Below are 72,089 nucleotides of genomic sequence, written 5' to 3' on the forward strand. Positions count from 1 at the left end.
TTTAATTTCTTGGCTGCAGTCCCCATCTGCGGTGATCTTGGAATCCAGGAAAATAAAACCTGTCACTATCTTCATTTCTTCCCAATCTATTTGCCAGGAATTGAGAGGGCTGGATGCCATGATCTTAATTTTCTTAATTTTGAGTTTCAAGCCAACTTTTGCACTCTCCTTCTTCACCTGCATCAAGAGGCTCTTTAGTTCCTTTTCACTTTCTGCCATTAGAGTGGTATCATCTGCATAGCTGAGGTTGTTGATATTTCTCCCGGCAATCTTAATTCCAATTTTTGATTCATCTAGCCCCGCCTTTCTCATGATGTGCTCTGCATATAAGTTAAATAGGTAGGGCGACAGCATACAGCCTTCCCAGACTCTTTTCCCAATTTTGAACCAATCAGTGGTCCAGTTCTCACTGTTGCTTCTTGACCCGCATATAGGTTTCTCAAGAGACAAATAAGATGATCTCTTTAAGAATTTGCCACAATTTGTTGTGATCCATACAATCAAAGGCTTTAGCATAGTCAATGAAGCAAAAGTAAAAGTTTTTCTGGAACTTCCTAGCTTTTTCCATGATCCAGCATATGTTGGCAATTTGATCTCTAGTTCCTCTACCTCTTCAAAATACTGCCTGTACTTCTGGTAGTTCTCAATCGACATACTGCTGGAGCCTAGCTTGTAGGATTTTAAGCATAACCTTACTAGCATGTGAAATGAGTGCAATGGTGCAATAGTTTGAACATTCTTTGGCATTGCCTTTCTTTGGAATTGGAATGTAAACTGACCTTTTCCAATCCAGTGGCCACTGTTGAGTTTTCCAAATTTGCTGGAAAATTGAGTGTAGCACTTTTACTGCATTGTCTTTTAAGATTTTGAATAGCTCAGTTGGAATACTGTCTCCTCCACTAGCTTTGTTGTTGCTCAGACTTCCTTTGAATGAAATGTTCCCTTCATATCTCCAATTTTCTTGAAGAGGTCTCTGGTCCTCCCTATTTTGTTGTTTTCTTCTATTTCTTTGCACTGTTCATTTAAGAATGCATTTTTAATACATTCATTGGGCATACTGTTTAGCTATGATGGAAATTGTCCAGGGACATCAAAGAACCAAATCTGAGCTGAGATGGAGATTGGTTCAATACCAGGGGTGGGTTCTACTTACCTTTACTACCGGTTCGCAACAGGATTGCACACAGATTGCTTATGACGACATCCAAGGCAGTGGGCAGGGCCTCCCACCAGTTTTACTACCTGTTCTTGCGAACTGTCTGAACCGGGGCAATCCACCACTGTTCAATACCCTCAATGAGTGTCTCAGCTGGTTGGAATTAATACCTGGGGCTCCTCAGGGTCTAACTGCTATGCCATATTGTCTTTTTCTTACTGGCCAGCATTCTTTTCTTCCTCATTTGGAAACTCAGAAAGGCTACTGACTTATTAGACCAACCTCATTAACAATGGGCTTTGTGATTCTAGAGATGTTTGCTCTAAGGACAGCAATGCTGAGACTTGCCATGGATACAATTCCTATTTGCAAGCTATTAAAACAAAGTCTGGCATTTTCTAGACCAAGAAGTAAGGAGCAATTAAACATAATGTCACAAGAAAATAAGTTATGTTGGTTCCAAAAGTGTGGAATCTGAGCTGAGTACCTTGTCTCCTCCTGGCACTAATGTAATGGATTGTGTTAGTAAAGTGAGCTTATTATAGTCCACAGTTGTAACATGCCTTTCTGGTGACTAGAACGAAGAGAAATATCTTCAGGGCAATTAAGGCAATCCAGGTACAGTGTTCTTATTCTTACCAGAGCTAAACCACGTAATCCCGTAAGAGGTCATATCCAGTTGAATCAAAGGAGCATAAAGCGCTGTGGATAAATCTTACACACACACTCTTCTGACTGCCACCTTTTATACCAGTGTTTTTCAAACTTGGCAAGTTTTAAATGGGTGGACTTCAATTCCCTGAATCCCCCAGGCAGCAGGCTAGATTGGGATTCTGAAAGTTGAAATTCCAACATCTTAAAGTTATCAAGTTTGAAAAAACATTACTTTATGCAGTTCGGTCTGCTTCTCTCCCATTGTGTCTGTAAGCAGTGCTATTGTTCAGAAGTGCAGCCATAACAGTGACAAAACACCGTCACCTATTACACATCACTCTATACATGCCATGTTTTCATAAATATATATTTTATTGGATTATAAGTACTAAATTCCAACTACCACCAATGATAACTAATTCACTGAGGATGCTACCTAGTCTGGGTAATGAAACTTCTGCCCGAAAACAACCAAGTTTAGAGAGCATCAAGGACCCCTCATTTCAACCCTGAGCTATAAATATTCTCCTTTATTGGTCAATTCAAACTTCCTGCAAAAGGAAAGTAAATACAACAGAAAAGTTACTCAGGGGCTTTTAACCCCCAAAGGCTAATTATTGAAATGCAAAGAGTAATTGACTGGGAATAGAGAAAGTTTTAAACATTCCCTCACTGCACTTTTTTTCTCCCAGTATACATCTGAGCTACAGATATAGCTCCACAGGTGCAGGGAAAACCAGCCACTAAAGTTGCATCAGGAACTACTGTATATGGGGCCAACCCTAGGATGCCAGTTCAGGACTCTGTTAGTGGGTAGCACTGCTCCAAGTGGACACCAGTCTCTCACTTTAGAATTCCCTGGTTGATCAATAGACTCATTAAAGGTAATAGGCCTACCTGAGGCTTTCAAAGAAGATGCTTTGTTTTCTACCAGTTGGTAGGGACTGAAATCTCCCAAACGAAATATAAATGTCAACGTACAAATTGCACATTCAGTGGTAGTGAGTGCCACTCCCCCATTAAATCCTAATGTGTGATTATGTCCCCAATGCCATGGGAGTGTCAATGCCAGGACTGGAGTGTGTCACAGCTCATGAAAGGAATTATTTACTCCTGTGAGTCAGAGCGTTTCAGGACAACCTCCTGGGTTCAATCACATCAAACAATTTCTTGATGGTCTTGAAAGCTGATCCATCCATAGCAATGAAGGATAGCCTTCCCAAATGTAATTCCTTCCAGTTTCTCCAAGGGGAATATATTTTTAAATGTTGTTTTATTTATCCAAAACTTTAAAGCAATGCCTTGCAGGGTATTAAAGCAGAGAGGCTGGGATTTCTACAGTGTACGGCAATTGTCAGGAGAGCAATCAGGTTTTTCCCGACACCTCCCAGTATATATTTCTTGGTCAAAGGCTACCTGAAATCTGGTTTGGAAATTCAAGCCTGTGGTAATGTCCTTTGAATGGTTAGAATCAGGGCTGGACTTCAAAATAGATGTATCACAATCAGAAAAATTATAAGAGAGTGCAAGAAAGAAACGGCTGACTTTTCTATCTATTTTTCCTTTTAAAATTTAATCCGTTTCTTTTTCTCATTGGTCCTGAACTGGATTTGCATTTTTCATGTTGTTTCTTGAGCACTGGTGGCTTGTCTAGCTTCATCTCTACTCTTGACTAACCTCTAGTTTGGATATGGCACTAGAGTACCCTCTAAAGCAGTGTTTCTCAACCTTGGAAGCTTGAAGATGGGTGGACTTCAACTCCCAGAATCCCCCAGCCAGCAGCGCTGGCTGGGGGATTCTGGGAGTTGAAGTCCACCCATCTTCAAGCTTCCAAGGTTGAGAAACACTGCTCTAAAGCATCTGATAAATTGAATCCCACATGAAGATCTGAATTGATGGAATTCAGCTTTTATTTCCCCAGAGTCTTCCCCATGCGATCCCATTTGTACAAATGCAGAACTGGTGAAAATCACACAACATCTTTCTAATTTCACCAAGGGTCATAAGGAGAGTAGGCTTAGCTCTTTGACTAGTTCTGCTTCACTGCCTAGGTTCAGTATTTAATAGCTGGAATATTGATTGGGCTAAGCAACAGTTCATTTTTCCAAATTGGGTACCTCCCACTTTCCACTTATTTCCACCCATCCCAACCCTGTAACATTCAGAACATGTGCTGAAAAAAGTGGAACAGAGACTAAGGAGGGCCTGCCTATGAATTATGGAACAGACCAGGGGTGGGTTCCACTTACATTTACTACCAGTTCGCAATGGGGCTGCACATATGTGTGTGCGCTCTTCTGCGCATGCGCAGAAGCATTTTGATGATGTCAGGGTCAGTGGGCGGGGCCTGCCGCCCATTTTACTACCGGTTCTATAGAACTAGTGCGAACCGGGGGCAATCCACCACTGGAAGAGACTGCTTCTGAATGTAAACTATGGTGTTATGGAAATGCTTCTAACTGCAGGATTCCCAGTTACCAAACTGCCTAAGCTAACTATGGTGGCTCAGGATCCTAAGGAGAGGTAGTCTCCTGTTGGTATCAAACTACTGAGCCTGACTAGGTGGCTCAGTGGCTAAGACACTGAGCTTGTTGATCAGAAAGGCCGGCAGTTTGGAGGTTCAAATCCCTAGTACATGTCTTCTGCGTGAGCAGGGGTTTGGACTAGATTACCTCCAAGGTCCCTTCCAACTCTGTTACTGTTACTTACCAACCTCTCCCACCTTCAAACCAGGCAATCCTCAGAGTTGATTTTGACACAGTTCTAAGGCAACTCATGTAGAAAGGAAGGCATCATAATTAAGTGGAAAGAGAAGGGGACCTGGCAAACCTGTTTCCAGAGTCTCCTCAAGAACTTCCAACTCATCTTTCTCATCTGACTCCCCTAGATCCTTCATATGTTTCTTTGTTTAAGCTACCCTTTCATTTAGGAGGTGAAGACGTCATAACACTCTCTCCTATTTTTCCTTAGAACACCACTGTAGGGTAGATTGGGTTAAGAAACCAAAGGCACCCATTGAACTTCTGTGTCTGAGAGTTTCCCGTTTAATTTTTGCAACTTAATCCCTGCACCACAATGATACTCATGTGAGAGAATAAGGAAGAGGAAAAAGAGTGGTTACAGCATGGAAGAAGGAAATGTAGACAGTTACTTCATTGGTGTCAGAGACAAAAGACCTATGGAAGCTTATTTTAGAACCTCCAGGATAATACAGGTAGTCCTGTATTTTCCCCCATTTTTCAACCTTTCTTGCCACAGGTGTTAAGTGAATCACTGCAGCTGTTAAGTTAGCAACACAGGTGTTAAGTGAATCTGGCTTCCTCGTTCACTTTGCTTGTAAGGTCACAAAAGGTAATCATAAGATCTTGGGACACTGCAACCGTCATAAATATGAACCAGTTGCCAAATGTCCAGATTTTGTTCATGTGACCATGGGGAAGCTGCAATGGTTGTAAATGTGAAAAACAGTCATAAGTCACTTTTTTCAGTGCCGTTGTAACTTTGAACAGTTCACTAAATGAACTGTTGTAAGTCGAGGATTACCTGTAAGTGGGAAAGCAAAATCCCTGGAACCAATGAGTAAACAAAGGAGAGAAGCATGAAAAAGATTGGAGAGTCATCCTTATGGGATTGGACTGAAAAGAGGACTAACTTTCCAATGAGAACTTTGATCAACAGAGGCTGTTTAAAGCTGATGCAAGGCTTAGGAAAGTAGCTAAAATTTAAATTCCCCCTGTGTTTCAGATACTAATGATAAGGAAATACAGAGCAAAGCTGAGGCCTTTCCCACTACTTTACTACACCCTGAGTGAGAATGATATTTCCAGAGATTTTTGCTGAAATAATCAAGAAGAGTTGGTGGAACCACTCTAGCCAACAACATGGATTTCTCTTTCCAAGGCATCCTGAAATGATTAGCCCTGCCTTACCTTGATTTTCTGGTTGTAGTCTTCATTTCCAAGAAAGTCATCCCAAAAGCCACAGAATTGCCCAGGTCTTATGGAATATAACACAGTGAAAATTTTATGAAGCTATAGATTGGGTATGTGTTCTTATATATATATCTTATATATGTATGCTTATCATGCATATATCTCCTGTCTGTCTGATTTTATGGTCATCTGATTTTATGCTTTTCGCTGTTTATGATTTTTCTAGTTTTGTATGCCTCCCAGAGTCTCAGAGTTGTGTGACTAATACATTTAAACAACAATAATACCAATGTCTGTGTTGCTATTATACATACAGACACACAAGACACACACAGAGAGAGAGAGAGAGCAAAAGATATAGGTTTTTACAGATGTTTCAATGAAGTATGGCAAATTACATCTGATAATAACTAGTTCATAAATTGCAAGTAATATCCATTATATGTAAACATTACATATATGAAGTAATGACATAACCAGGCATATTTCAGAGCAGTATTGAAAAAGCCTTTTATAATAGCCGGAGTCTGTTTCTATCAGAGGTGGGTTTCAGCAGGTTCTGGAGAACTGGTAGCGGAAATTTTGAGTAGTTCGGACAACCGGTAGTAAAAATTCTGACTGGCTACATCCCATCTATTCTCTGCCTCCCGAGTCCTAGCTGATTGGGAGGAAATGGGGATTTTGCAGTAACCTTCCCCTGCCACACCCACCAAGCCATACCCACCAAGCCATGCCATGCCCACCAAGCCACACCCACAGAACCGGTAGTAAAAAATTTTGAAACCCACCACTGGTTTCTATACTTGCAGGATAACAGTATTTATGAATACATATATCCTTATTTAATTCTTTGTGTTAACAACAGAAGTTTTAAAAATGTGGCATGGAATATCAGCAGCCTTCCTGTGCCATACAAATCACCTCTGTCTGGTGTAGGGATTCTTCAAAAATTCCTATCTCAGAGTCATGATGTAGCATTGATGTCATATAAATGATTTGCGCTGGCTTAAAGGATATGAAATATCATGGACTAGTGCCACCGAAGATAATCATGACTGCAAATCATAAAAATATTACTTTAATTCTGTTAAATAGGAGGCTTCAACTTCCTACCCCCCCCCCCAAATATGTAGATCATCAGAAGCAAATTTGTATTGTCTCCAGTTGACAATAGAAGGCGACTCCCCCCCCGCCATTTTCTCAGCTCCCCTTCTGCTGCAATAATTTTTTGTCCTGAGGATAATAAAAAAATTTTCACCACCCTGTGGCCTAACCTGATACTTAATAGAATATTATTTTGCAGAAAGGAGAGAACATGTGCAAAGTCATTTTGTTATGATGGCACTCTTCTTTTATTGTGTTTAAAAGAGAGAGAGCCAGTTTGGTGGTCATGGTTAAGGCATCAGGCTAGAAAGCAGGAGACTTGAGTCAGTCCCTCTCTCTCAACTCAACCTGCCTGACAAGGTTGTTGTTATGGGAAGAAAATAGGAGGAAGAAAGTGTGTTGGATATGTCTTGAGTTATTTATAAAAATGGGATAGAAATAAATAAATAAGTTTCTGAAGGGAAATGACAGGCTACATCCAAAACTCTGCTCAATAGCTCCAAACCATTGTTTTTTCAAACCAATTGTTTTAAGATGTGTGAACTTCTGACTGGGGAATTCTGGGAGTTAAAGTGCACACAGTTGCCAGATTTAAAAAACACTGCCCTAAACCATGCTGCCAACAGCTGAAGGCTGGGAAAGAGAGAGAGAAATGCATACTTCAGTCTCTAGACATGGAACCCATATGAGGAGTAACAAAAGAAATAAGGGGCATTTGAGCCTTTGAGCTGAGAAGTGGAACAAGGCAGAAGTCCCACTGATGAAAATTCCACAAACTCAGTCAAATAAAACTCTAATGAGGGTCCTGAAGGATACGTAGCCCATCTCTCATGCTGTTCAAAGACTTTAAAAATCAAAACTGTGGTTATGTAGCTGGTAAAAGATACATAAACATATCACTCTGATGGGAAGGATATAAGAAAGACAGAAACTAGATCAGATCAAAGGCCCATCTCTTCTCGTTTCCTGTTTCTGAGAGCTGCTCATCTGGGTGGTACCTTGGACCATACTTTTGTAAGTGGTTGAGTACACTCAGTGTAAAACCTGCATTTTAGATGGAAATCTGATAGTTTCTCAACAACAGTACTTCTTTGCAGACCCTTTTTCAGTTTAAGACCTTTTTTTTTTTTTTTAAAGACTCTGAACTTTCTTGTTTTGGAGGAACCTTTTTGCTTGTTTTATTCATATACAATTCCAGAGCGTTTCGTTTCTGTGGGTGTTACCCAATGACCTGTGCATGGAATCAGTGGAAGAGACAGCCTGCATTACTTTGTTTATAAGAGCATATTTCCGGTGATTGATGTTGGAGCTACGGAAGTATGTTTGCAAGTGAGACTTTAAAACATGAATCAAACAATGTTTGGAATATGTACACTTCTCTGTCAAACATTTCTTTCAGGCTGGAGTCTGCCGTTAGCCTGCTTCTCCATAGGTATAAAGGATTGCATGTTGGAACCGGGTGGATTCGGGCAAAACCTACTATTTTATTCAATGATAATTTCTTCTAATTGATGATCTTCATGGAATCCTGGGATAGCTTATACGGAAGTATGCCCTGTGTAAAATGTATGCAGATGTATACTTTCTTCCTTCTACACTGAAGACTGGTACTTCTTTGACACTGACTTTGACAAAAGTGACACCTGGCTCCAAGATGCATCCTTAAGTTTTTGGAAGTAACAATTATACTCTATATGACTTTAGCAGAGGGTCAGTGTCCATTTTTAAACATTACTTTTTAAGGATGAGGTTCTATGCAAAACCAACTTAACAGTAAATGCCATTCATTTCTGTAGGCTAACCAAATAAGTACAGTATATATAAGATTGGCCTACAAAGCATATAACTTTGAAAAAAAAAAACCACTTCTTACTCGTTTACAATATAACAACTATAAATGAAATGTTTAGATGAGGTGGACAAATCTAACTAACATACCTCTTTGTGTGAATATCCATTACCATGAGAGGCTATGTGAGATCAGAACTGCAAAAGATTTTGTTCACAAAAAGTAGAACAGAATATTATGAAGCTAATGATAGCAATTACAAATTCCATCACTGTTGTCATGTATAACTAATAGGGGGAATCTCCATCAGATTAAGATAGTTGCAGTCCATGTTGCTCTAAGTATTTTGGCTGATCAAACCATGAGAAATAGTGCATACATTTCTAGAAAAGTGTTCCCTTTGAATTAACAAATAAAAGTCTCAGATGAAATTTAATATTTTGTCAAGACTTTGATTAATAGAACTCCAAACTAGCTTCAGAATCCAATTTAAAATTGCCCTTTGATGCCTTAGTTTGGATAAGAACAAATTCACCATTGGCATTGACAAAATCACCAACTGTCAATTGCAAAAGGCAGTTTTACTTGGAACAGCTTGCATCCTTCAATCATATCTTTAACACCATCAAACAACATACTGTATGTCTATCCCAGCTCCTTAGAAAGACTCACTAGGTGGATAAAAATGTCAAATCTAGTCTAAACATCTGGCTGACTTTGTGACCAACCATAACAAGAATAACTCTTCTTCTTTTGAGAAACACCTCTCCTGTTTTAGCTTACAGGAACAGTAAGGGAGTCTTGTACTTGGATTACAAATGGTAGACCAAGCTTAACATCATATAGCCTTGTATGATTCTAGATGTTCTCCAGAGGAGGAAATATAAACAGAAATGAAGGCTTGTTAATCCCATTAAATCTGTTAGTCAGCTTGCCAGTGCAAGAATGTCTGTGTACTACCCAACATCTGTTTTGGTAATTGGTCACTGTCGAGAAGATAGCTATCACTGTCTGTATCATCTGCATTTCATTTCTTTCCGACTTTACTATTTACCATTTGTTCAACCTGCCCACACAATTATAGAAGTATATTTATCCCTAATTTAGGATAATGGTTCATGCATCTGAGAAAATCATCTGTATTCTATGAAACGTCTGTCAGTGTCCACCAGTAACAACATCCAGTGCAGTATATATAATCACAATATTGAAAAATGTACATAAGATAAACACAGGCATGTTTAGAATCTATATGCCAAAAGACAGTTCTATCTTTGTGATAATATGTATAGCCATATATGGCAATTCATGACGCAATAAGATATACATGTACTGCTCACATACACACATTTGCTATATATGTTATCTAAAGTTATTTTTATCCAATACATTATATTTTTAAATATATCTGGAATTGAGTCACTCACTCAGAAGAGCAGAAAAATTATTCTAGATAGCTGAAATTTGGTATGCACAAAATCCACAGCACTCAATCCCAACAAGATTATTTATAACATTGCTGTATTTTTTCCTTCTCCCTCTCTCAAAAGGAATTAAATGTATCCTCAAAACATGTCTAAATCAAGATTGGGTTGGACAACTTGGTTCTTTAGACTGAATCAATATTGGACTTAGAAGACCTCCAAGGTTCCTTCCAACTCTGTTATTCTGTGGTTTTGAGGAAGAAAAAATTTCCAGCAACAGCGTGGAATTATTTCTGTTATTGCAGAAAAAGTATATTGATATTTATTGTAATGCAGGGCTAATACGAAGCATGTGTTTCCATTAACTTAGATAAGACATCTTAGAATATGATTGAACTGAGTAGAACAATATCTGATATTAGTTTATCACAGGAGTAGACAACCTACTGGCCCTCTGATGCTTTGAACCATAACTTCCATAAATTCAATCAAAACTTTGGGAATTGTGATCTGAAATCTGGAGATTATCAGTTTGCCTACTATGAACCATCCAATCAGCAGTGTGAGGACCAAGGATTTCCTGCAACTATATTAAGTGAGGGGTTAAAATTCCACATAAGCCATACATTTGCCAAAAAACCTCTGAAAACTATTATCTCTGAATTCTGCTATTCATTCATTCATTCATTCATTCATTCATTCACTCACTCATTCATTCATCCACATTTGTTATAGCTGCCCAACTTAATGGACTCAGACTCAATGGACTCTGAGAATCTTTACCCAGTTGAAGAAATATTTATTAAAAGGTATGCTTATGTGAGGAGTCCAAGAAATGCTAGAGTCAGCTGCCTAATAATTCTTTCCTTATCTATGACTCAGTTTCCTGTTGAGGAGAAAGAGAGAAAATGGGATTGCTATCTACCCTTTGCTGAAGGGCATCCTTATAAAAATACATTGGGTGTGGCCACTGGTGCAGCTGATTTGGAGATAACTGGGTCTACTCTAGTGGAATTAAGTACCATAGCCTGAGGCCTTTCTTCATATCTCTTTATGGTAAGCATGAGTGAGGACAGGTGATCTACCTTCCTCATAAGGTTGCAGTTTTAAATCAATATGACATGGAAAGCTCCTTATATTAAGCAAAACTATTTATCCAGTAAACCCAGGATTGTCTGATTCTGATTTCCCTAAATTAATATCCTCCAGTTGGATTGGACTGCAGCCCTATCCTGCATAAGAGCAGATCTCCAAAGTCTGAAGCATGAATCTTTCTCATCATTTATTATTTGAGTCTTTAACTCTAGAGATCAGGCTATATATCTGAAACATATGCTCTGTCTGAAAACTATACAAAGCATTTTTGCGTAAAACTGGATTGTGTAAATTTAGCATACAGCCAATATTTCTTAATATTGATGTCTTAATATCAAGACATCAATGGGATGCTGCCAAATTTTACCATGACTTGGTTCATCATCCATTTTCTTTAGTTGGTCATTCCTGAATGTATCAGGAATGTATGAACGTATCCTCACCAGCTCAAAGTTAACTCAGCATTCCATCCTTCTGAGATCAGTAAAATGAGGGCCCAGATTGTTGGGGGCAATATGCTGGCTCTGTAAACTGATTAGAGAGGATAAAGCACTATGAAGCAGAATATAAGTTTAAGGGCTGTTGCTATTATGAGCCATGAATTTGTTCCTATGGACTTTGCTCTTTTTATCATTCTTTACAGACTTATACACTATATGAACAAAGCATCCAGAGGCTGTACATTTATGAGTGTTCCAAAATAGCTTGCCTGTTGTAGCACTTTCAAAGGTGGTATTAATGCCCCCTTCATAATGCACATATATTTGGAATGGTTCTATCTGAACCTTTCGTTAATTAATTCATTTCTGCATTTGTATCCTGTATTTTCTCAAAGAGGTCAAGATAGCTTTCATGGTAACTGTCTTTTTTTTAAAATGCCTGTGATAACAGTACTGCAGTATGGTGTAGTTTAGGCTGAGAGGGGAGCCATTCTCCATTGCTAAGTTGAAGTACTATTTACCCATCCTTGACTTGGCAGAAACCAGCACCAGTATGCAATGTGCTGTCCCAATGAAATGAAAACAGAGTTAGGAGACATGAACAACAATGATTCCTTCCTAGCATTTTTCCTGCAAGTGAAGGTTTTGCTTTTTACACATCAACCAAGTATCAGTCTATTGGCTTTGAGTCCAGTGGTGGGATTACTACTGGTTCTGTGGGCGTGGCATGGCTTGGTGGGCATGGCTTGGTGGACATGGCAGGGGAAGGATACTGTAAAATCTCCATTCCCTCCCCACTCCAGGAGAAAGTTACTGCAAAATCCCCATTTCCTCCCAATCAGCTGGGACTTGGGAGGCAGAGAATAGATGGGGGCAGGGCCAGTCAGAGGTGGTATTTACCAGTTCTCTGAACTACTCAAAATTTCCGCTACTGGTTCTCCAGTACTGGTCAGAACCTGCTGAAACCCCCCCTCTGGCTGTAACAGGTAATGACCATCTAATCAGTTAGTCAGTAGGCTGAGAGAGTGAATGGCCCAGTCATTCAGTCAGCTTTCATACTAGAAAGGGGAATAGAATTCACAGTCTCCTGGTTTCTAGCCTAGTGCCTGAATGTTTCTACCATTTAGATGCAGGTATAGAAAAATGCAGAACTCAGCTGACCCAAAATTTAGAAAGCTTCACCATTGAGTGGGAATTTGAACTTGACTATCCCTAATTCAAATTCAACACCCGAACTATTGCCTATTTGGTATAGGCATAAACAAACAAGGTTTTTGGATGTTGATTTTGTTGCAGTACAAATTCCACCTCTTTCATATGTATGTCAATATGTCAATATGTCACACACATATGTGATCTGAAAAAAGAAATGGGTTTTGCATAATGGTACCACAACGATTCATCGTTCTGCTCTGCCCACCTCCTCTTTTCGCCCCCACTCAGACACAACTGCAAACAATTTAGAATTTGGGAACCGACATCATAGAGTGATGAGCAACTTACGTTTGAACTCCATAGAGTTGTAAGTGAACGTTTCAAAACTGTGGCATTGAAATCTGACAGCAAACTATAGAATAATAGGGAAAATCCTACATTTGATGGGGACAAATAAAATAAATCAATTAAGCTTTCACTAAGCTTTATTTTAGTAAACTCTCCCCCCCAAAAAAACCTCCATGAGAAGCCCTATTTAAAGTAATAGCCTTTCTCAAATTTGTTATAATAGCATCATTAACAGCATCACAAGATAACTGGCATATAAATTTGATAAATAAATCTTCTGTGGCACTGGTATCTTTTTACTGTTTTCCAGTAGTTCCATGTTCCTGGAATATAGTTAACATATCTAACATATTTGTAAAAGCACCAATAAGAAAAAAAGAATACACAGTAATAGCTAATGTCATCATGTAGAAATTAGGCAGAAGTTGGGCAGGAGGGTGTTATGATTGACTCTTCTCCCCGATATACACTTTGGGGGAGATATGAATATATGACTCTAGAGATATACATTAAAAAATTAATTAACAAAGATAATCTGTCTGAATTGATAGCATCTAAACCAGAGGTCTTCAAACTTGGCAGCTTTAAGACTTGTGGACTTCAACTCCCAGAATACTGGGAGTTGAAGTCCACAAGTCTTAAAGCTGTCAAGTTTGAAGACCTCTGATCTAAACTACCCTGTTTCCCCCAAAATAAGACATCCCCTGATAATAAGTCCAATTGGGCTTTTGAGTGCATGGCAATAAGGCGAAGCGCTTATTTCAGGGTTCAAAAAAAATATAACACAGGGTCTTATTTTCAGGGAAACACGGTATTATATTGTGAATTCTTACCATTCTTGGGGTAATGAGGCAACATTGATTTCTTCATATAGAAAAAAAAATTATGAATCTGAGGGGTAAAGAAAAATAATAATCATTTCTTCTTATTAAATATGTTACAAGTAGACATGCTTTTGAGCTAGGATTGGCCAATCACCATCTACCACTAATATGGGAAGTAGCTTTTAGTTCAGAGTTTCCTAACTTTAAGCATTGCTGGGGAATTCTGGGAATTGAAATCCATGCACTTTAAAATTGCCAAGGTTGGGAAACCATGTTTTAGCTTTAACAAGGAGAGCTCTTTTAAACACAGTAGAAGCATTTTAAGCAAGGCCAAGTGGATTTGTGATTCTGACAGTGTACAGGACAGTTATGTGGGCTACCATTGACCATATAATTCTACTCCCCAAGAAGAATCTTAAGTTTCATACAAAAAAGGCACTCATTTCTGGTTTGTAATTATTGCAAACATATAGTTGAACCTATCTGGACCATGCCTGATGACTCTTCAAAATTGCTAAACAAGATTTCCAGAGGTAGAGGTTTGGGTCTGTATGTTGTGCATAGGTTTCCTTGACTCTTCCTAAAAGACTGACATAATTCTAAGCAACCTGTCTGGATGTTACATCCATCATCAGAAAAACTGTTCCCAGTGGAAGAATTTAGGCAGGGCACAGTGATTGGGGGAAAACTGTTGCAGAAGTGGAAGCATCTGTTTGGGATCTCTTCCCCAAGAACCTGACCAGAAGCCAAATCTGATTTTTTTTTTCTGGCACCAGAAAAAAAATTGTTTTATTTATTTATTCACTAAGACCTTCCAGAATGGCATACAGTCATTTTAAGCATGCAGGCAATCTTCATACATTTCTTTTTCTTTATATATTTATTTTTATTTGATGGGGGGGTTCTTTTAATTATCTCTTGGTCATTAGAGAGTTACACAAATATTTTAACTAAACAAATAAACAGAAGCAGACTATATTTTGGGCAAGAAAGAAAGCATGTACATTTGCTTTCCATATAATTTCTGGAGATTACAAAACACATCTTTTATCCCGAGTAAATGGCAACACACAACTAATTTGGTTCATGTTAACACAGTATGTTTCTAATACTGATATATACACTTGTATAAAATCTACAGTGTTTCTTGGGCCACTAACTGTCCTTTATATTTATTTCTTCTGCTCCCTTAATTATTTCCCAGGAATTGGGTTTAAAAGATTTCAAACCAGTGGTGAAATCCTTCAAGGTCTGCCACTGGTTCGCTGTGCAGGCATGCGCAGTGTGCCCCAAACGTGCACTTCACACGCATGTGCACCACAGGTGCTACTGCGCAGCACTGAAAAAGGAGGCTTAAGAAGGTAAGTAGAACAATGAAGGGGGGAACAGCTGTGCCGCGTGATTTAGATTTACTAGAAAGCAGGATTTCCTGCTTTCTAGCGAACATAAATCATGCAGCACAACTGATTGTCGGAAATACTGGTTCAGACGAACTGGTAGCATTTTTTTACTATTGGTTCACCTGAACCGGTAGCTTTTATTACTACCTGTTCGCCTGAACTAGTGCAAACTGGTAGCATTTCACCCCTGTTTCAAACCCTGTTTTCAATTCATGCTATATGATGTAATTAAAAAAAGACACCCATGTTTCTTTAACTCTGCTCAGTCAGGAATTTTGTTTCCTTGTGAAGTCCATAGGTAACAAATACATCTGTCCCCTATGTTCATTGGGCAACCTTATGTCCTGAACAGGTGTCTTTTCATTACTTTTTAGTATGCTCAAGTTGTAGTCACTTCCCAGATATTTTAAAGGGTACTCGCCTTATAGTCAATAATTCCCAATGATTTAGGAGACATTATACAGGTAGTCCTCTACTTACAAAAATTCATTTAGTGACTGTTCAAAGTTACAAAAGCACTGAAAAAAGTGATTTATGATTGTTTTTCACACTTATGACCATTGCAACATCCCCATGATCAAGTGATCAAAATTTAGGCACTTGGCAACTGACTTATATTTATGACAGTTGCAGTGTCCTGGGGTCATGTATTCACCTTTTGCGAACTTCTGACAAGCAAAGTTGATAGGGAAGTCAGATTCACTTAACAACCGTGTTACTAAATTAACAACTGCAGCGATTCACTTAACAAATATGGCAAGAAACGTCATAAAATGGGGCAAAGCTCACTTAACAAACGTTTCCTTTAGCAACAGAAATATTGAATTGTGGTTGTAAGCCGAGAACTACCTAGAATAGAACTATTCTATTTCATGGCCTCTCTGAAGGCCTAATGAATGATGGCTGAGCACACACTTTAATCCAGTATTCACAAGATCTTGTTAAAGATTCCAAAGTCATTATAATAACCAGCTACACAGGTTCAGGTTACATATTGGAAGTACTGCTCAGAGTAATATGTAAGTGCCTAAAACTGATGAGTGGGAACTTTCCTGTTTGTTTCAGTGAGACTTGAGATTCATTCTATGTGATGAAAAAGGATTACGGTATATCTGAGCCAAGAAGTGGGATCTTTCCCTTCCTTTCCCTTTCCTACTCTACAAGGTGGGTGAACCCTGCTAACAAGCAATGAGGCTGGGATAAGAAAAACTTTTTTTAACACCAACTAGGCTCTGTTTTCCATTTGGAAGGCATTCATATCTGAATCAGTTTTATGACTGTTGCTGTTGTGGTCTGCCAGCAGCCTATGGAGCTGCCAGTGGAGTCGAACAGTGAGGAGTCAGGGGAGGAATGTGAGCCAGTCCTGGAGTCTGGGGAAGGCCCGGACGAGGGCTCTGCATCGGAGGCAGAGATGGGGCCAGGGCCATCTGGGAGTGATGCACGGACTCTGGAACCCCCAGAGTTGGACAGCAGAGAGGCAGAGGAACAAGAGGAGCCTGTTCCTAGTGCATGCATGTGCAGAGCTGCCAGAAGGAAAGAGTAGCTAAAGCAAAAGGGACGACTCAGGAGTAAGGCCAGGAGATAACTGGCCCCTCCCATAAGGCTTAAAAGAGAAACAAAGGAACTTGGGCCTTTTTGCAGGAAAGCAACGTTGCTAATTCTGTTTCCAGTCGGCAACTCTTGTTTATTTCTGAATTTCGTGGGGCTTTGTCAAGTAAGGCCTTTGGCAGGGTGTCAAAGACGATAAAGATTGGTGATTATCCTGAAGGACTTCTTCCGAAGGACTTGTTTTGCAACTAATTGGGACTCAGCTGGGAATGAACGTAATTCTCAGCTGTTACAATAAAATAGGTTTGTTTGGGAATAATTGGGTCTTGTAATGACTCAGTAAGCCTAGATCACAACAGTTGCCCCGATTAATGTATTGGTGTAGGGTATCATTAAAATAGTGAAACATTAAACTTGATTTAGACTTGTCCACAACCACATGCATATCTATGTTGTGAAGGGGTTGATGGGTAAGTATAGGTTACAAATGGTTGTATACGGGCTGATGCGTCCCAAATCTCAACTATGTATTGTGTAGTGATGCACCTGCATGCTGATTGATTGATCTGACTTCCTGTCGGGGAGTTTTCTGTGCTTTGCTTTTTTAGTGTCCCCAATCCAGAACATTAAGATTTGCAGAAATATAAATGCAACAGTTACACATCCATCTCCAAATGACATTTGCATAAATTCCCTGATGTGCCATGATACAGAAGTCTAATTCCCGCCTTAGGCAGGTGCAGAAAAAGAATGTTTGGCATTCTGATTTATTGGATTTTTTTTTTTAGACTATACCAATACTGAATAGTTTAAATATATATTGGTAGCCAATCTGTCTTGTTGCAGGAGGAAAAGTGGGAACAATAAATGAGATAGCACTCTTTGGGCATAATTCTAACTATGAGGAGATAATTCTAAGTATGAGAAGATCTTTTGCCAACTGCATTTAGTGCTCTCTTTTCTCCGTCCTCTTAGAGAAGACACCAAAACATATCTTTCATAAGACCTTTTGAATTGGGTGAGTAAATTCATTCTTAAATTCTTTTAGTGAGTAACTACTATTTTTTCTTTCACTGTGAACTGCCATGAGTGTATTATTTAAGCCAATAAATAACTATTTTAATAATAACTTAGAGCATAAAACAGCCAACTAATCTGTCTCTAGCCAAAAATTGTCTCTGCAGCAAAGACAGCAGCCAAATGCATAACAGAAAATACATGCAAGTATAGTGTTTCACATGGGTTGTAGAGGTAAATCCGCCTTTACCACTAAGGGTACTTTTATCACAGTTACTTAATCAGTTCACCAGCCGACACACTGAATCAATCAAATACATGTGGTGGGACAGTATATATGGAACAATCCTTAACAATGAAATTGCTGGGAAGACCAGCTACATGTAGAGAGAACCACAGAGATAGGAGCTTGTGAAGCTTTGAATAATGCATAATTATTTTGCAAAGGAGATCTGCACACACAGAGGTAGGAGCCCTCTGATTGGACTGGAACCAATAGACCTGGGATCTGAATGAAGTTGCTCTTAGTGTTGAGCCTATTTAGGCAGTAACATATTTTCAGGATATGAACCAATTCTGTCCAGCCAGGTTGGTCAGTGAATACATTCTGTGTGTTTGTGTGTGTGTGTGTGTTTGTTTGTTTGTTTGTTTGTTTGTTTGTATGTGTGTGTGCCTTTGAGTCATCTATCCCTTTTGGCAACTGCCTGGGCTATTCTCCAGTTTACTTGGCAAGATTTTTTGGGGCAGTACTTTGCCATTGCCTCCTAACTAGGGCTGAGAAAGAGTGAGTGGCCCAAGGCGGATAGTGGATAAATGTCACAGTGCTTGTCAGATTTGGTAAATTGTCCTTTAGTGTTGACTTGATTTGTATTTGGTTCTGTCTCCTGGTTTGTTCAGTTTTGATTGGCTCTTTGATACTGGTTTCTGACTTGCCCTTTAACTGCCTCCCGTGCTCCTGTTTTGTTTCTAATGTTGAACTACTGGCACCAAAATTGTCTCCCATCTTTAGAATTTTCTCGGACTACCATCTATAGTTAGGGACAGTACACATTCAAATGTAGATGTATTGCAATGCTTATTTGTAACTACTTCAATTAATAATAGTTATTGGAAATATTGGAAATAAACTAATGTTAGAATTAAAAAACAAAGGAGAGACAGAATATCATGACACATGGAATAGATTCTATCAGTGGCTTGAATGACGAATGAGACTTCGTTGAAACATCGCCAAGACACTTCCAATTTTACGTGGGAGAAAACCCGAATAACCAAAGACATTATATATGTATGTGAAATGTGCACTACCATTGGCCCACTCATTACTGGCAATACAGGATTAGTTCTTATCATAAACTATACATTCAGCCTGCTTCGTGAATCATTTCCACTGCATCAGAAGCTCAAAGTTAAGCAAATGTAATGAAGAAAAATGCGTAGGCACGCTATATTTTCAATTCCCACACAGATAGGATCATATTTATTTATAGTGTTCATTTGCTATTGAGAAACAGCTGAAAGTAGTTTTCCTTTCTATGCTCTCTTCATCCTTGCTGAACATACACACTTACACAGAATAGTTGTTTGTCTAAGAAATCTTCAGGGAAAGCCATTCCCTTTGAGAGGAATGTGTTTGTAAGATTTCAGACTCGTCTGATCTGGACAATAACAGGCTCTGTCGGAGAGCTGTGGAATAATTCCCCAAAGGTACCACCCAAGTCTGCAGTATTATACTTCAGTACTGTAATTAGGGATCTGCTGCTGATAAGGATGCTGACCTAAGCCACTTTCTGCTGTGGTCAGACATCAAGAAGAGGGCAGTGAACGGAATGAGCATTAACCTTCTACTGTTGCTAACAGAATCTCCCGGTTGGACTGAAATGGAAAGAGATGTAAACAACTGAAAACATGTCATTGACTGCAAACGTTTTAGATCTTTAATGATCAGTGGGAACTGGAGATGATGGAAACAGCAGATGGTCCTCATGGTGATTCAGGATCATGGCTGTTGATATTTTTTTTTCCAGTCAGAACCGTAACATGGCAGGATTTACAAAAGAGGCAGAAGATAAACTCTATCTTTCAGATGTCTTGGCAAAGGGTACTGGCCGCCAACCATAGGATGCAAAAGAACTCTGCCACAGATTTTCTAAAGGAGCAAATCAACCAGGAAATGGCATTGTGCAGTAGATGAAGTCTGCTAGTCTTTCTTTGGACCGACCAAGAATTAGCAAAAAACGGTTGTGAGAGGCGCATCTGAAGTTGTGCACATTTTCTAAAGCTTGTAAATCAGAAAACGTGTATAAAAACGTTCATTGGGGAGGTCTGTGAAACCAACTATGTTTTTGCATTGTTTTCTTGCAATTTATGAGAACATCTATGCATGTGAGCGAAAATTGTACTTCATGTGCTGGGGGGGGAAATCGCAAATGAAAGCAGATGCAGAACGTTACTTGACTTTTTTTAAATAAAAAAAAATGTAAAACTTTCCATGGATCAGAACATGGACATGCTAATGTGGACAATGAAATAAACCGAACATCTACTAATTTGCACATTCTTACAAATTAGCAAGTTCTACTCTGCCTCTTTCCCATTATCGTAATGATTCTCCAGCCTAATCCTCTGCATATTTACTTGGAAGTATGCTTCACTGAATTTGATGGGAGTTATAAAAAATGTAAATAAGACTGCAGACTTAGTTATGTTTGTGGCTCATATCACTATGGTGATTTCAAAATGAAATTTTAAAGGATTCCCAAAACCAGACTCTTTGAAGGGCTAGCCGCCCAGATCTCTCACAAATGAAGGCGTATGTGTCCCAGGATAATGGTGCAGGATCCAATCTGGGTTGTTCACCCAGACTGGATCCTGCAGCATTATCCTGGGGCACGTATATTCACCTTCATTCGTGGAATTTTAAAACCCAGTATAAATTGGAATCCTCATCTTGCAGTGATTTGTTCTTGATGGGCTTCAATTCTTGTCTTTTTTGTAAGTCATTGTTTTGTAAATCATTTTTGCATTGTTGATTCTCATTTTATCATATCAGTTTAGTACTTTAATTCTTTTATTGTAAAAGAGGACTACAAACTGTTTAGATTCCTGTTGGATTGCACTGACCTATAAGCCTCAACAAACAAATAATAAAGATAAGACAGTTAGAAAAATGTTGACTTTCTGAGTTAGGCTTCCTTTCTTCAGTTTACAGGAACTAATTCATATCCTATGTTAGTGCCTTTTTGGACATGGCAAATTGGCATGCAACTAACACCTTTAACAATGAATGCCACAGAGAGGAGGGGGTCAACCTATTTTCCAAAGTACCTGAAGGCCAGACAAGGAATAATGGATGGAAACTGAACAAGGAGAGATTCAACCTGGAAATAAGGAAACATTTTCTGACAGTGAGAGCAATCAACCCATGGAACAGAAGTTGCCTTCAGAAGTTGTGGGAGCTTCATCACTGGAGGCTTTCAAGAAGAGACTGGACTACCATCTGTCAGAAATGGTGTAGGGTCTCCTGCTTGGGCAGGGGGTTGGACTAGATGACCTACAAGGTTTCTTCCAACTCTGTTAATCTGAAATAAGTTAATCTGAAGAGAAGGATGAGGTATTCTTTCTTTTACAGCAGCGTGATCCCCATTCATTTAAAAACTGTATGCTAAAACAGCATATGGAACATAGTTTTAAGAGGCAAAGAACAGCTTACATGAGTTATACTGTCATTTAAAAGACAGATAAGGAGAAAGTATCACCTGACTTTGCAAATACCTCTGGCTGTTGCATAAGACCATTGAAAGAAAAAAAGAGGATTCTTGTTCTTTGCCTCTAACCTTTGTTTGCTGTATTTATCTATATTTAAAGCATTTATCTGTAATCTGCTTCCACCTTTATGCTGTAGTGAGGCAATCAATCATTCTTCATCTCCCTCAATGATTGCAGAGTCTGAGGTTAATGGTAGGTAGAGAATTCAGTTTCAACCTGTACTATACTTGACCCTATAGTAACAGTTACATTGCTCATGAGGCCCAGAGGACAAATGGAACAACAGTCTATACAATCAAGATTCATATTATGAGTGCAGGAATGTGTGTGCCTTTGCTCAGGACCTGTTTTCGTTGTGCATTCCAGCAGGAACATGCTCTAAGGCAGATTTCCCCAACGTAATGCCCTCTAGATATGTTGGAATACAATTCCCATCATTGATAGAAATTGAAATTCAATAGCTCCATTGGGGAAGATTGCTCCAGCATGGCTGTGCATTTTGACATTCAGATAATGTGTGATGATTTAATGTGCAATTGAGTGATGGGCTACATGCTGCCTATGCAAATGGGGATCACAATATCAAGAGTGTTGTTAAATTTCCTGTGCTCTTTTCTGCTCTCTCATGCACACCTTTCTATGAGACATAATTTATTACTTGCTTTACAACTTTTATAACCTATATAGCTTACACACACACACACACACACACACACACACACACACAGAGTGGGGATGTGGTGGCTCAGTGGCTAAGACGCTGAGCTTGTCGATCAGAAAGGTTGTCAGTTCAGCAGTTTGAATCCCTAGTGCCGCATAACAGAGTGAACTCCCATTACTTGTCTCAGCTTCTGCCAACTTAGCAGTTCAAAAGCATTTTAAAATGCAAGTAGAAAAGTAGGGACCACTTTGGTGGGAAAGTAACAGCATTCTGAGCACCTTCAGCGTCTAGTCATGCCAGCCACATGACCACAGAATTGTCATCAGACAGAGCTGGCTCTTTGGCTTAGAAATGGAGATGAGCACCGCCCCCTAGAGTTGGGAACGACTAACACGTATGTGCGAGGGGAACCTTTACCTTTACCTTTTAGCTTACTTCTTGACATTTTCGATTTGTAACAAGATGGAAATACAGTCTGAGCAACAACCATTACTTATCACAGTCCCTACATTATTTAGATTGGTATTGTAATTGACAACAACCCATGAAGATTGAGTTCAAATCTTTTCACAGGCATAATGCTCTCTCGATGACCTTGGGCAATTCACAACCGGTTTCACACAGAGAGCTACACCCCAAAATGACTAGAAGGTCTTTGAACAAAATGACCATTGTTCTTAGGGAGCTGATCAAGCCTATCCCATACCACTAATTAGCCATACCACTAATAGCCATGTTACCGTACATGTTCTCCTTTGCCTTTAGCTGCAACTACTGCCCTCCTGTGACAACTAGATTTGCCACAGTTGACTTGTAAGTCACCCCATATTTATATTCCCATTATTTTCAGTGGATTTTTTTCCAAAGTAAATATTTGTGTGTGTCTGTGCACACGTGCAACATGTATGTGGAAGCAATCACTGCTAAACCTTTTACTTCTATGAGAAATATAATTGAAACATATATATTTATGTTCTGGATTTCAATATCCTACCCTCTGCTTTGGGATACTGCTGTAATTCCAAGCTACAAAATGTTTTAAAAGATAAAATGATACTTGATTAGAAAAAGAAAAGATGGTATTTTAAATACATTTGATGATTAAGTTACATGTTTTTGACACAAGCCTAGTGGCATAAGCCAAGGGGGGGGTTCAAAGACATATCGTTTAATTGTTGGCTATACGCAAAATGATATAGATTTCTAACATCCTTGGCCATGGATCTGCATTTTAAATGCAAACATCCAGTTTCCACAATGGAAAAAAAAAACCCTTTTCTTTTCCAGAAAATCTGATTTTCATAAACATCTATAAAACACCATTGGTATGGAAAATGTTTGGGGAACTTATTTAAATGTTATCCCCTCCTCATTTTCATTGACGATCAACCCACAAGGATTGTAATCGCAAGATATCCTATCTAACCATAAGGTGAGCTTACAGTCCAGGGATACCCTGCCAAGACCTTATCTGGCTTGTACTCTTAATTGTTCTCTTAAGAGGCATCTGTTTAATTACTTAACTTTCCAGCTCTATTGTTTATAGTAGGGTTTTTCAGGGAGCAATTCTTAGTGTGATCATTATCAAATTCTCCTCCCTCATCTACCCCTCCCCCTTTTTGTAATCACCAGCCTGGTGCCAGGGCCCACTTCTCTTGCCTGCCAAGGGATCTGGCAGGAGCCAACCACCGGACGGTTTGGGTCGCTGTTCTCATTCCGCAGCCTTCCCCTGTCTCTTCCACTTCTGAGCTCCACCACTGAGAAAAAGCAGATATCCCCCCCTTCTCCGCCCCCAGCCCTCTACTCCAAAGTGAGCTGCTGTCAAAGTGATGCACATTGACCTCCATGCTGTAGTCCTGCCTGGGAGAAAACTAGGCGTGCAGGGAAAAAGGAGAGCCCGTTGAAAAGCAGGCCGTTACAGCACCTTTGTGGCATCACTGGAACCCACATTCACAAGCAGGGGGTAGCGAGGAATCACCAAGACTTTATAATTTATTCCATCAGGCCAACCTTGGAGCTTTAGATCTAAAAAGGGCCGTAGCTTCAAACACAGGCCAAGGGATGCAATAGAGGTGCTGTCATGGGGAAGTAGAGACATGAAAGCCCAGTGGAAAACAGTTGGATGAAAGGATTGAACAGAGGAGGTAATAATTCACTCTTCTAAACTTTTGATAACAAGTCACAAGCTGCTAGGGAGGGTACCTTCCTTTGCTTAGCTCTTCAAGACTCCAAGCTAGTATTTCACACTTTAATGCCTTTCCTACCTCATACTGTCCAGATCTTTGGACTACAGTTCCCAGAATTTCTAATCTTTGGCTAAAACCATTGGGTATTATAATATTATAGCTCAATAGCTCTGAAAAGTACCAGATCTTCATTGGCTTTAATATAACAATCCCTGTTTTTTTTTTTTATAACGGGAATTTAAAATCTAACCCAACCTGTTGGAAGTAAATTTTAGTGCCATTCTATACAAGAAAACATCCAATCAGAACTTTAGCACAATATAATCCAAGGCAAAGAGAATGTACGCGGATTAAGTGAAATGTTCCATGGAGTTTCACTTGTTTCAAAAAGCATGGGTCCGCCCCGTTTCATTTTGGTTAGTAGGACAAATGTTTTGTAAAATAAAAAGTAAAAGAGAGTTACTTTAAAATATTCTCTCATAGGGGTCATTCTTGTGGAAATAGGTGAAAATGAATATACTTTTCCCAGCATTGGAAAGAGCGGTGATGACACAGTGGTTAGAATGTCAATTGTTGTCACATTTTGGGTACTTGGAACCAACCCACATTTATGGCTATTTGCAGTGTCCCACAGTCATGTGATCATGGTTTATGGCTTTTTTTTGGCCAGAAATTAGTTTTTACCTTTGGTTCCTGGCAAAAAATTGCCCATTAGGTAAAATGGATTAGCTTAATAACTGCTATATTCACTTAACGACCCACACAAAAAAATATCATAAAATCGGGTAAGGTAAATGGTGCCCTGTTTTATGACTGGAACAACTTATGACCACAATTCTGGGCTCAATTATAAATCGAAGGCTACCTGTATTCAGGGAGTCCTCAACGTACGACACAACTGAGCCCAAAATTTATGTTGCTAAGTGAGAAATTTGTTAAGTGAGTTTTGCCCCATTTTACAACTGTTCCTGCCACATTTGTTAAGTGAATTGCTGTAGTTGTTAAATTAGTAACACGGTTGTTAAGTGAACTTGGTTTTCCCCTTGACTTTGCTTTTCAGAAGGTTGCAAAAGGTGATCACGTGACCCCAGGATACTGCAACTGTCATAAATCTGAGTCAATTATCAAGCATCCAAATGTAAATCATGTGACCATGGGGATGCACCAATAGTCCTAAGGGTGAAAAATGGTCATAGGTCACTTTTTTCAGTGCCATTGTAACTTCGAATGGTCACTAAGTGAACTGTTGTAAATTGAGGACTACCTGTATATAATTATTTTATTTGTCCTACAAATTTCATTGCTGTAAATAAGCCAAGCACCCATAATGCAATGTGTGTATCTTTAATTGTTTCATACCATGATAATACTTAAAACTAAAATTATTGGGAGATATGTTAGAAATTTCCCGTAATGTTATAGTTCCAAGTAAGTGGGCATGTGGGGTTTTTTTCTACAATATTTTAAAAGCAGCAAGCAGCAGCACTCCCCCCCCTTTCTGTTGCTTTCTGAGAATAATATTCCTCTGCTCCTTTAACAAAACAGTGTCAGTTTGTGTTTGTGTAATGCCATCTACACAGAACCCACTTCATTGTTCTTTCTCAAAAATGTACCTAGAATAGGAGCAATTGATTCCCAAGAGTGCTAGCTCTCCTGCAGTGAAAGCCACTGATGTTGGCTAATGTCCTTTCGCCGCATATGATATAAATAACATAAATAACTAGTCCTCAGACTTCAAACATGCCACATCAGATGTATGGCAGGAGATTACCAAGTTTGTTAGCACCTGGGTCTTCTATCATCTAGGCAGTTTAGGCACTGTTAACGAAAATAGAGATCAATGCTTCAATTTTAGGGAAGGGGATCTGTCCCATGTGACCAGACCCAAATCTTTTAGTTTATGACTTGCTTATATATTGCGAGTGAAAAAAACAGTTTACATTCTGGGGCTCAGAAGCTCTCCTAAATCAGCTGCCAGGTTTCTGCAGCTGGCAGTAAAGGGAAGGGGTGTCAGCAGGCTGCCCAGAAGTGAACAAATGAGCTGAGAGGTGAGTTAGCGATGTTTGAAGGGAACACGAAACTGTTCCTCTTGGCGCACAAAGCTGCTGCTGAGCCCAGCTGTGAGGACAGTGGTGACTTCACTAATTTCTCAGGTAATGCTAGGTTTTCCCATTCCAAAGCCATTATTCATGCTCATGTGTTGGAGAGAACAGCACTACCACAGACAGGGTTTTATTGAAGATGGTTACCTTGAGCTACAGAGGCAGATTTAGAAAAATCCATTGTGCGCTCTCTCCCTTTCTCTCTCTCTCTCTGCATATTTTTTTTATTTTATAAACAAACAAACATACATAATCAGTTCTTCAGTGTATCATCTAGGTCCGTCTTTTGTGACTTCTTCTTCTTCTTCTTACTCCTCTGATCTTCTTAGTATTTTCCATTCATTTGTTATAACATTCTCCCCAAATTATTCATTTATTTATAACATTCTCCCTATATTTCTTACTCACTATTAATACATTTATCTATCTTCACTCTCCTCTTTCTTCTTCCATTGCTTCATTACAACATTACCCTATATACAGTATATTTCTTCTCTACCCAATGGTAAAATGGTCCCCATATCTTAAAATATTCCGATTCCTCTCTTTCTTTAATTATCAAAGTCAATTTATACATTTCTGCACAATCTAATATTTTTTTAATTATTTTTCCCTCTGAAGGGATGTTCTCTGCTTTCCATCTTTGCGCAAATACTATCCTCGCTGCAGTTATTACATGTATAATCAAATATATATTTTCTTTACTGATTTTCTCTGGTAGAATACCCAATAGGAACAGCTCAGGTTTTAATTCTATATGTTGTTGTAGCATTTATTCTAACTATGTTTTAATTCTAGTCCAATAATTTCTCGTTGTGCTTTCTCAAAGGGGGCTGTTCATGGCAGGGCTTTGACTACACAGAGAGCAAAATATTTCATTAAAACAAAACAAAATACAAAACAAACAAACCCCCCCCAAAGCTAATGTTAGACCCACAGCCTCCAAAATAGAAAAGCACACCTTCCTCCAGCTCTTTTGTATATAAGTGGTTTATTTTGGTAGTTTTTTTTTTTAAAAAAAGCAAAAATGTGTTTATTATTTGTTTGGTTATTATTCCAACCCTTTAACCTGTTTCCATCTGCTTCCTTCACCTTTTGGGCTTCCAAAGTGGCAATAAAATTCCATACACAACCTAATAATAGTAGAAGTAGAATGACTGTGGCAAAAGAACGCAAAGATAGTACCAATAGTCTATCCCAAAACATCTGGAGCATTTCTTGAACATCGTTGGCATTGACAAAATCCCCATCAGTCAATTGCAAAAGGCAGCTTTACTTAGAAGAGCTTACATCCTTGATGATACTTTTAACACCATCAAACAACTTTTGTCCATCCCAGGACTTGGTAGGTAGATAAAAATGCCAAATCTAGACTAAACATCTGGCTGACTGTGCAACAAATTATAATAATAAAACTGACTCAAAACCTGTTGTGCTTTCAACTCAACAAAATTTATTTTAAATTAAATCCAAAATCCCCCAAAATATGAATTGCTTCACTGATCTTCTGAATGCCAGGATGGAAGGACAGGAAAAATATTTTTTTTCATTGGGAGCTTCCAGGGAAAAGAAGATGACAACATCTTATCTTCAAACTGTGGAGATAACCCTTTAATGATAAAAAAAAAGACCAAGGGATTCCCATTAGAACACAAGCTGTCCTTCAAAAACTGTAGTCCTTTATATTCAAAAGTAAAGGATCCCATGGCATCTGGCAATCATGCAGCTGTTCTTTATTTAATTGCCCTAAATCATCCATATGTGTGACACTCACATACCCATTGATTCATTCCTTTTGTGTCCCCTTTCTTTTAAGTGGATTAGGGCTACTAGTTCTGGGTTACCAACTTCCAGGTGACCACTAGCTGCCAGAAGTCTGTAGAGATTCTCAGTCATGCAGGTCATTGTTGTCACAAAGGTGCTTTTTCAGGAGGCAACTGGACTTTCTTGTTTTTTCTTTTGAAGATGTTTAGCTTCTCATGAGAAGCAAAACGTCTTCAAAAGAAAAAACAAGAAAGTCCAGTAGCCTCCTGAAAAAGCTCCTTTGGGACTCTAGATGCCAGCAAAGAGACACTTAAATCTGTAGCTCTTTGTTGCCCTATAGTGGTGGTGATCTACCCTTTTGCAGCCCAGTTCTGGTAAACAAAGAGTAGATGTTCATAGAAGCACATTATAGAAACAAAGGTGAGAGGGAAGACTGGGGCAAGACACTGGCTTACCTCTCCATTATTGCTGGAAAGGGAAACTATGGGGAATATCAATAACTACCACTACCATCTACACTTAATTTACCCTGAAAAGTTCATTTACATCTTACTTTTGCTGTATATGCATGTGTCAGATAAACACATACATGATGCTTTGACCTGAACATGAAGTTTTGAGTTTGGAAAAACAGTTGAGACAGAATAGAATGTAAGAGGAATCAGTTGAAATAATCAAGATGAACAAGAAATATAATTGTGTCAGCATTAAGAAGGAATCCTTTAAGGAGATAGAAGTAGAAACACGAAACAAACAAACAAGCTTGAATACTAACTACATTCATTTGCTGCATAATAAAATTCATTTATCCCCAGTCTAAACTGGTGAAGAAATAGATCACCCATGACCTTAGTTTTTAATTTTCAGAATGAAAAAAAAAAACATTGGAAAAAATTAGTAAAACCCTTAAGAATTTGATTTCTGGGTTCATGATATACCTCTTAGCAGAACATTATCTATATTGGGCTAAATGTGCCTATATTAGTATTCCTTCCCCCAATAAAAGTCACCTTTATATATACTGAGTAGACATGCCAGAACATGCTGCTTTCCATGAGATGGGCAGCTATTCAAATTTGATAAATGAGTAAACTGGGTTGTGAAAAATCATGGCAATCATTAGATGGCAGCAAAGCAATTCATAAAGAAGGTAATATTTTCCTCCATTCCAGCAGATAGTTCAGTATTTATATCCTATGTATGGTATTCCCAATCCTGGAGCATGGGAAGAGTGGTTCACTTAAAAGTTACCTTGTGGCACGAGAATGGGTTAGCCAGTACTATACAGCTGTGAGGGAAGAGATTCCATAGCTCAGTTTTAGGCCTGATCAAGGCAAAGCCACACTTCTATCTCATGGTACAATTGATTGATGGCTCTTGGCAATCGGCCTTATCCTCATCTCTTGATAGTTCTCAACAGGAGGTACTTAGATTGCTATACTCTTTACAATATCCATCCCAGCTTTCAGTTTACCTCATTCCTTTCCCCCAATTACTACCGGTAGGATAGTGGTATCTGTGTGCATGTATGTATGTATATGTGTACATACACACATTAACATCTACACACAAACTAAACATTCAGGATATTCCTGCTTTTCAGTGCCTTCTGCTTGTATTTGTCTTGTGTTAAACCATTATTTTAATTTAAACTAATTGGTATCCTTTTTAAATTTAAATAGGCAAGATGACAGACAATAATTGAAATATAAAGTATATGGAACTAATTTCAAAATGGCAAGCTGTAGCATATGTTAATATTTTTTTTTTTAAAAAAGGATGTGCAGAGAAGTGCATAAAACATCTGTATCAATACTCAAGGGATGCAACATTTAGGAGAGTGAACAGGAGAAAGGAAGGGCGAGGGAGGGTTGATGAGCATTCCTGTGGCAAAATCTTTGGAGGCAAAGCACAAGGAAATATCCACACCTGTTTCTGACTAAACAGTCACTGAAGGTATTTCCATTCAGGATCTATGCATCACTCTGCTCTGCACTTATGTGATCTCATTCTGTCTCTATTTGGCAGCTCAGCCAATTTACTTTTGGCTCAGATGAAGAACACTTCAAACAGTAATAAAAAATAGATTCTCTTTCCTTCTTTCTCTTTTTCTCTCTGCAGTGGCTTTGTATTGTTTTTGATAGTCTGTTTCCTCATTTGAAGGGTCCCCAGTAGACAATTTCTCCTTCTTGCCCTCATGCAAGTTTAAGAAGGGAAAGCGGCTTTAGGGAGCTACATCTTTGTAGCTCCCCTTCATAGGGACTGCTTTATGACAAATGCATGTAAAGGGAAATAAAGATGTATCTAGGAGAGTGTAATTTTTCTATTGTTTGTGCAAAGTGGGGATGAGGGCATTCTTGTTCCTTTGAGACTTGAGGTAGATCAAAGTAACAAAATGATGATTGTTGCTCTTTGTTCTCAGAATTTTGAGATGGACATAAGTAATGCCTTGGTGGTGCAGTGGACTAAAGTGCTGTTATGTAGCACTTAGCTGCCAGCTGCCTACAATTACTGCAAGTTCAAATCTCACCAGGCTCAAGGTTGACTCAGCCTTCCATCCTTCCGAGGTAGGTAAAATGAGGACCCGGATTGTGGGGTCAATAAGCTGACTTTGTATAAAAAAGAACACCGCTTAGGGGGGCCCGAAAGCCCTACTAAGCAGATATATACAAAAGTATGAAGGCTATTGCTTAACGCATTGTAAGCCGCCCGGAGTCTCTGGAGAAGGGCGGCATATAAATCGAATCAATCAATCAATCAATCAATCAATCAATCAATCAATCAATAAATGTTGGTGGACCATTTTCAAACTGGTTTTGAGAAACTGGAGGGTGCATATTGCAGGTGATTTGGTATTTCACTTAGAGAAAAAAGATCAAATATGAGTTAAGAGTAATATGGTACCATAATCTTTATGATCTAGGAAAGAATTATAATAAATTGGAAGACCCAAGGAAGGACTATCATAAATTGCTACCAGTTTGTATTAAAAGAGATGGAGCATTCCGTGCATGAACAATTCCATCAGTGAAAAAGCAGCTTTAAGGTGATCTGTGCCCAAACTGAAATACAGGCTTCAGATGATTGTGTCCCTACATGGGAAGAAAAGGGGTAGATGTGGTTAGAGGGATAAAGAAAAAGCCAAGGACATTGCGGGTTGAGGATAGGAAAGAAAGAAAGAAAGGCATTGGGAAGATTAAGGGTAGTCAGGCAGGGGTGATACGTCATACTGGATTGTTAATAGTACCACTGGTAGCAAAATAATTCCCTCTTCCCTACAAACAATATGGATAAATTGTTTTAAAAATGGCTACATGCTAGTTAGAGCTTGTCTCCAGAATATTCTTTGCTAATTGCCTACACTTTATCTGTTTTTTTCCTCCTTGTTATAAGCATATAAGTTTTATGGGACACACCCGGTCTAGATACCTTCCTTTCAGTTTCTTGTATTAACAATGTCCAGATTTGCTTTCATCTAAAACCTAGCTAAAATGAAATAATATTAAAAGAACATTTGCTCCTCTCAGTTAAATTCCTTTCCCTTCCCCTCCCTCCCCTAGCTAGTGTGTTTGGGAGCTACATGGAGCCAAAGGATGCATACTGGGGGAAAATTATTTTGTAGATTTGTTTGCAGTCTGAAGAGCTTACTTATAAGGGGTATCACAAGCTTTAATTTTTTTTAAAGAAATTATCATAAACTCTGGCAATTACATCTGGGCAAATAGTGCTGCTAAAATATTTAAAATGCAGTAGAAATATAGGAAACACATGTTCTTCCAGATGGCCCTCTTAGTATTTGATTTGCAAAACTAGAGACTGAAATGTTTATTTGTTTATAGAATGGCAGAATTCTCTTCAGGCTATTGTTACAAAAGTAGCCTTCAAAAACCTGAGATCACTATAAAAACATCTTCTGATGGCAAAAGGATTCAGCCTTAAATGTCCTGCTCTAATTGCACTGTAAAACTAATGAGAGACATTGACAAAGGTGTTTTTTCTGGTCCTCTCCTTATTGTTTTACTCTTGAAAAAGGGGAATTTTGGTCTTCACTTCCTCCCAAGCTGAAATGGTGGAAAGGCCTTAAGATAAAACTTTTAGCAGCTTCTGTTGGGATAAATGCCTGAGCCAAGGTAGGCTGATTCTGTTTGGAAGAGGTGATTATACATGGAAGTCAAGCCATGTAAGGGCTTTAAACATTAAAAACAGAATAACAAAATAATAGAGTTGGAAGGGACCTTGGAGGTCTTCTAGTACAACCCCCTGCTCAAGCAAGGAGACTTTATATCATTTTAGACAAATGGCTGTCCACTCCAGTCTCTTCTTAAAAGCCTCCAGTTTTGGAACACCCGCAACTGAATCTTGAACCACAATCACCCAGAACCTTGAAATGGAGCCCAAAGTTTATTGGTACTGAACCTATTCCCTCCCAATATGCTCAGCCCAGGGGTAAAATCCAGCAGGTTCTAACAGGTTCTGGAGAACCGGTAGCGGAAATTTTGAGTAGTTTGGAGAACCAGCAAATACCACCTCTGGCTGGCCCCAGAGTGGGGAGGGAATGGAGATTTTGCAGTATCCTTCCCCTGGAGTGGGGTGGCAATGGAGATTTTGCACTATCCTTCCCCTGCCATGTCCACCAAGTCACGCCCACAGAACCGGCAGGGAAAAATTTTGGATTTCACCCCTAGCTCAGCTATAACTTACTCCACCAACTTTCTAGACCACATGTTTTGTGGTCACTCTTTCATAAATAAGTTTGTTACTTCAACTTCACCTTATTTGATTCACCACCTTTCAGTATTACAAAAGTAAAAGGAGAAGAAGAGAGGGAGAGAGGGAACTGTGGGACAAACAGGCTGCTGTTGGACAGTACAGTAACTCAATCATCTGACTAGAAAGATAAATAATTGGGCCGTTTCTCTAATCCAGCCACTTTGGGGGAAAAATGTTTGTTCTTATCCTATCTGAAACAACTTCAAAGTGGTTACAGTCTAGACTGCGCCAAAATAAATTACAAACCTAAAGATCTGATATAAACCACAAAGGGCAGCAGATTATTTGCATGAATGTAATTATAGTAGCAGAAAATATCCATCGTTATAGAGATGTATACAGTCTAAATCCTCGCTACAAAGAAAAGAAATAGAGGCAGCTGAAGAGAAATGTGTGTGTCAGAATCAAAGATTTTAGATACCTTCAACCACTTATGGAACACTCATCTGTACTATTTCTTTAAAAAGATGGAGAACAGTGCCTCCCTCAAGCAGAATTTTCACCGTACCAGATCATATCAAATAAACCAAACTAAATTCACATACAGCAGATTGTCAAAGAATTAAAGGAAGTGCAATAAATAGTAGTAAAACAAAACACTCAAGGGTTCAAAAGAGAGTTCAAGAAAAAGCTGAGATGATTTTGTTTCTCCCAAGTAAGTCACTTTTATTCTGCTACTTAGAGGAGAAGGAGGTGCTATTGACCAGTTTACTTTTAAAATACGATTATTACGCATTGTCAGTTCCTTTCCCCACTAAGAAATATGTGACTTTTTAAAAAAGAAAATAATAATGCCACAATTGTGAAAAAGTTGATTTTGATTCACAGAAATCAATACTGTTTAAATTAACCAACTCAGTTTCTGAATCTGACAACCTTTATCTGTAAAATGATCATTGTTGGTGAAATGAGGTCATCTTTCTCCCTGGAGTCTTGGTGCTGCTCCTCAAATTTGTTTGGGAAAATTGGGTGATCCTCAGAATAAACCTGGACTACGTATGGAAAATGCAGAGTGCAGAAGTGGGAAGAAACACCCAGCGGAACAAACAAAATCTACTCAGGCAATGCTGGATCTTACCTATGGTTTGTGAATTACCATTTGTGAATAGAATAGAGCTGGAAGGGACCGTGGAGGTCTTCTAGTCCAGCCCTCTGCTCAAGCAGGAGACCCTATACCAGAGGTGTCAAACTCACATCATCACAGCATCATTACGTGATGTATCGGGACTTTTCCCCCCTTCGCTAAACGGGGCAGGGGCAGGGCCAGCACATGACGCATCTGGCCCTTGGGGCACGAGTTTGACACCCCTGCCCTATACCATTTCAGACAAGTGGCTGTCCAGTCTCTTCTTAAAAACTTCCAGTGACTAATTATTAAATGTTGCAATAATATATAATGCATAAGATACAGTGATAGCTCTATCTCTATCAATATGAATGTGTGTGTCTCTAAGACCTTCAAACTAAGTCCAGGAACATCTGAAATCAAATTGCTGTTTTCTTGGGTGACAAGACCACAGATGCATAAGTTAGGTGTGCTACAAAGCCAAATACCTTTACCTTCTTTCAGAATCTCACCAAGTTCTACCTGTGGCCCTTTCTTTCTCAGTATTCCTTGCCAAACTCTTGTGTTTCTGGGCCACATAAATCCAAAGATGGTAGGCTTTGAAGTTTCCAATGAGGATGGTTGTTTTTGTTTGTGGTGCTGCTTATCACTCCAGCGCATCCTCCTTGTCTCCTTCTCAACCTAGTCTAGTTCTTCAATCCTAGAAAGCCTTGCAGCCACGGACCACAACCCTGCCAGAAAGCTCTGATAAGAATGATGGATGAGGAGGAGGCTGGCTCCACTATGGCCCTATAGTTTTCTGGAAGCTTGAGACAGTCTCCTTGCTACAAAGTCCCCTGGAATGCCTTCTTAGAAGCTGGTAAGCAGTGAAAGGAAGGGAGGGGGAGGAGGGGGAGCCAAAAGAGCCATCCGTCTCCCCCTGCAGATGAAACCCAGATGGATCCTCAGCCTCAGCTAAGCTTGATTGTCAGTTTCAGCACCCTTCTATGGCAATAACTTGATCAAATGCTGACAAGGTGTCTTTTCAGCATGGTCAGTCTTTGGCAAGATCCTGCTGCTCCTCCTGCTTAGCAGTTCCTTGGTTCTTTTTCATACACATCCTTTATAAAACAACTAGCCTCTTCTTTATGATAAGGCTGTCCAAACCCTGATAGCCACTAGATGGCAGTAAGGAGACAGTCCCATTTCCACCTACTGGTTGTCTGGATTTTTTTTGTAGCTCAGATTTGCTAGCCCTATTTGTGTCACCGCTCTCAGGCATTCATATTTGATTGGATATATTACAAAACTGAAATGACCATCGTTTCTATCGTTTTTCTAGTTTTTACAAAACTACCATGGTTGGCAATTGTAGAAAAGAGCAAGTTTTGATTAATCAGTGAAACACTTCAGCCACTTCAGATCTACAATGCAAGCTTGTCCCTACTTACAGATGGGAATAGGATTTATTGAATTCATTTATAGACTTTTGATTAATGGATTGTAGTTTTATATTGTCTGCTAGGAGGATTTCTGTGAAGCAAATGGAAATGATCGGTGAAGGGTGTTATGTATGCCATTAAAGAGTCTGTGACATTTTAAAGATTGATAAGAAAAGTACTATTGCATAAGCTTTTGCAGTAATACATCCTGTGGTCTACAAGGGGCCATAGAATTGTTGATTTGAGGTAAAATTCAGTGAAAACTAATCATAAACCACCCAGAGTTCATGAAAAAGGTGAGAAAATAGTAACTAATGAAAAAAGGGATATTTGTGTCCACTGTTTCTCATGAAATATATATCAGAAAGCAGAATATGGGCATTCATTCTATAATAGTATAGATCAAAAATGCTGCAATCAGTGTCAGCCAAATTGATATGTAACCTATTGTCAATAATTTCATTTATTGCTATATATAAAGTTGGGATGTTTTTTCTCTCACACACACGCACACACGCACACACACATTTTGGATCATTTTTAGGATGGTATAGATGGTATAGATCAGAGGTGGGTTTCAGCAGATTCTGACCAGTTCTGGAGAACCGGTAGTGGAACTTTTGAGTAGTTCGGAGAACCGGTAGTAAAAATCCTGACTGGCCCCACCCCCATCTATTCTCTGCCTCCCAAGTCCCAGCTGATCGAGGAAATGGGGATTTTGCAGTATCCTTCCCCTGGACTGGGGAGGGAATGGAGATTTTACAGTATCCTTCCCTTGGAGTGGGGTGGGAATGGAGATTTTACAGTATCCTTCCCCTGCCACACCCACCAAGCCACACCCACAGAACTGGTAGTAAAAAATTTTGAAACCTGCTTTACAATCCTGGGAAAATCATTGCATCCCTTTCCGATTGTATCATATGGCACTTCTTTAATCATTAGCCTAATTATTAAGGTAAGAATACAATAATAATTACATGAAAATCCAGGTTTCTAAAGCCGAATAAGATGAGAGTAATATTATTATGAATAACCCCAGCAATCCTAATAATGATATTTGTAAACTGTCATATCCATTGCTTCTGTCTTGTCACTTTTGCATGGGGAAACCATGCAGAAAGACCTGAAAACCTAGCTGTGAAAGCTCAGCTCAGCTTGTATGTGGAATCTCTAGAAGTCTTGAAATGCCAATAAATTTGGCCCTGCCCCATCTATCACATGGGTGGAATGAAGAAGGGCCATGACTTTCATCAACTAGGGCTGTGACATGCCGCATTGCCGCAAAATGCTGAGCTCCTGACAGGTAAGAGGTGTGTTGCCTGAGGTGCTGACGTGTTGGCTCTGCTGCAGCTATCATTCTCCCTGATAGCTGAAGAGTGTGCAAGGCTATGTGTGGAGAAGTTTGCAGAAACAGGAAGACTCTTAACCTGTCATGTACTGGCTTGAGGGGGAGGGAGGTTAATTGGCTGCCAAGTAGCTTTAACTACGCACGGTATTATTTTGGCCTAACCAAGGAGAGTTATCCAACAAGGGCCCACTTGCTTCAAATTGCCTCCATATGGGCTCTTGCTGACTCTGAGTGACAAAAGGAAGGAACTGTGATAATATTGGATAAATTCAATACAGGAGCGGGTTCCAAATCCCGTCGCTACCGGTTCGTTCGTGCGCGCATGCTCGTGTGCATGCGTGGTGCTTCTGAGCATGTGCAGTAGTTTCTGCGCATGCGCAGAAGCGTCTGGGTGGGTGGGCGGAGCCTCCCACCGCCACTGCTACCGGTTCACCTGATCTGGTGTGAACTGGTAGCAACTCACCACTGGTTCAGTATGTATGTAGCTGTATTTTAGGGTGGGCTTGTTCACTTCTTTCAGCCTTTCTGCCAGTTGTGCTAAAGGAGGATTTCTTAGATGTTTTGGATATTTTGATTTGATTTTTGATTAATACTTGCCATGAAGTCAATGTCAAATCTTAGTGGCTTCAATGGTAGATTTTCTCCATAACGATCTATACTTAACCTGGCCTTCTAAAGGTCCACCATTGGCATTGTAACTATGTCCATCTATTTTTTACTGGCCTTGCTCTTTTCTTTGCTTCAAATGCTTTTAATTTATAAATGAAAGTTATTGCAAGAGCCCTTTAATGCTATTGTCTCAGGCTTACCCATACTCAGAGATCTTCCAGTTCTCATCATTAAGATATCAGCCATCTTGGCTACCAGCCATTCATTATCTTATCCTTCAATAATTTTCTCTGCCATTTTCAAAGTTGTCTATCTATACAATGTGGTAGCAAATTCCATATTTCAGTGGAGTGCTGAGTGAAGGATTTCTTTCATTTTCAATGAATAGTCTCAGTCTGTACTGCTAGAAGACAGGGAGTGAAATGGAAGAGTGATTCTTTATTCACATTCTTTACATACTATACTTAATCTTATGTATTTTTATTGTATTAGCCCTCTCCCAGCTTTTGCTCAGCTTTTCCTTGTAGAGGATTGCTCCAACCCCTCCGTTCATGACTCGTCTTGATAATGCTGTCCCTTTTCCTGCATTATAAAATACTTTCTGAGAGGATATTTGATAATTGTACAAACTAATTTAAAAGTTACTACATCAAACGTTTGTATGAAAACATTAAAGAGTTTTTGCATTTATTTTCTATCTTTTCCCCCTATGAGAAAGGGGGAAATGGAATCAATCCTTCTCACATCTGCAACATAAAGTCTAATTTTTTTAAGTTATCTGCCCAAACCTTGAGTTCTCTTTCGTGGTTTAGCTGGTTTCCTGGTTTAGTTCAGGCCAGATTGGTATATACTACCTAGTATTTAATGCCATTCCTGCTTTCCCCTTTCCACCCCTTCCTTAACTTGGTAAGATCTTATTGAAGCATATCATGATTTCTGCTTCTTCTACCTGAATAACTTGATTTCATCAGCAAATACTAGCCAGCTCAGTGTTCTTCTCTAATTCCAATTCATTTATGAGAACATATTGGGTAGTATACATTATCTGCTCTAATGCAGAGAAGCTAAGGAGCACATAGTTTTTGGATACAAAGGCAGCATTGCCACATTTGTCATTACCCCCATCATGGATCACCTGCTATTTTTGATTCAAGTGGTACATGTGCACCTTGTATGGCGCTCAAGCATGTGCCCAACTATTAAATGCAGATATGCCCACCCAGCTAATTTGGCCAATTTTCTGGTGGGTCGTTACCTGACCATCAGCTTGAAACCTTGTTTCTTTTTACCCCAATACCCACTTTTAAGAAAGATATCCTAATGCTTTTGCAAGTGGGAATGTCAGTTAAACTAATTACAGTAGGAAAATATGAAAGCAGAAATTCTGAATCAGAGTGAAGAAGAAGCCAGGCAGAGCCTAAGGTCAGCGCTGAATGAATTACTTGCCAAGGACCAACAAGTAGGCTATTTTTTCCATTTAGCCCAAAATGGTTTACTCTCACAGTCCAACAGTAACTCACCCAGACTATCCAATAAAGATGTTTCATATAACCTATTAACTGGAAATACGAAAGATCAGATATTTTTTCCCCCATATGTCATTCTGTTCAGCATTTCCCCTCATTTTATCCACCTGTAGAAACCTCTGATAAATTAGTAGCAATACAGATGCAACGATATCTTTCTTGGACTGTTGCCTGATAATGAGCTAGTCTACCAGATGCAGCTTTGGATCAGCAGCATAGAAACCAACGCTACACCAAGCAGAACAGAATTTTCCCAATGGAGATAATATTCATAAGATCCTGATTCTTTGTTTTCAGTTGAAGAATTTTTGTTATAGCCAAACTTGAGAATTGCTCTTTTCTGACAGTTCCAGTGTGACAGAATCCCAGCTAAACTAGAAGACTGATTTAACTGAGAGGGAAGTTGCTTTCATTGTATTATGAGGCTAAACGCAACCATGCATGAATGGATACCTTTAAAAGTATCCTTGGTACAAAATACCTGGACTGTTGTGGCTCCATTACCTGAGCCTGTGTCATCGGCAGGAGAGGACTCCGAGAGTGAAGGAGAGGAGTTGGCAAGGCCTCCCTCTCCAAGACTCTCCTCTTTGGCAATGCCTTCGGTGTCCGCCGAAGGGCAAGAGATAGGGCCGGAGCCAAGCACGTCCACGCAGCCACAGGTGGACAGTGATGAGAGTAATGAGTCTTGGCTGGATCAATGCCAGCGTCACAGAGATAAGCGCGTGCAACAGAAGAAAAGGCATGCCCGAGATTAGGCTGAGTCACTGGACCACACCCCACAGGGTATAAAAGGGAGCGTGGTGGCCAGTCAAACCTTGTGACGAACAAAGCTGAAAGCTTCCACGCCATTCTGCATTGCCGGACTTTTGCTATAGACTTTGCTGGATTATCTTTGGACTTGATTGACTCTGTAATTATTGAGCTGTTTCCTTTGATGTACCAAAAGCGGGGAGAAGTTATCTCTCCTCTTCGTAAGTAATAAACTCTTGGCAGGCAGCCACTAGGTTGTTGCCAAGTTCCGTTATCATAAGGAAAAGGATTTTGCCGGCTGGTTTGGTCTTTAACTCTTGAACGTCTGTTGGTGTGTGTGCATGTGGGACGGGGACAGAACATGGACTCCAAAAAGAAGGTTGTGCAATGTAATTTTATGCCTGCCAGCACCCAATTTAAGAGCTTGGGTGCTATGCCAATCATATTGGCCTAATTTATTTCTGGTATCTCTACTGGCTGCTAAGCTTTCATTTGCAATTCTTTTGTTTCCAATATGCATAGCAAATAGCTGCTCAGAGTCGCCTTAAACCATGAGATGGGCAATAAATAAGTTTAATAATAAATGAAGATTTTTAAACAATGGATTTATAGGTTCCATTTATTGTTTCCAAATACAGAATAGCATTGTTCCAATACTTGAGGGGTTGCCACAGAGAGGAGGAGGGCAATCTATTTTCCAGAGCACCTGAAGGCCAGAGAAGGAACAATGGATGGAAACTGATCAAGGAGAGATTCAACCTAGAAATAAGGAAACATTTTCTGACAGAACAATCAATCAATGGAACTGCTTGCCTTCAGAAGTTGTGGGTTCTTCATCACTGGAAGCTTTCAAGAATTTCAGCCACTTGTCAGAAATGGTATAGGGCTGTGATGGCAAACCTATGGCATGCATGCCCGAGGTAGCACGCAGAGCCATCTTTCCGAGCACGCAAGCTGTTGCCCAACTCACCTGTAGCTGTGCATGAACGCATGCCCCAGCTTGTGTTCGGGCTTCTGGTGCGCATGTGTGCAATTCAGGGGACCCAGCTGGCCTTCGGAGCTCTCCTGCACATGCACGTGTGTTTGCACATATGCGTGACATACTTGCGTGCAGCATGCATATACATAGACGTCATTCACGCACATGCATTGCATGCATAAAAACTGCACACATGCACAGATGCTGTGATTGTGCACACAGTGCATGGGAGGGTGCATGCAAAAGCTGTGCACATACACAGATGATGCAGTTGTGCGCGCAGCACACAAGGGAGAAGCCGTGCATTAGTGTGGAAAACCCGCCCGCCCGCGAAGCACATGAAGCACGTACCTGTTCGGCACTCAGTGAGTAAAAGGTTTGCCACCACTGGTATAGGGTTTCCTCCTTAAGCAGAAGATTGGATTAGATGACCTACAAAAGGTCCCTTCCAATTCTGTTATTCTGTATTCTGTAGGTCTTCTAGTCCTCCAAGCAGGAAACCCTATACCATTTCAGACAAATCGTTGTCCAATCTCTTCTTTAAAAACTCCAGTATTGGACCACCAACAATTTCTGGAGGTAGGCCGTTCCACTGATTAATTGTTCTAACTGCCAGGAAATTTCTCCTTAGTTCTAGGTTGTCCTCTCCTTGATTGGAACTGCTTGCACCTCTTAATATAGCATAAAGGGCTACTATGAATTTGCTATGCCAAAAATTTATGAATTGCTTGTTTTTTGCAATATTTTCTTAGTTCCTTTAAAAACAAAACACTTTTGCCCACTTTTTAGGGCAAATCTAAACATACAGCTAATATTCATTGGAGAGCTCATTCAGTTTATGCAAAATATGGACAGTTTTCATCCAGATTTCGAATACAGTATATGGAAATGTTACTCACTATCTTGGCAGGATGAAAAGTTTAAGTTTAAGACATTTAAAGCAATGGCATGGACAATTCTGATCTTAGAACAGTTTGTGAATTTAAACAGTGCTGTTTAAAATGCAACTCTGTTTCAACACAATCAAATAAAGATGTACTGAAAACGGATTGTTCCAGTTTTCCTTGATGAGAAAAAGCTACCCAACATGGGGAAAATATTAGCATTGTTAAATTTTAGGAAATCATTCTTAAAGTCTACAGAATGCAAACAAAGCTGTACATTCTAATGTTAGCATTTTTTCCAATGGCGCTGTAGTATTGGGTTTGATTTTATAGTTACAACAATATAATTTCAGATGTTTTCATATTGAAATCCAGCTTTGGCAAAACTTGTGTGGGAAGAGGTTACCATGACCACTTCAGTTAAAGAAACCTTTAAGCAAATGGCAGCTCTGGTTGTGCTTAGCAAACTGAATGCAATGTATAATATAATCCTGCAATAGATTTAGAATCACTATTCAATATATCCCCCTGAGTTTTTCTTGTAACAGAATTCTGCCAGAAGAGAGGCTTTAACATATCACCCAGCTATACTGCCTTTTCTTGCTTAAAATCCTTTTGTGAACAAAATACACCCCACACTACGTCCAAGAAAAAAACCGCCACAATATAGTGATAGAAAGCATGTTAAATAAAATTCAGCAACAATGAGCACAGGATACACAAAGACACACACACAAACACACAATTTAGAGAAAATCTGAGATCTAAAATGTCTTTGAACAGAAATAGCTTTAAGAATCTAAAGTCTACTGAGAAAGAGAATCAATAATTAATCACCTACCTAACTTCTTTTGATATTTGCACTTGAGAAAGAATGATATATGGATTAGGCAAACATTCACACACATACATATATACATACATATGGGATGAGATATTCCTCCAAATTCGCTTAATAGTCTTAAGCTATTTAGAATTTCAAACATAAACATCTCCAGTTAACTATCGCAAGAGATTGTTAAACTGTTATAAAACGCAAGAAATAAGATCATTTAAGAATGCCATAGTACAGTTGTATCAGAATACAGCAGCCATTCCCTGGCATATGTTTTAAGAAACAATTCTCCAAGTAAGAACACAATCGTGGTAAAATAGCGCTTCTATTTTGCAGTGAAATTTTGCAGTTTTTCAGCAAAGGGCGTATCAAGGGTGAACAAGGCATTTTCTGCCCCAAACTCTAATCTAACATTTGATTGAACTGGATCCAAATGTGCTTGAAATGTTGACAATTAGCACTCAAACCTAAAAACCTAAAAAAGGGAGAGAGAGTATTTGCAATTAGAATTGTTGGATCTTCCAAATCGAAGTTCAGGATTGGCTTTCCATTACATCAGTACAGCTATCCCTACATTGTCCCTAATTATTGATTATGCTGGATGGGCCTGTGGGAGTCTGTAGGTTGGGAAAGGCTAATCTAAAAGAAAAATATGTCTTTCTTTTGAAAATGTATGTTAGCAATTTAGAGAGTCATGGCAGCCTTCTAGATAGAGCAACTAGTGACCCATTGGGCACTGTGAATAAGTTAATCTGTAGCTAGACATGTTGGTAGAGAGAAATTATGTCACCATTCAGGCTCCAATATTCCAAAGCAGACCCCTGGAAATGGCATGTATTTATGGAGTTCTCTTCTGTCCAGGCACACATTCCTCAATGCCACCGAGCAGAATGTGAGGAGAATGAAGAAGAAATGTAGGGTGGGGGGGAAGAGGAAGGGGGAAAGGTAATGAAAAAAATCACTCTGTCCCTTTTCTGTTCTGGCTGCAGGAAATGTGAAAGACTTTGGATATTGCAGTAGATGTCTCACAACATTACCCTTTTTTGCCATAATAGGATTGCTTTGGAAGTTTCTGAAAAGCCAGTGAGTCCATAAAATTCATTTGATATGAAAAAACAAAAGAATGAAGGATTACTGGGGTCATGTGAACTAACTGGGAAAGCATCTAAATGTTTTGCTGAGTTCATAAAGCTTTCTGTATATATCAAGGGAGACCAAATTTATGATATATCTGCCACAACTAAAACCATTTTTTATAACAGAATTTTAAATATACTAATAATATTCCATATCACAGCAGATGAGAAGGGTTGGCTGATCACTTCCCGAATAATAACAGTTCAAGTGCTGAATCTCTTGTTCCGAAAACAGAGTTATTGGGACTGTAATTGGAACTGGTGCAGTTCCTCTTTAATCTGAAAATATTTAAGCAACATTTTGCAAAGGCTGGGCAAAACGCAAGTGTGGGATTTGCTAAGTAGTTTTCTTCGTCTTTGGTGGTTAAGAATCCTCTCTTTCACCCATAAATCCAGCCTGAGTGAGTTCTGTTTATTCTGTTTACTGCAATTACCTAACCTGTGTGAGTCTGTATATAAATCATAGGGACTAATGATTTATGGGCCGACACATCATTCTGAAGGAGTGCACAATGTCCCTACACAGAAAGCTTTTATAGAAACCTTTTTTCCTCAGAGGGAGGAGATAAGAGCAGTGGGTGCTATGTAGCTCTAGGCCATATTTCTGCCTTTTTTTAAAGAGCTCAACAGAACCAAGAGGCAAAAGAAATTCAGCCTGTTTATTTGTCAACTGTGCTAACTCACAAACCAGGGGTGAAATACAGCAGGTTCTGACAGGTTCTGGAGAACCGGTAGCGGAAATTTTGAGCAATTCAGAGAACTGGCAAATACCACCTCTGACTGGCCCCAGAGTGGGGTGGGAATGGAGATTTTGCAATATCCTTCCCCCAGGAGTGGGGTGGGAATGGAGATTTTGCAGTAACCTTCCCCTGCCACACCCACCAAGGCACACCCACAGAACCGGTAGTAAAAAAATTTGGATTTCACCACTGTCACAAACTGAGTATGCCAATGAATATTATTATATACATACCAATTGCCAAGCCTCCGCTCCTCCCAGATGTATAGGCACCAATTGTATTGATTTTTTATTAGAAAATGAATCTTTTTTTTTCTTGTGTGCCTTCAAGTCAGTCTTTTCTTCTGGTGATTGCCTGAAGAAGTCCCTGAAATTTTCTTAGTAGGGTTTTTCAGAAGTGGTTTGCCATTGCCTTGTCTCTAGGACTGAGAGAGTGTGAGGTCACCCAATGGGCTTTGTATCTAAGGCAGGACTAGAACTCATGGTCTCTTGGATTCTAAATTGATGGTTGCTATGGACAATTTCTTCGGTTCAATATGATAGACAGAATTCGCCAAAGAGAAGAATACATAGGAAAAAGCTAAAAGACAGCTGAACAATGAGCAGAGGATATACAAATGGACAAGAACTTCTTTTAAATGCACAAGGTACATCAGAGGTAACTTTCTTGGGTCATAATTTATCAGCCTATAAACCTATCGTTTTCCTATAAACGAAGTTGCACTTTAAAGAGATGGCCTGGACACTGGTAATTGAACTTAGATGTTTTTAACAGTTGTATTTTATTGTGTTTTACTGTCTAGGTAAAATGTTAATATCTTGCTAGTCCGTGTATGATATGCCATACACTAAATAAATAAATAAATAAACTCATACTCTCCCTTTTTTTGTTTTTTTCTATTTTTCTCCTCTTGTTCATCTGGCTACTTTAAAGCATTATTCCCTATTACTTTATCATCAACAAGGAGGGATATTTGTTCTTGGGAAATCAATGCTTGCATCTCTGATGGGTTCCCTATAGACAAGAAGGTGCCCAAACAGATAAAGCCCCTGGTGATTTTTCTTTGAACACACAGATGGTAAACAAACTTTCTTCACCTGATATCTGCTTCCCCCCCCTCCAAGAATTAAAACTGATAAGCCAGCCTCTTCCAGACGACAACAGCCAGATGTTTCTTCCTAGCTTCATTCGCTTAGCAGGGAACCATTTGGCTGGCAAGCTTGAAAGTCAATTTGTTTAGAAATTGACTTGATGAAAAAGCTTAGTTAAGTGACATTCACTGACCATAGCAAGCTGAAAGGTACATAACACAAGAAGTGGACAAGAAAGAAAGAAATTTTGAAAATGATGAAGATTTTTAAAAGACTAGGAAAATATATTATAGGTTACTCAGTTCCACATCAGCCATCTGCCTCTAATATACTAAATTAACACAGGAATATATATTTGTGGTCAAGATTACTAAATTACTTAAGAGTTTTGAGAGAAAATATTGTATAGTGCTTTTATTTTTTTACAACTGTGGAATTGCTGAATGGTTGATTGATGGTTTAATTAATTACATGATCAATATACATAATGCTGACTGAATTACAAAGGTTTTAAAAAGTGCCAAGACATGTTTCTGACCAAAGGAGATGACCATCTGGACTTGGGGAGTGTGGGATAGCATGAATGGGAATAAATGAATACAAAAAGTTGGTTTGGAAAACCATTTAATAAAGATTGGGATAGAAATCCACCTAAACAATAAACAGAAATACATGGGATATATCCCACTTTTTCTTTCAATATTTTCATGTAATATTTCAGGGCTAACATTATGATTTTTTTATACTACAATGAAACAAGAGCCTTCTCTGTCATGGTGCCTCTCAGATGCCTTAGGACTCCAATGATGTGGAGATTAAGGCAGTGTTTCTCAACTTTAACAACTTTAAGATATGAGGACTTCAACTTACAGAATTCTGGGAATTAAAGTCCACATATTTTAAAGTTGCAAAGGTTGAGAAACAGTTGATATAAGTATGGGAGTTGGCACAAATCCATCACCAGACATGGAAGCTCACTGGTGACTATGGGACAGCCCAATCTATCCCACTGGGTTGTTACTGTGGGGAAAAATGGGGAAAGTTAACACAACCTTGACCTTCTGAACAAAATATGGACTACAAATCTAACAAATGCATAAATAAATGTCCAGGATTCACAGCCAGGATTTCTACTGAATGAGCATTCTGGAGCACATCTGTAAGGAGTTGGGACATTAAAATCCTGAACACAACATTATTGTTAAACCAAGCTTTGAAAAAGCAACACTTGAAAGCAATGCAAATATTAAATATCTTTTGAAACAAAATCACCTTGGCTTGTCTAAAACATGGTCAACCAAGGGCTAAACATACTTCCCTAGGGAGGAAATTTCATAAATAAGAAGACATTGCTCAGAAGGCATGTCTGCCTAATATGTAGAGTAGAGTAGACTAGACTAGACTAAAATAGACTAGACTAGACTACGGTAGACTAGACTAATATAATATAATATAATATAATATAATATAATATAATATAATATAATATAATATAATATAATATAATATTATATTATATTATATTATATTATATTATATTATATTATATTATATTATATTATATTATATTATAATACAATGCAATACAGCACAGCACAGCACAGCACAACACAACACAACACAATACAATACAATACAATACAATATAATATTTTAGGTGAGCATGCCTTCTGAGCAATGTTATCTTATTTATGAAATTCCCTCCCCAGGGAAGTATGTTTAGCCTTTGGTTGACCATGTCTTAAAAAGCCCATGGACTTAAAAACAAATCCTAAAGCTGGTAGTTCATATTGGGGGGGGGGGTCATCCTTTAAAAATCACAATGAATGTTTTCAATACACTCTGGAGATAAAGGCATACAATATGCCAAACAAAGAATGAGTGTGGTATCTCTAATATTGGTATCATCCAATGGCTTGTTCATCTAAATGAACTTAAGGGGATATAAACATATTCTCTGCATATGACAGAATCTATTGAAGGCAACCATACTTGTCCAGAACAAAGCTAAAGTCTGGGGGGCTGGCAGGGGGTAGGGGGAATGGCATGGAAAGAATGGCCCAATCTTAATTTAAGCTAGTGTTTTTCAAATTTAGCAACCTTAAAAGAAGGGTGGACTTCAACCTCCCCCCCACCCTAATTCCCCAGCCAACATGAATCCCATAATACAGGTACTCTTTGCTTTTTACTACATCCCACATCAGAGCAACTCCTGCAATCAGTGCAGTTCAATGTTGAGAAAAGTAAGGGTCTACATTTAGGAAAGAAAAACCAAATGCACAGATATAGAATAGGTGGTACCTGGCTCAATGGTAGTGATTGTGAGAAGGCTCTTGGAGTCCTAGTGGACAACGATTTAAATATGAGCCAGCAGTCTGCTGCTGCTGCCAAAAAAAGCCAACACAGTCCTAGGCTGCATTAACAGACGGATAGAATCAAGATCACGTGAAGTGTTAGCACCACTTTATAATGCCTTGGTAAGACCATATCTGAAATACTGCATCCAGTTTTGATCACCACAATATAAAAAAAGACGTTGAGACTCTAGAAAGAGTGCAGAGAATAGCAACAAAGATGATTATGGGACTGGAGACTAAAACATGAAGTACGGTTGCAGGAATTGGATATGTCTAGGTTAATGGGAAAAAAAGAATAGGAGCAGCATGATAGTAGTTTTCCAATATCTAAGAGGCTGCCACAAAGAAGAAGGGGATCAACCTATTCTCCAAAACATTTGAAGGTAGAAGAAGAAGCAATAGATGGAAACTAATCAAGGAGAGAACCAACCTAGAACTAAGGAGAAATGTCCTGACAATTAGAACAATTAATCGCTGGAATGGCTTGTCTTCAGAAGTTGTGAATGCTCCAACACTGGAAGTTTTTAAGAAGAGATTGGACAACCGTTTGTCGGAAATGGTATAGGGTCTCCTGCATGAGCAGGGGGTTGGACTAGAAAACCTCCAAGGTCCCTTCCAACTCTGTTAATCTGTTATTCTTTCTGTCTTGTTTTTCTTCCACTGAAGTCAATTTCCCTGTAAAGAGAAATAAACTGAAAGAATTCTTGGGTTTATATTTCAAGTGTGTATTTCAGCTGCTGAACTTATACTTTGATTGAGGCCTCGCTATTAGCAGCACTTGGGCAATTTGCTCCCATTGCCCACTCCACCCAGCACTGCTGCAAAAGACAATGTTGGCCATGAGGCAGTGGAGCAAAGTATTCTGAAAGACTTCCCACTTAGCCTGGTGACCTGTCTGCTTGGGACTCTCAGCCACCCTGCCACCAAGCAGGCAGTCTTGTTAATGCTGCTTTTCCCACCCCCACTGCAAAGGCTTCCCAGTTGTGAGTTGCTGCCAGTTTTGATGCAAACCATTGCATGCTGACTCCCCCTCCTCCTTGTTAGCAGGAATGCTCTTGCGGTAATTTCTCCTTGATAGCCTACGTTGTCTCCTTCTATAGCACTCGTCTCACACTGGAGAGAGAATGAGGGAAAGATCAGGCTGGGTCCTGGCTGTTTAGTCTACCAATCAGATTGGTGACAAAGAGTCTAGCAGCTGGCATGGAGCACTTTGGTCCATGTACCTCTGGCTGCCACCCCGTCTTCTTTTGTGAGAAGGACAAGGAGTGTGAAGATTTCTTTACTCTGCTGGAGACCATGTTAGAATACAAGTACAAAAACAAGGAGTCAAAGCACTGAATCAGAAACAGGCAGGCTATGCTGAAGCATCCTTCCTTAGTTGGCATTGTTAAGATACCTTGGACTACCAGAGCCATTGACCTAGCCAATCTATGGCCTGGAGAAATGAAACATGAAGTTCAATGCATCTCAATGGCTTCCCATTGGGGATCTAAGCCAGACACGTTGTAATCACGTGGAGTGATTTTTGAGTCTATGTAGAGAGTTTGCCATCCACAGGAACTGGCTCTAGGCACTCAAATCATTTGAATCCTTCCTTTATGTGAAATGTTTTATGCTGAGATTTCAATTTTTAAAAATAACTCTTAAGGTTTGTAAAACTCCAGTGTTAAAATAAATGCACTGCCTTCACTTTACTTTCCTTTTCCACCAATAAAATATAGTAGTAGTGTGGAAGGGAATCCTATGTCTTCTGGCCTACAAAGAGCAGAAATCCCTCCCCATCCCATTTTTCCCAGGCCAGAGAAGAAAGGGCTCTGATCTCCCTTTTCCTTTCAGAGATCAAGAAAAGTCACCCTCTCCGTCTGCTGAGGAAGAGATCCAGTTTCAGGGGGATTGGTTGGGTTTCTAGGAGAAAAATGATCTACTGTAGCTCTAAACTAGGTTGAAAAGATCCAGATGACCGAAAGAAGCCAGGAAAGAGAGACAGAAAATTCTTTGCTGCCACTTGGTGGCTATCTAGACTTTTTGTAGCTTAGTTATGATTTGTCTCTAGTACAGAGGAATGGCCTCTTTGAGCTTCCCCTTTATGGTATGGTACGGCTGTTACAGCAGTGATGAGGCCTTTGAACGGGAGTTAGGAAAACTAGCCATATAAATTTAATAATAAATAACTAACTCACTGCCTAATTCATAATCAGACACAGGGGGAGCAAAACCAACCCACAACATTAGATTAGACCAGAGGTCTAATCCAGGAGTGAAATTCAGCCGGTTCCTACCGGATCGCACAACACTGTGCAAAGCCCCACCCACCCATGCGGATGTCATGACGTCCCTTTTTTGTGATGATTTTCAGCCTCTGTGCATACATAGAAGGCTTTGTGCATGCATGGATGATGGTGCGTGCGAACAAAGCAAGCAATCACGTGGCGTGCAGCCATTTGTGAACCGGTAGGGAAGGTAAGTGAATTTCAAGGGACGTCACGATGTCCTCATGGGTGGGTGGGGCTTCGTGCAGTCGGCCCTACCATATCACATGATCCGGTAGGAACCAGCTGAATTTCACCCCTAGATTAGACCCAGATTGTTGGGGGCAATATGCTGACTCTGTAAACTGCTTAGAGATTGCTGTAAAGCACTGTGAAGCGGTATATAAGTCTAAGTGCTATTGCTATTCATTTGGTTACATTTTTGCAATCCAATTATGGTAAACCCAAAACAACATACAGTACCTAAGGAACTGATCTGTGGCACTACCTTTATGCTGAGATTTAGGAGCAGAGATTCACTCCATGTTTCCTCAAGCCCAGTAAGTGTGAATTTACTACTACACTGGAGAAAGGGAGCGCAAACTTGGAGACTTCACAAGAAGTTTCCCTTGGTCATTTGGACAAAATCCAGATCAAATCAGACCCTGACTGATCCTGATCACAGTCCTTTATCAGTTCAAGCGCCTGCTTTCTAATTCCAGCCACATAAAATTTAGTGCCTTTCTATTTTATAGAAAGTTTCTAATTTGTTCTTCCCTAACCCTAAAGATATTTCAAAGTGAAGAAGAAAGTGGGGTGTGGGATGAGAAATAATAGAGATGATTAAATGTTTAAGAGAAATTGATGCTACAGAAAGTATTTTTCTAGCAGGTGTGAACGTGTGACTAAGGGCTAGTGCATGAAAGCATAAAAGCATAGATGTCATCTTATCCAGACCTTAGGATTGTGAAATTATTAATTTTGCTAGGAGCTTTTAAAGTCTGCAAATCAAATTTTAAAATGAAGAGATATGCTAATTTCTCTAAAGTGCCTTGTAAAGCTTTGAAGAGCAAAATGAATTATGGATAATGAATAATGGATAAAGATGATTAAGAAGACAGATTAGCATGAACCTGGAATGTTGAATAGCTGAAGATGAAATATGGGCTAAGAATTGGAATCTGGAGCTGTGACTGAATACTCTGAGAAATCAGTTCATTTGACAGCCAGTTTGAACACAGCATATCTGCATCCAAATTCTGGGATCTAGCCTAAGCATTTGTGACTTTTCAGCCTATGACAATCTCTTTGCCCATGTTCAAGGAAAACAACAAGAATGGGACACAGGTCAGTTGCACAATCCAAGATAGTCAAATCAATTAATGATGCTCTAATAATATGCTTTAAAACTTCTTCGCAGGAAAACGTCTCCAAACATCCTGTTCGTTCTGAGGGAAACTGCCAAAGGATATAACTAGTTGTTTTATATAACACAGAATGTGTCATATTTCAAATGTGCAAGATTTGCATAGGACCTTTTCTCCCTATACTTTTCTTTTTGTTGAGGTTAGCTTTGTTCTCTTTTCTTTTTTTTTTTGGTGGGGGCGGGGTAGAGTAGAGTTAGGGGTCATCTTAAATCCAGAATTGTGTGTCCTGGATATAAATATACTTTATTCCTCACAAGCATTAATATTTTTGTAAAATAAACTATAGTCATATTTTATTATTACTCCAATATGCAGAAACAGAAGCGGATATGAAACTGAGAAATTGGTGACTTACCTTGTGCCTCTTTCATGCAAAGTTTAAAGCCAAGTTTAACTTTTATATATATATTTATAACCAGGGCTGTAGAACATCTTAGCTTATGTAGGTAAAACCTGGCTAGAAAGAATATGCGTATATATATATATATATATATATATATATATATATGTATGTATGTATGTATGTATGTATGTATGTATATGTATATATATTCCACTTAATCTTTTACTTAATTGCAATCGGTGGCATAATTTGGATTAAAATTATCAACATAGAAAGGGAAAAGACTAAACTCTCTCCCAGAACTCTTTGCTCTTAAAAAAAATCTTCCCTATGTGGACCCAGAGTTTGAAAACAACATTTTAGATTAAAACTAGTTTATACCTTGCCTATTGTTTATAGACTGATTATAAATCATTTCCCAGGGAGATAGAAGTATTAGTGCATAGAAACAAAAATAAGAAGAACCTTGAGACAATTTAGATACCAATAATTTATCATTGCATAATCTCTCATGGATCATAGCCCACTTCATCAATACATAGAATAACTAAATAAGCAGTAAATAAATTGCATTCACGGAAAGGGAGAACAATCTCCCATATGAATTTGCATTCCATCATTTTGTAAATGGGAAGCATGTGATGTTGCTTCCCCAATAATTCCTGCAATGTCACAATTGAACCCAGAATGGAAATCTTCATCTTCCAAAAAATAGATTTATTTGAAACAGATTTATTATGCATGCTTTCCTGAGAGTACGTATTTATGAATGTATTTTCAAATACTTGGAGGCTATACCTCCGCGCAATAGCAATTCAAGATGGGATACAAATAAAAAGATTGAAAATGGGTGAAGGACAAAACATACAAGGTTGACTTTTTGAATGATAAAAACAGAGAATATGAAATAAAAAAAAGTAGTATCAATTATTAAGAACGACAAAGAAAAAATGCCATGGTGTCTTCACCAGTCAATTTTTAAAAAAATGTTTACCATTCCACTATCGGTTAATATATCAGAAATCAGTGTTGTGGCAAGTAGCTCTATCTATTAGGAAAGCAGGATTTACTAACAATTTCCCTTGTGAATGAAGGAATTAGAAGACTAGTTTGGTCTAGTGGTTAAGGCACCAAACTAGAAAGCCAGAGACCGTGAATTCAAGTCCCACTTTAGCTATGAAAGCCAACTCGGTGACTGTGGGCCAGTCACTTACTCTCAGCCCTGCCCAACTCACAGGTTTGCTGTTGTTTTTGGAGAAAAGAGGAGGAGGAACGTATATTGAATAAATTAGCTGCTTTGAGTTGTTTATAAAAATAATAGTGGCAGGATATAAATAAATAAACATACAACATTATGTTAATAGGGATGAAGTGGACTGTTTAGTTCAAAGACCCACTCAGCTTACCTGTACTAATTTTTTTTTTTAAAAAATCAGATATATATCCAGGAAACACATATTCATGATTAATTCTATTTATATACAGTGATGCTTAAGCTTCTTAATTTTCTACATGAAGCTGAAATTGTCTCCCCTTTCCTCTGATGAGATTCCCAAATCCAGGCGAAGGAAGAAGAGTTGAAAAGGGAACGGACATACTGAAGAAGATAAAAAAAACATAAGAAAAGAAAACGTAGAAGAGAAAGAGACCTCTTGGAGGATTCTGAATCTTTAAAAGAAACTCCTTCCTCTCTAGCTTGCCTTTAAAAAAGACTTAACTAATGGACTGGCGCTGGCTTTCCACCTTTCCTACAAATGGATTCTTCTCCAGGTCCACTGGATCAATTTAAAATACAAGAAGTAGACAGTTGGGATCTGCTGAGATAGCCATTTTGCATGTGTATGTGAATCACCCAACTCTCTCTCTCTCATGATCTAACTATTTGATCTGCCCTGGAAATTTCGCAACTGATCTTCCCCTCCTACTTCTACCCAAGACTGCCTCCTTGTTCAACCATCTTCCCGGTCTGCCTGGCTGTCAGGGCCTCATGAATAAAGTGTTTTATCTGCCCGAGTGGCAGGCCTCTATAATCAAAGAAGGGTGATAGGGGGAGGCAGGATTAACCCCAGAGACGGAAGAAAATCCCTCTACAGCCTCCTGCCAGATACATCAAAAGTAACATACCAATTGCTAATCTACTGTATAACGCAATGGTTGAGCACAGGAGAATCATGGCTGACCACTTTGGTGAGAGAGGCCCTGTGACAGCATTGCTGGGTGATCCAAGATAGTTCATTGCTTGATTTTGGTGAAGCCACTTGAGAAAGGAAAACATCACAAACATCCTTCTCCATCAAAAATGCAATAATAATAAACTGATATCCAAACATTTGACGGTCTATAGTGATATCCCAAATCAACTATGTGATGGGACAATTATGGCACAATCACTTAGGCCTACTACTTTTCTTAACTATGAATATTGCCCACTATTCATATATATATCTGCTTTTCATGTTACAAATACATCATATACTGTGTGATCAATAGCAAATCAACATTTGAGTGATGCACAGATATCCCATAAAAGCTCAATCATATTACAAAAGTCTAGTCTAAGCCACATAGCAAAACATTGCTGCTTATCAAATACTGCCAGATGTTGAGTATTGCCTCAGAGTTTAATACAAGTACAAAATATATTCGGGGAATATGATAGGAAAGTTCACAGAAGAAGACAGTGACTTCAATTGAAGGAGAAATATTGATTAAACCCATCAAATATTGATTGATATTTAATTAAATGAATTAAAAGAGGATTTTTACAAATTCAGATTGACAGTCTATCTTATTCAGCATCTCATTTTCCATGTTGATCAATGAGATGCTTAGAAAGAACAAAGGAAGACATGAGAGTTTGCTTTTGCTTGCCTTTCTCTGTAAGTGATAGCGGATGATAAATTACAGAGACATCAAGATTAGTAGTCACTGATTAGTTTCTTAAGCAGAAGTTAGAACTTGGTTCTTATGATCAAAGAATGTCAGTCAGACTGACAAGCATCCATCACTGTTTCCTGCATATAAGTCTAAGTGCTAGTTCTAGTACTACTATAAGTATATTTTGTATTCAAACATCACAATTTTTCAGACTAGCACCAAGAGTTTTCTTACATAAAGTGTTAAGTGTTCTCTACATGGACCCATTCCCTTGAATAGGTTTTCTCTCTAAAGGAATAGCATAGCATCCTTGTTTACCTAAGACAGGGGTCAGCAACCTTAAACACTCAAAAGAGCCACAAAGGTCCTAACCAGAAGCCCCCATTCAATTCTGGAGCCGATTGGAAGTTGGTTCCCCCACCATAGAGTCTCCTCCTAGCGCAGCATCCTTTTTCCTCTACCTGTCCTAACTGAAAGCCCTATCAACTGTGGAGCCTACCAGCAACAGGGAGCCGCAGCAGAGGGATGAAAGAGCCACATGCAGCTCCAGAGCCGCAGGTTGCTGACCCCTGACCTAAGAAGACATTTCTCTTCTTTTCATTTGGGCAGTGAATATATATCAAACTCAGCAGGTGATTCTCAGGTCTATAGATGTTTTCTATTATTTTTCCTTCCTTCCTTCCTCAGCACTCTTCCCAGACAGAATGTCCCCTAACTGTTCATCTTTATTTACCTTGTGGTTCCAAGCTCAGAGTAGACAAAGCTGTCCGATTCAGTCCAATTATTACAATACAGGTAGTCCTCGACTTACAACAGCTCATTTAGTGACCATTCGAAGTTGCAACGGGATTGAAAGAAGTGACTTATGACCATTTTTCAGTTATGACCGTTGCAGCATCCCCATGGTCACATGATCAAAATTCAGATGCTTGGCAATTGACTTATATTGATGATGGTTGCAGAATCCTGGGGTCATGTGACCACCTTTTGTGACCTTCTGACAAGCAAAGTCAATGTGGAAACCAGATTCACTAAACAACCAAGTTACTAACTTAACAACTGCAGTGATTCACTTAACAAGTGTGGTAAGAAAGGGGCAAAACGTATTTAACAAATGCCTCACTTTAACAACATAAATTTTGGGTTCAGTTGTGGTCGTAAGCCAAGAACTCCCTGTAGCTTCTACTTTAAATAGTCAATACTGCTTCTGATTAGTAATCATTGTGATGAGTAACATCTTTCTTACCCCACCCCATCATATCTCTACCCTTTTATGAATGCTCATTTTAAATATGCACTTTTACTCCTTTGGTCATTGTGTACTAGGGCCATGCAAAGTGGTAGTCAGATGATTCAGCTTTAAAATGATACAGCTGAATCAAATTGAGAGTGGATCCAGATGGATACATATGACATAAGATTTTGAAATTCATTATAAAAATCTTCCTGTAGGAAAATGCTGTTGTTTTGAATTCTTCAAAAACATTATAGGATGGGATTTTGAAGGAACCAGAAAAACAACAACAAAAGTTTACGATTAAAGGAGACAAACAGTTAAATGTGACTTACTAATACAAAATACTTTGACACCTGATGTATTGAAGGATACTTGTGATCAATTCACGCAGGAATTAATTTTAAAAATGTCTGACATTATAGATAGACTGTGTTAAAAGATATTATGGAAGAGGAACACGTTTTGCTAGACAAGATTGAGAATGATTTGAAAGTGGATTTAAAAATGACAGAGTGCAAAGAATGATATGGAAAATACGTTATACTAGATATAAAGATGTTAATAATTTAAAAAGGATATAAAGTAACAAACCAAGAGTGACCTGGATAACTTTCCTATATTGGATTTACAAGAGTTAAAATTTTAAAGGATTTTGTGAGAAGGGACAAAGAAAAAAGAGAGAGAAATTGAGTTCTAGAACAGTATTTGAAGACACTAAAGATCAAGATTGTTAAAAGTAAAAGGAAGGAATATAAGTTGATCTATCTATTCAAGATTAAAATAAATATGTTTTTATCTCTTGCAACTCTTAATGAACTCTTGTTCTGGTCTGAACAACAAAGCTTTAGAGATTTGTTGTATTTTAAGAGAAGATGATGAGTTACTAAAATTGTTTACACTTATTGTGATGAAAGTGGAACTCATTATTTATACATTTCTTTTTTATTTACTGTATTCTTATATCTTTTTCTTTTCTATTTCAATTTAGTAGGGCTGTATTACTATTATCCTTCTCATCTTTCCTCTTGCCTATTTTCTTAGCTTTTTATGACTATAACTTTGTTGTTTGTATCATATGATTTATGTTGATTGTTTTTATTTAGCATCCTATTATGATTGCTTATTTAGTATCCTATGATTATCATTGAGTGCTGTTTCTTATGATTTATGATTGTATTTTATGATTATAATCATAGTGTATCACTTGTTGCATGTATGTACACTGAGACCTTATGCACCAGAGACAAATTACTTGTGTATCCAATCACATTTGGCCAATAAAGAACTCTATTGTATCCTATTTTATATTTTCTTTATATTATTTTTTAATTTGTATACATTTTTCTCTTTTAACTATAATATTTAATGAAATTACCATAGAAAAGAACTCTGGAGTGGTATTTAGGAGTTTAATAATTTTAGTAACATGAAAGTTATGTAGCTCTTCTATGTATGAAAAAGTAATAGCAACGGAAGTATAGCACGATATCCTTGTTTTATTGCAAAGAAATATTCTTATTGATTATAGTTGTCTCAAAAAAAAAACTTTCTGAGAAACTGAGATGACAAGTGAATTACAATCAGGAATAGAGGGTGGTTAGTTGGGTTTTTTGTTTTTTGTTTTTTACATTTCCTCTGAAGCTTTTAACATAAATGCACAGAAATGCTGTAAAGCTTTAATCACATTTTTATAAAAAGTCCAATTTACTTTAAAAAAATTAACTGCTCCAAAGCTGGCCAATTGCGCCATCTGTTGGTACACTGATGAAGCAGCAGTCTCATACCAGACGTAGAAATGAGATTCAAGGTTGTTTCAGATGCCGATGTTGGAGGGCTTTGTGGGAAGGATCTAATACAAAATTGCATTGGTGTCAATTCTGAAGAATACTTGCAGTTGTGCTAAGCTACCTATCCCTTTGAAAGACACAAGGGAACATAAATTGCTGTCACTTATGGGCTAAACCAACTGGTATGGTGTTTTTACTATGCAAGTGGCATGAACGCAACTAACACTGGTAACTTGGTCTATCATTTTTCCCTATCATGCTAAAAAACATGATATGCAAGGACAGTATCAATTGACCCAAGTGATGATGGGCAGCAGATAGCACACGGAAACTAGATTTAGTTAGATTTCCTTTTCTCCTGTTCCTATTTCTTCAGGTTATCACTTCTCACTCTTCTTGTGCTCTTTACATAGCATTGCTTATTCCAGGGATATGTATATATATATATGCAACTGGTTGAAAGCAGTGCAGGTAAAACAGGGACATCTCACCCATGTAAGAGTTTATTTTACTGACTGGATTTAAACATTGCCTTTCATCTTTAATACATGGCCTACTAAGGTTAGACCTTAGGCCAGTAATGGCTAACCTTTTTGCCATCACGTGCCAAAAGAGGGGGGAGCATCGGGGGGTCACGCGTGTGCGTGCCCACACCCATAATTCTACGCGCCCTGCCCCACGCATGTGTGCGCGACCCCCCCATGCTTCCCACGCTTTTGGCACGCGATGGCATGGTGGCCATGGTAGGCCTATTTTTCTCCCTCCCCAGGCTCCAGAGCCTTTGTAGGAGCCTGGGGAGGGCAAAAACGGTCTTCCCCACCCCCCTGGAGGCCCTCTGGAGGCCGGAAATGGCCTGTTTGCTGACTTCCAGGGGGCCCAGAAGGCCCAAAAATCAGCTGGCTGGTGCGTGCATGTGCGCCGGAACTGAGCTTGTGTGCCCACTGATATGGCTCCACGTGCCACCTGTGGCACACGTGCCATAGGTTCGCCATCACGCCCTTAGGCTATCCATCAATTCAATCCATCCTACAATCCTACAGCAATTTTACAGATTAATTACAGTCCGATAAAAAGAAAACCTGTTGTTTAAATACTAAAAAATCTAACCAAATAAGGGCAAAGGCCAGTCTGATCTTTTAAAATAATTCCATAGCTCTCCTACCAAAACTGCACCCTCAGCTGGATTGTATATAGCTGCCTGAATATTTGTTTTATGCCACATGTAGGCATTGGTTCTTTTGGAACGATTCTCTTCGATTTGTTCTTCAGAGTCTCAAATAACCCCTTGCTGTTCTTTGTATGCATTTTTTTTAATAATTGAAGGGAGTGTATGATATCTCTATTTCCTCACATGAGAACACAGAACCTCTCTCTGGAACTCCAACAGTCTACCAACCCTCTTTATAAGTAAATATTTAGCTTGGCGATGTTATTCTGATCACAAGTGGGTTTCACTTACCTTTGCTACTGGTTCGGAACTGTCAGTGTGTGTGTGTGTGTGTGTGCTTGCTTCACTTGCGCATGGCGCTTCTGTGATGACATCCGGGTGGATGGGCGGAGCGTCCCGCCACCACTGTTACTGGTTCGCCCAAACCGGGGCGAACTGATAGAAACCCAGGATTCTGATGCATCCTTTAAAAGACACAAGGTCATTCTCTTCTAAAAATACAATGCCATTCCTAGTTTGCAAAGAGGTAGTTACTCCATACTTTGAAGCATTTTGATGAGGTTATTTGTAGGCATCTGCAGGCTCAGCCCAGATGTTGAATGCTTCTCCTCTGGCCCTGGTCCCTGAAAGGATGCCTACAATACAAGACCCCTCTCTGATTGGCAAATATTGCAGAACCCATTTAAGGTCTTCAAAGGAATCAATCTGGCATGGATAATATACACCTTCAACCTACCTGTCATTTCTTCTTCCTTGATTAATAGCAATAACACTTATATACTGCTTCACAGTGCTTTTACAGCCCTCTCTAAGCGGTTTACAGAGTCAACGTATTGCCCCCAACAATCTGGGTCCTCATTTTACCGACCTCAGAAGGATGGAAGGATGGCTGAGTCAACCTTGAGCCTGGTGAGATTCAATCTGCCAAATTGCAGGCAGCTGGCAGACAGCAGAAGTAGCCTGCAGTACTGCACTCTAACCACTGTGCCACCACAGCTGTTTGCATCAAATGCATCTCATTAAAGATGCATTTGTGACATAAAATAGATCAGGGGTGAAATGCTCCTGGTTCGGACCGGATCACCCGATCCGGTAGCGATGGTGGCAGGTGGTTCGGAGAACCGGTAGCAAAAATCCCTGCACCCCCACCATGCCCAGTTGAGTCGCATGAACATCAGAGGCTTTTTTTTAACTTTTAAAAGCACTTTTTCTACAACCTCTTCCAAAGAAAAAATGCTTTTAAAAGTAAAAAAAAAAAAAGCCTCTGATGATTGCGTGGCTCAGCTGGGATCATCAGAGGCTTTTCAAAGCATTTTTTTCTGCAACCTCTTAGCCGAAGAGGTGGTAAAAAAAATGCTTTGAAAAGTCTCTGGCAACTCCCAGCTGAGTTGCCTGATCGGCAGAGAGATATTTTTTAAAATGCCTCTCTGATGATCCCAGCTGAGTTGCCTGATTGGCAGAGGCTTTTCAAAGCATTAGAAAAAATGCTTTGAAAAGTTTTTTTTAAAAAAAGTTGGCCACGCCCAGCCAGTCACATTAAACCCCCCCACCAAGCCACGCCCACAGAACCGGTAGTAACAAATTTTACATTTCACCCCTGAAATAGATGTCAAAAGCAATTCTAGGCTTTCCAATAACTTTCTCTCTTACCACAACCCACTAGATGATTATTTATCCTTTTAAGCAACTTCGAAAGGCTTGCTAAGCTTGAAACTTTCAGATCTACAGGCCAATGGTGGGTTGTCCCCAGTTCAGACCGGTTCACAAGAACCGGTAGTAAAACTGGCAGGAGGCTCCGCCCACTGACCCGGACATCATCACATGTGATCTGCGCACGCGCAGAAAAGTGCGAGCGCGTGTGGGCGCGATGTGAACCGGTAGTAAAGGTAAGTAGAACCCACCCCTGCTACAGGCCCACTTGAAGCAACATCACTCGTAGCACTAAGCAGGGCAAAACAAGTCCAAGGGACAGATAATTCTCAAAAAGCAGAATGGGCAAAATGATATATCTGTACCTGGGATTGTTTAAGCTTTACACAACATTTGTAAGTGGCGGGAGTCGGAGGTGGCTGTTTGGTTTCTGGATCTAAGCCCTTTTTCTTCCCTGCTGGAATTGTTTTACAACCCTGCCCAGGACTACAAGTATTCACATCTGGTTTCCATCCCCTAGTGGGCCTTAATTGCCAACGATTCTTTAGAAGCCCTTCTCAATTATAAAAATGAAACCAAGGCTTATAAAAAGAAAACAGCCCCCACTGACAGATCCAGCAGTCAAATGATTTTATGAACTTGCTGGCTGTAAATTTTTTACCAAACAAATAGCAAGTTTTGCATTTCTCCCTTTTTGAAAGCCTTCCTTTGTTCCTGGCTGCTGGGATTGTTTTTCGTGTGCTAATCAGTGCAACCCCATCCGTGCCCACCATATGATAGAAGGCCTTCGGCTTCTCTGTGGAGAGATTGTCTACATACAGGTAGTCCTCGACTTATGGCCACAATTGAGCCCAAAATTTCAGTTGCTAAGCGAGACATTGGTTAAGTGAGTTTTGATCCATTTTACATTTCCTGCCACTGTTGTTAAGTGAATCATTGCAGTTGTTACGTTAGTAATATGGTTGTTAAGCGGATCTGTCTTTCCTGTTGACTTTCCTTGTCAGAAGGTTGCAAAAGGTGATCATATGACCACCACCCCCGGACACTGCAACACTCCGAATTTTGATCACATGACAATGAGGATGCTGCAATGGTCGTAAGTGTGAAAAACGGTCATAAATCACTTTTTTTTCAGTGCTGTTGTACCTTTGAATGGTCACTGAATGAACTATTGTAAGTCCATTTTTCGGCAGCACAAGTACTCCTAGGCATTTTTTAATCATTAAAAAAAATGATTTAATCCTGGGGTTTTATGGAGGAGCATTTGCTGCCATTGGTCAAGGGAAAATTCACAACCCACATGAAAACCATACATATGTCAGGGGGGAAAAACCCTGAACTGAATGCTTCATCTTGAACCCCTGTTAATTGAGAAGAAGCAATCATGTTGGTAAAACAATGAAGGTCTTAAAGTATAGGCTTAAATACCACTAGCTCTGCTCTCAGCTGTTCTAGTCCTCCGACACCATTGACATATTAGATGTGAATGTGCATGATGGAAGAGAGCCATTTTATTTGTATCCTTACAATTTATATTGACATTGTTTCCCGGTTGCTTATATGTACCCTATGACTATCGTTAAGTGTTGCACCTTATGATTCTGGATGAATATATCTTTTCTTTTATGTACACTGAGAGCATATGCACCAAGACAAATTCCTTGTGTGTCCAATCACACTTGGCCCATAAAAAAAATCTATTCTATTCTATTCTATTCTATTCTATTCTATTCTATTCTATTCTATTCTATTCTATTTCTATTCTATTCTATTCTACTCTATTTCACAGTTAATGGTGGACCAAAATTCAGTAGGAACACCTTGCTATCCATTTATGCACTGGCAAAACAAGTTGATGAACTGATGCATTCCTCTTGTTTTTTATCTCATTCCTTTCCCAGCGTTTTGCTTCATTCTACCTTTTTTGTAGATTATTTCACCCCATTTATTTACAACCATGCTCAGAAGGCCTTGTTATTTTTTTCTTTTGGCCTAAGTAAAATTTTTACAAACCCTTCTTTGAGCCTTTATTAGCTCTACACAACATCACCTCAATGTCCTGGCAACCTCAATTTTACTCCTTGATCATTGGAATGACCTTGCTGTATTCCAGTGCATGATTTATGCAGCCTTTTCTCACAGCTTACCATACTGAAAAGATTGATATGGTGCTAAGGCATCAGGCTAGAAACTGGGAGACTATGAGTTCTAGTTGCGCCTTAGGCACAAAGCCAGCTGGGTCACCTTAAACCAGTCATTCTCTCTCAACCCTAGAAAGGAGACAACGGCAAACCACTTCTGAAATGTTTGCAGGAAAACTGTAAGGAGTAGTCCAGGAAGTCACCAGGTATCAAAACTGACACACACACACACACACACACACACACACACACACACACACACACACAAACACACGGGGGGGAGGGAGAGAGAGAGAACTAATAAATATTTTGTCAGGTTCCCCATTTTGTTCACTCCAATTTTCTTTTCATTCTTTCTTTCTATTTTGTGTGGCATGAGGATCATAGATTTCTGTTCCTTGTTCTCAGTTCTTCAGAGTGGCAGAAAATACAGGCAGTTTATGACTACAATTGAGTCCAACATTTCTGTTGCTAAGTGAATTTTGCCCCATTTTACAACCTTTCTTGCTACAGTTGTTAAGTGAATCACTGCAGTTGTTAAATTAGGAATACAGTTGTTAAGTGAATCTGGCTTCCCCATTAACTTTGTTTGTCAGAAGGTCACAAAAGGGGATCCCATGACCCTAGGACACTGCAGCGGTCATAAATATGAATCTGAATTTTGACCATGTGACCATGGGAATGCTGTAATGGTCATAAACTCATTTTTTTCAATGCCGTTGTAACTTCAAATGGTCAGTAAATGAACTGTTGTAAACTGAGGACTTACCTGTTTCACATATCACTTTGAAACTGCTCCCTTTATGCAACTCCTATAATCATCTAAGAGCACTTCCATACAGCCAGCATGCCAATCTGTTTTGAAGCTGTCATAGTTGATTCCAACAGAATGTGGACTAAAGAATATGGACCAAGAATAACATCCAGGAATCAGTGTTCTTCCTCGAAAGGAGCATGCAAGACCCCCTTTTAACAAGCATCCCACCCAACCAAGGCCTGGAGTGCCAAAATATTTCACCTCTATTCAACACAACAAAGAAATGAAATAAACTGTTAGTACCCTTCCATTCATCCAATATATATTTGTCAATAGCAGATGGGAGAATGCAGCAGCAAAGAGAAAAGTTTCCCTCCCCTGTTTCCTTGTGCCTCTACCATCACCATGTATCAGTGACCTACTTCAGATTGATCTGGGTTGAGCCAGAGATCATCTTGGAGATATAGCAGATACAGGAGATAACACCGAGGTTTAGTGCCATCCTAAAGCCACACTATTACAAAATAGCACTATTCTGAAATAGGACTGAAGCAGTTGTGAAATGTAAAATTTGTTACTACCGGTTCTGTGGGCGTGGCTTGGTGGTGGTGAGTAATGTGACTGGGTGGATGTGGCCAACTTTTTTTTTTAACTTTTAAAAGCATTTTTTCTACGACCTCTCCAGCCGAAGAGGTTGTAGAAAAAAATGCTTTTAAAAGCCTCTGACGATCCCAACTGAGTTGCCTGATCATCAGAAGCTTTTTTTTCCCTTTTAAAAACATTTTTTCAGCCGAAGAGGTTGTAGAAAAAATGCTTTTAAAAGTAAAAAAAAAGCCTCTAATGATCGCGCGGCTCAGCTGGGCATGTGAGGGGGGGCAGGAATTTTTGCTACCGGTTCTCCGAACCACCCGTTACCATCGCTACTGGATCAGGCGATCTGGTCCGAACCGGGAGCATTTCACCCCTGGATCCTTTGAACACGCCCCATGCAAGATACTTGCAGGAAACCAGACTAAACCTGCCATGCGTCAAAACTTTCTTTCTCCCTATTGCCTTCCTGTATTAAGGAGAGTGGTTGAGGGATGTTTTCCTACCAGCTAGTAATGTTTGGGGGGAGGAGAGGAAAACAAATCTAGAGGAACCCATTAATCCTTGTCCTTAATGTGACCTGTACACAGTAAATGAGGGCAACAGCATTTGCTGGCACTGTGCCTATGGAAGGTAGAAATTACCATTGTGACAGCAAAGCTTATGCAAGTATAATTTTTTGCAGGCTGAAGAACTGGGAGAGAGCAGCTCCAGTTACTAGCTAGGCTCCACTCTCAGAAAAGATGAGCCATGTAGCAATTTTTCAACAAAAGGATCACATAAAAATTATCCTGTTGTGATCCTTACTCGCCTTTCTCGCACAAAAGGGCACCGAAACCATTCCAACAGGCAGCTCCTGCGGGGGGGGGGGGGGGAGTCAAATTGAAAACAAACCTTAGCTATACCTAATATCAAGTAGACACACTTGGTTGCCCTGTTCCAAACTGCTTTGCACTAACTACAGCTTTAGTCAATTAACTTTCCTGAAGAATTTGGGGACCCCTTCATTCTCACCTAGTAAATGTCAAAACCAGCATTAGGGACAAGCTATTGTTGTGGGCTAAACCTTTCTGGAGCCAGTTGCTCTTTGCCTGTGGCACACACTGTCCCCACACTTACCCGCCTACACAGAGGCTAGTGATCAAACCAGGGCCCAGAAAAGGAGGTGGAGGGGGGAGAGAGACCGACACAGACATCAAGGAAAACTCACATATGAACCTTCAGATTACTTGAGTTGATCACTGTCAAATGCGTGGGAAGGAAATGTACTGCCTCTGGCCTGAAACGTAAAGCTGTTGGCTTCCTAGAACTACAACCTATGCTCAGAAGATTTCCCATAAATTCTTCAGGTTAGTTTACTTCCTATTGTGGATTGTATTAGCAGCAACCAGAGAAGGAGAGAGATATCGAATCAAATCAGGCAAATGGGTGATTTTCAATGAGTTATCAGGAAGCAGCACATATATTTCTTTCTTTATTGTCCTCGCAAAATTGAATATGTGAAAGCGTTTTGAGTTTCTTGCATTCATAGCAAGCCCACTATCTAGTTGATGCATCTCCCCAACCATAACATGATTTAACTCTGAATTAGAATAATTCATGAACCCAGCCATAATTTCTAACTTAATATATAAAACAGGCCACCATGGTTATGTTCACTCATGAGTTCACACAATGTGTGTAGCCAGCTAAAGCTCAATGGAATATACATCTATGGATATGACCGTAAGATTCCAAACAATCAAGAATGAATTTATAAAGATTCGAGGAGGAAAAGTTATTTTTTTTCCCTGAGGAGAAAAAATCCTAAATAACGTAGAAGATATACAAGAGTCTTCTGAAGATAAATGTCAGGTGGTAATCCTCCAAGAGGATGAAATTCAAGGGCAGTGAGAGAAAGAAGTGGCATGAGGGTGAAACTGGTGCTTTAATTAACACAGAATGATGAACCTTTGCTCCTGAGATAAGGCAAGTGCAAAATAATGGAGCTACCCTGAAAATATGACCTAACCTGAAAACAAGCCCTAGCCTGATTTTCACACCTACTCCTAATTATAAGCCCTACCCCAAAATTAAGCCCTAATTAAGCCCTGCCCACCAACTGGTTGTACAAGGTGGGGTGAGGTGCATGCGTAAAAATCAAGCTAGGGCAGGGGGGGCTAGAACTGTCCCACGCACCCCACATCTGCTTATTTTAGGACCACTGTAGCCAGACCTCCCACACCTGTTGTGCTGCTGTGTGACTTCTTCTCTGGCCGCTTGCAGCCACTCACAGCCAGACGCCAAATGGCACATTGCGCTGATGCCACTACTTGCGGCAGGAGGCTGTGTGGTGTGTTGCGCCAGTGCTGCTGCTCACGACAGGACCCCGCACAGTGTGGCATGCTGGTGCCAATGCTCGCAGCAGGACGTATACTGTGTCATGACGGTGCTGCCATGAGTGCCAGAATGCTGCATGGCTTGTCACGCTGGTGTCTCCACTTGTGGCAAGATGCCATGTGGCACATTGCACCAGTGCTGTGAGTGACCATGAGCAGCTGCAGAAAAAGTCAGGCAGCGGCATGACCGGTGTCAGAGAGTGGGCGGCCTGGCTGCTGTCGTCCTAAGATAAGCGGGTAAGACATCCCCCGCTTATTTTGGGGGCCAAAAGAAAATAAGACCGGGTCTTATTTTGGGGGAATCATGGTACATAATAAATGAACAATTATAACTTTTCTTTCATTGTTTTGTTGTTGTTGTGGAAGCAAATTTACACCAGTTTCTCATTCAGATTTTCCCAGTATGCCAAATATGATATTAAAAAACTAGATATCACCTGTATGAGTCTGACATTAGCATGCAAATATAGAAGGATTTCCTTGATCAAAGTAGTGGAGATAGTCTTTTTGATGGTCCTACTTTCTATGTAGTCTTTCAGTCCAATCACTGTTCCTTCAAATTGATGCTTTAAGAATCTCTGTAGCAGCGGAGTAGAGAGTATCCAAGTTACAGTATTCAATTACCTACTAGCAAGGCCCTTGAGAACCTCAAGGCTGCTTCTTGTTCCTCTCGGGGCTGCAAAGAAATGCGTTTCGATCTTTTTAACTGCTGAGAATCAGGCACACAAAGAGAACGACTCTGTGTCAAGACTGATAGTAAGTAGTTGAAGATTATAATCCTTTACCTGCTTTATTTACTAAGCCTCACTGAATCTCATTATACTAGAACCTCCTGACTAGTGCCATGATTATTTTAAACCCCAAAGGCTAGGAATTTTATTTAAAGAACTACTTACAAAAAGGTTCAAAATGTGAGTCTGTCTTCCTTCCTTCCTTCCTTCCTTCCTTCCTTCCTTCCTTCCTTCCTTCCTTCCTTCCTTCCTTCCTTCCTTTCCTTCTCTAATGAAAGAAATATGGGTGCAAAGGCACTTTCTGATACATCCTAGAATATTCAGTGAAGAAACTTGAGCTATCCTCAATGAGCAGACAATATTTCTGATCTGATGGATTGAAGGAAAGATCATAGCTCCCTCACAGAGTATCTGCTTTCTGTGCAAGTTTTGTGCTCAGCCACTAGCACCACACACTAAAAAATCTTTTAGAGGTAATGGAAGAATTACTACTTGAGAAAGGATGTCAAGCAGGCTAGATAATATTTGAATGACTAAATATCCTCATTGGCTATCAGGCAGCTGTTGCATGGCTTCTGCATACCAACAAAGCCCTACTTTAAATAAACTTTTAAAATATTACTTTTATGACTATATTTCTTTTAGGGGTTGTTTAAGTATCTATCATAAGGCCTTTGCTGTTTAGCTAATTAAATGCTATTGTTTTAAATTAAAAGTTTCAATTACATTAGGTAAAAAAAGAACCCATGAAAGTTTATACCAAAACTCTAATTGTGGGTATTTATTCTTAGTAACTCTGTTATACAATTGCAGTCTATCTGTCTATCCATCCAAAATGACATGTAACACAAGTATCTTTTCCCCCCAGGAATATATCTCTTGAATTTTATCTCAATGTTAGCCACAACTCCAATATATGAATGTGCCCTCCATTCATAGCTCGTATATTCACTTGCTAACTTTACTGCATTATCACTCTTCCCCTTCTTTCTGACCACCCTTATGATGTATCCTGTCCCATTGCATCCCCACCAAGCTTAATCTGCTCTCCAAAGTTATTTGGCTCACCAATGCTGCAATCCCATTCAGTCTTTCTCTCTTTTAACTTGGGTGACTGGGCTTCCCATGGATGAAGAAGGATGGTAGCTAGATGGAAACAGATGGTGGGGAGCTACCCAAGTTTTGGCTGTAATGATAGCTAGTGAGTGCACTCAAAATGAAGACTGAAGGCATTGTGACACCCCCTCACTTTGCATTAGAGAATAACCTTTAGCTTTCCCTCTTTCTTTGAAGTTCTCCAAATAGTATTTGTCTTATCTGATTGAAATGTGTTTTAATTCTTCTGGTTTGGCCTAATTGTGCACATCTTCACATACCAGAGAGAGTCAGAAGTAGAGGGGGATAGCAATAGCACTTAGATTTATATACTGCTTTACAGTGCTTTACAGCCCGCTCTAAGCATTTTACAGAGTCAGCATATTGCCCCCCAAAATCTGGGCCCTCATTCTACCGACCTCGGAAGGATGAAGGCTGAGTCAACTTTGAGCCTGGTATGATTCGAACTGCCAAATTGCTGGCAGCTGGTAGTCAGCAGAAGTAGCCTGCAGTACTGCATTCTAACCACTGCACCACCACGGCTCTGGAAGGTCCGTGGACCTAGGGCTCAAAAGGGAGTCTGAGAGCTATCACACCTGTGCTGCAACAATCTGTTTGACCACATCTGGTAGCCCTATACTTTTTAACTCAAATTTGGCAGTCCTTAATAGTGCAATTTAGCAATGGCCAAAACAAATGGGACCCCCAAAGATTTCATTTTTCTGAATGAAGAACATCAGGTAGCTTTCAGGCCAATTAAAATTATGCTCCCCTTTTCTGTTGAGTCATTCCCACACTGTTTCAAGAGTGAAGCAGCCCAAAGACCAGGCATGCTATGTTATTTATAATAAAGCATTTTCAATATATAACAGTACTTTAGAGACAGCGCAGGGATGGGTTTTAATCAGTCTGGAGGAATTACGACTCTTTACATTGTGATATATGACAGAGATGCGTATATAAGCAATGTTAATCTTCCAGGATTACTGTGGGAAGATATTTGAATTTTGTTTTTATTTTTCCACTGATGATCTAAGCAGCCAACATTTTTGCTGTGTGCATGCAATCAGTTCTGGTGAATTGACTGATCTCTCTAATAGAAGAATACTGCTGATTAAACAGCATGGAACCCCCTCTTTTAAATCTAATGACAGATGTGCTTGTGGGAAACTCCAGCATCAAGGAGAACTACAGTTCTTTGCCCTCCTGGATTATAAAAGATCAACCTAAATGGTGGCCAAGAGGACACATGGTTTAAAGACAGAGAATCTCAGCATATTTGAAAGCATGAATTAGGTTTCTAAACAATGTGTCTCTGGGCATACAGTACTCACATAATTAATCAGAACAGAGCTGGAAAGGAGTGGAAATCCTGGGTGCTAGTACAGAACCAGTTGAGCTGACATTTTGACTCATCAGATAATTTGTATTCCATTTCAATATGCATAATGTTTGAGATGTGGGCTGTTTTTTTTTTTTTTTAATAGGTTCAAAGTATACTCTTTGCAGAATTAAAGCTGGTCAGAAGTCCTGATCTGCCATCTAGTGGGCAATAAAAGAATATCTCCTGGTACTGTATAGTTTAGTTCAGGGAAAAAAATCATATAGTACTTTTAGGTACACATAAAAGGAGAAGACAGTTCTTCCTTTACCAACCACATTTTCCTCAAAGAAAAGGCATGGGCGTTGAACTAAATCGAGGAATGGCTCCTTTTTACTATCCTACTTGAACTGATGAAGGTGAAAATATCCTCTCTCACCCCCACTCCCATTGCTGTATTTATTTGGCTCCGCCACTTTCTCTCCTCCTACCTCCACCCATCTCTATGAAATTAAGTCAAGGGCAGAAGTTTGGTAACCTCTGCTTCTCCTGCAAGGATCACTGAAATAGAGGTAGGGAACAAACTAAGAGGAGTTCATGCAAAGGAATGCGCTTAATGTTTTTGTCGGTCATACTGAGTTGCTTTGCTCCCAGCTGGCCTTTAATAATTGATGCAAGTCACGTTAGGAGAAAAGTAACTTCACATGTGAACGTAGATGTTCTAGAGCAGTGCTTCTCAAAGTGTGGTCCTAGCACTTTTGGGGGTCCCTCCAAGGCCCTCTCAAGGATCCGCAAGTCAAAATTATTTGCCAGCCCACGTTGCAAAATTTCATCAAACAATTTTGAGAAACAGCAGCAAATGCATCATTTTAATAGTTAATATCAATAACGGTAACCCATCCAAACAAAAACAGTCCTCCATAATTTTTTTTAAAGTGGGAAGAAATCTGAGAGAAGAAGTTTTAAAAACACTGTTGTAGAGTAAGTTAAACAATTATCGGTACCTATTCCCACATAACTACTATCGGAATATTATCTTAACCATGGTTTGTCAAATAAGTCCCAATGGTCTTATTTACCTCTCAGGCATAAACCATATTTAGTTGAGATGTGTGAACTCAACCAATTTGTCTAAATGGTTCTTCAGAGACTGAAAATCTTTCTAATCCACTAACTACCTTTCCCCCCCTTTTTTTTCTTTACACTTTTTGGAAATGGAAATGTGGACCGAGCCTGGTCTCTCCTTCAGTTCTCTTGGTCTCTGGTGTCCACCTTCTCTTGATCATTGCGGTCTGTTAGTGGGAGACATTTACAACTCAGGGGCCTGTAACAAGGGCTCTACATCTGTTTTGATGCCCTTTCACTTTTCCCTGTTTTCTATAAATCTGCCCGCCTCATCTCCTTTCCTCTTTGCCTTTTATTTTAATGATTTCGGGTACTTTAAAGTAGGGGCTAAAACCCCTGAATGTTTGGAAGACAAATGTACCTAGATTACATAAATGAAAGCTGTTGAAACTGTCCAGCAGTTTTTGGGCATTTGAAAAGATTTATTTCTTCCTTTTGGAGTTCTTCAACACCTAATCTGAGCTTGTCGATCAGAAAGGTTGGCAGTTCGACGGTTCGAATCCCTAATACAAGTCTCCTGCGTGAGCAGGGGGTTGGACTAGATGACCTCCAAGGTCCCTACCAACTCTCTTACTGTTACTGTTAGATAATCTCATCTAGTTATAAATCCATACCTTTTCTGGAGTTTGTTGTGTTTGTGTATGGGGATGTGGCAGCGAGAGAGAGAGAAGTGGATTGGGTTTAAGTAAAATTGTCCTTTAATTGATGAAACGTGTGTGTGTGTGTCTGTGTGTCTGTATGTGTATGAGTAGGATAAGGCGAAAGACCATCCAAATCAGCAACTGATCTGGGACATACCTAAAAGTGTGGCTTTGCAAGTATTATGATTTAGGTCTACTTATTCCACCATTACCCCCCCCCCACACACACAATGCAGAAATGGAATGGAAGGAATACTTAATAGAATGTAGGGATCTCAGCAGGGAAGCTGAATGAAGGTTTCATGTTTTTCAAGAATATGAGCTCCTGAAAGTAATGAAGCCATGCTAGTAGTAAAGAATTGCAGAAGACTTGGATTTCATATTCGGATTGCAATGGGCAGGGAGACACAGGAAGCCTTCCCTGGATTTTGGAGCTGTTTTATGGCTTCACTACTCGTTTAACAAAATAATAGAGATAGGATCTGGCTAACATTTGCTGGGATTTATGGATTAATGGAGTTCTTTAAAGTTATCCTCCACATGCATGGAGCATTACATGAATATAAATATATTGTGCCTGGAGCTGCCTATCAAAATGTGTGTGTGTGCGCATATGTACATATTTATCCCATTTGGTATACAGTATGTTAAATTACATGTGTATTCTGAGCTAGAACATAGAGAGTTCCTTTTTT

General features: G+C 39.4%; 1 long non-coding RNA gene across 1 annotated transcript; it reads right to left on the minus strand.

Annotated features, from left to right (window-relative positions):
* Positions 1-28,033: 28,033 nt before the first annotated feature.
* LOC132710843 (uncharacterized) lies at positions 28,034-44,851 on the minus strand. Its single transcript, XR_009621572.2, has 3 exons — positions 44,665-44,851; positions 37,782-37,984; positions 28,034-28,212 (listed from the first exon to the last, which is right to left on the minus strand). It is a non-coding gene; the product is annotated as an uncharacterized LOC132710843 (long non-coding RNA).
* Between the last annotated feature and the right edge of the window lie 27,238 nt (positions 44,852-72,089).

Source organism: Pantherophis guttatus, chromosome 2, assembly GCF_059756535.1.
Source record: "Pantherophis guttatus breed Tessera chromosome 2, ASM5975653v1, whole genome shotgun sequence".
In the NCBI taxonomy this organism is placed as follows: domain Eukaryota; kingdom Metazoa; phylum Chordata; class Lepidosauria; order Squamata; family Colubridae; genus Pantherophis; species Pantherophis guttatus.